Source organism: Ursus arctos, unplaced genomic scaffold (assembly GCF_023065955.2).
Source record: "Ursus arctos isolate Adak ecotype North America unplaced genomic scaffold, UrsArc2.0 scaffold_7, whole genome shotgun sequence".
Classification (NCBI taxonomy): domain Eukaryota; kingdom Metazoa; phylum Chordata; class Mammalia; order Carnivora; family Ursidae; genus Ursus; species Ursus arctos.
The window spans coordinates 67,248,330-67,320,418 of record NW_026623089.1 but is presented as its reverse complement, the minus strand read 5'-3'; the positions used below and the strand labels follow the sequence as shown (position 1 = coordinate 67,320,418).

General features: G+C 38.5%; 1 protein-coding gene and 1 non-coding gene across 2 annotated transcripts; one reads left to right on the top strand and one right to left on the bottom strand.

Moving 5' to 3' along the window:
• Nucleotides 1-25,082: 25,082 nt before the first annotated feature.
• On the bottom strand, nucleotides 25,083-61,344 carry TSNAX (translin associated factor X). Its single transcript, XM_026504174.4, has 6 exons — nucleotides 57,798-61,344; nucleotides 57,238-57,342; nucleotides 54,817-54,931; nucleotides 52,007-52,137; nucleotides 30,628-30,755; nucleotides 25,083-26,915 (listed from the first exon to the last, which is right to left on the bottom strand). Exons 1-6 carry the CDS (start codon nucleotides 57,811-57,813, stop codon nucleotides 26,538-26,540), a joined length of 873 nt encoding a protein of 290 aa, XP_026359959.1. The 5' UTR covers nucleotides 57,814-61,344; the 3' UTR covers nucleotides 25,083-26,537.
• Nucleotides 52,307-52,379, top strand: TRNAK-CUU (transfer RNA lysine (anticodon CUU)). The gene has a single exon. It is a non-coding gene; the product is annotated as a tRNA-Lys (tRNA).
• Nucleotides 61,345-72,089: the final 10,745 nt, after the last annotated feature.

Here is a 72,089-nt window from a genome sequence, read left to right as displayed (position 1 = left end):
CCCACATCTGGCTCCCTGCTCTGCGGGAAGCCTGCTTCTCCCTCTCCCACTCCCCCTGCTTGTGTTCCCTCTCTTGCTGCCTCTCTCTCTGTCAAATGAATAAATAAAATCTTTAAATATATATATATATATATATACACAATTCAAATATTTAACAAATACAGTTCACGATATAATCAAAACACAATCTTAATTAATTATCCCATAGAATTAAAGGCTGGAAATGTCTATGGCAAGATGCGTATAGTGACTCTCTGACAATTAGACCACAGGATTCTTTGCTTTTGCTTATGTATTTTTTAAACTTTTTTCATTGAATGTATGACTTTCCTAACAACAAAAGTTGTGTGTGTCTTTTAAATTAAAAGCATGGGTAGGGGCACCTGGCTGGCTCAGTCAGTAGAGCATGCAACTCTTGATCTCAGGGTCATGAGTTCAAGCCCCACACTGGGGGGTAGAGATTACTTTTTTTAAAAAATTAAAAATTAAAATCTTTTAAAAAATTAAAAGCGTGAGTGAATCTATTTATTTACTTTTTTTACTTACTTATTGCAGTGGGGGAGGCTTTTCAAATAACACGGAAAACCCACACAGAAGTCTAAAGGGACTCTGCCAAATTTGCCACATAGAATGTTAAAATTTCTCTATCACAGAAAAACAAAGCAAAACAAAACCAATAACAAAACAAAGTTAAAACACAGAAGATAAATTGGGGAAAACATCTGCAAACACAATGACAGGCACAAGATGATTTATTTACAAAGGGTAGCCAAATCAGTAAGAAAAAAGTTGAACCCAGTGGAAAATAAGTGAAGAATATGAACAAGCAATTCACGGAAAAAAGAAATAACTGCCATTTCTACATACAAGAAGATGTTAAATCGCACTCACCTCTCGGTAACGGGGTAAATTTGTGCAACCTTTTTGGAGGGCAATTTGACAAACTCTACCCATACTTTTAAAGTGTAGTTCTATATATGTATGACTTAGCACTTCCACACCTACGACTTTACCCTACAGATTATTCCAGCAAAAATATTCCGACAGATGTGAGTGTATGGTCTTTGCCATGTTGTGCTAGTGAAATACTAGAAACCTAAATGTCCGTGAGTAGGGAATAAGCTAAATAAGTCATGGTACCTTACAAATGGATCCTTGCACCTTTCAAAAGCATTAGATCTAGATGTGCCAATGTGGAAATATCCCTAAGAAAGATGACGTGAAAAAAAAGAGCAGAAGAATGAAGAGTAAAACTCCATTTTGTATAAATGTTAAATACACACACATATTTGGACGGAACCTAAAAATGATTATCTTTGGAAAGAGGGACTGAGGGCCTGCTGGGAGGGAAGGCTGTTTAATTTCCATTTTTAACTTTCTATGCTGTTTTGCATATTTCAAGCTTGTGCCCTGCATTTTTTTTTAATGTCCAGAGAGGTTAGCAAGACAGTGGGATCATGAGTCATTTTTGTTTTCTTTTTTACTTTTCCATATTTAAAAATAACTTCACGGATCTCTTGTTTGAACAGGTTATTACTTCCTCCCGGACCTCCCGTTGCAGACGTGCAAAGAGGACGCCAGGTGCGGCCGGGAGTGCAGACGCAGCACCCACGTCGGAGCCCGCGGGCCGCAGCGCGCGTACACCGCGCCCGCGTCCGCCTAGCGCGAACGTGGCCGCGCACCGCCACCCGCGGTCGGACGCTGCGGCCGAGCAAGCAGTGCGCACGCGCGAGGGAGGACCGCCGGGGAGCTGCCGTAAGCCGCCTTTGCAGGGGAGCCCGGGGGCGAGGGGCTGGGGGGCTGGGGGGCCTCGGGAGGTCCCTCGTCTGGCTCGTTTAGAAGCTCCATTTTCCTTTCTTCCGGTGATTTGCCTTCCCACGCCAGAATGTCTTACCCACGCCCACTCCCCAACGGGTACCTCCTAGTATAAGTAATAAACAGGTGCGCAGATGGTGGGGTCCTTTTATTTTGTCTGTGTCCCAAAGTGAGCATGTGTCACTTTTGTTATGAAAATCTGTTTAAAATGATAAATCACGGGGGCGCCTGGGTGGCTCAGTCATTAAGCGTATGCCTTGGGCTCAGGGCGTGATCCCAGCGTTCTGGGATCCAGCCCCGCATAGGGCTCCTCTGCTGGGAGCCTGCTTCTTCCTCTCCCACTCCCTCTGCCTGTGTTCACTCTCTCGCTGGCTGCTGCTCTCTGTCAAATAAATAAAATCTTAAAAAATAATAATAAAATGATAAATCACGGATATAGGCCTATCTATATGAAGGCATGATGTCTACTGGATTCTAGAGAATTTTCAGCCAGGGTAACTGACCTCTCTGTACACAGAAGAAAGCGGAAACGCAAGGATGTGACAGGTGAGGGGCCTTTTCAGGTGCGGCTCCACCTTTCTTGGGAGGCAGGATTGGGGCATAGGGGACTGAAGAAGGGACAGCGAGGGGAAGGAAAGGCAAAGGAGAGCAGCTGGTCTGTACTCTGGGGTCTCAACTATATTCTCCCAATGTCTCTTTCAGCAATCTTTATAGAATTGGCCATGTATCTGCCATCCTCAGCTCCATCCTGCTGATTTTATCATTTTCTCACACTGCATCAATGCGCAAGCATCTACCAAGGAAGCCAGAATAGGTGTGGTGACACGGCCTCTCGTGCCAGGCACTAGATGGCAGAAGTTGCCAGGAAATCTTTACAGTCACACCCTCACTTCCAGAATTGCCTCATTCTGGAGGGAAACGTTCACATCTGATTACGGCCCCTGTGGCTTAAGCGTCTCAAACCATATCACCGAGTTGCTCTTCTATCAAAGTTCTGACTCATGATAGGAAGGAGGGAAAAAAGCAAAAACAAAAAACACCTTTGTTAAATTCAATTTGGGCTTCATTAGACTACTATTGCATAGGTTCTTTTAGGATGACTTGATTCCCCCCAGTGTTACCTCTCTCGCCTTTGACTCTCCGCTTTGGCTGTGCCCTTCCGAGCAGTATTTGCTTCTGCATAGGATGAATGCTCTCCATTTCAGCTCTGAGAACCAGAGTTTATTCAGGACAGAGGGTGAATGCAAAGGAGGGGGACTGGGGCAAAAAGAGAGGAAACTCGTCCCCATTCTTTAGCTTGCTCCCCACCCCAGCCTCCTTTTAACACAAAGGCAGGTGGTGCTGGCAGACGTTGGACGGGACATACTGAGGTCTTCGACTTCCCGGTTCCAGGTGGAACTCCATGCAGCCTTTATGGGGGTTTGTCCAACAACCTCTTGTGCTCGTCTTTTGACCTGATGCTTGCCCTTGTCTGTTGTGGGTCTCCCACTGCAGTGTCCCCAGTCCTGGCTATGCCTCCTTTTCCAGAGGTTCTCCCGTGGGTTACTATGTGTCCACAGTGTCTGTCCCCACAGAATTTCTCATCATTTCAACCGTCACCACCTCAGTTAACCCCCTTGAATGTTACACCACCACCTTTGGGACGTAATAATTCAAACAACTGGGCTTCTTTGGAGGGTCACCACCAAATCTTGAAATCCTATGGCTCCAGGAAATCTATGCTTTCCCACCGTTTGTTCTTAGTAAACCCCTACATTCCTGTTGGGGAATTCAAAACAAGATTAGCAAGATTCTTGGGGCGCCTGGGTGGCACAGCGGTTAAAGCGTCTGCCTTCGGCTCAGGGCATGATCCCGGCGTTATGGGATCAAGCCCCACATCAGGCTCCTCCGCTATGAGCCTGCTTCTTCCTCTCCCACTCCCCCGCTTGTGTTCCCTCTCTCGCTGGCTGTCTCTATCTCTGTCAAATAAATAAATAAATAAATCTTTAAAAAAAAAAAAGATTAGCAAGATTCTTGCTTTCAAAAAGACACACAACAATTAGAGAATAATTCAGAATGAACTTTTAGGGTGATACTTTTAAAAGTTATTTTTAAAATAAGAAAATTGTAATTAACCAACCATGTTTGAAAAGAAGACTACTGGGGCGCCTGGGTGGCACAGTGGTTAAGCGTCTGCCTTCGGCTCAGGGCGTGATCCCAGAGTCCTGGGATCGAGCCCCACATTGGGCTCCTCCACTGGGAGCCTGCTTCTTCCTCTCCCACTCCCCCTGCTTGTGTTCCCTCTCTCGCTGGCTGTCTCTATCCTGTCGAATAAATAAATTAAAAAATCTTTTAAAAAAACAAAAAAGAAAAGAAAAGAAGACTACTGTGGTATAGCTTAGCTAAAAACTGCCCAGAAATATAGACCATTAAATGACTGGGTGGAGAACCCTGCACAGGTATTTTGTGCCCTTGCCAAATATCCTGGACACCGATGGCTTGGTCTTGCTTTCCTGCTTACTTCCTCCTGTCAACTCCTACAGGATCTCTGTCCTCTGAACATGAGCGTTAGGTTTTGGAATGTTCTTGTAATCCTAACCCTTGTATTCACTTCTTTTGTGGCACCTTTCTGATGCTCTGACATCATGCTACCTATTCAGTCACTAACACAGTCTTCCCTGGTTTTCTGATAGCCAGATTTGTTCATTCTCACTCTGTCTCCCGCCCACTCTCTCCCACCCATGCCTCACTCCTAGCTGACTCCAGGAAGTAGACTAACGCAGCCCTGGTTCTCAGTCTGACTTTCAAATCCCGATCACTTTGTCCTGATTCCTGCAATATACACAAACTTCACTACATGCAGACAGTTACCTAGAAAAAGTCTGGATTTGCCTCCATTTTCATCAAATTCTGCCTCTTGCCGTTTGGAGGTATTGCCTAACCTGGATGCCAGGGAAAGCCATAGTGAGACATACGCAAGACAACTGACAAACATTTATCCATCTTCTGTGCTTGGCAATACAGGATATAGAAGGAATGAGCCATCCTTCAACGACCTTACAATTTAGGAGAGGCAAGACAGATAACCACAAAGAATGTGATACATTGCATGAACAAAATACAAAAGTAAATAGTGAAAAAATTCAAAAGAAGAAATTTTATGGATTGAAAACTGGAACCCCTGTGGTTCCTCCCCAACTCCATCCCCAGCAAGATTGATATGTTGAAATTCTACACCCTAGTACCTCAGAATATGACCTGATTTAGAAATGGGGTCTGCAGATGTAATTAGTTAAGATGAGGTCATAGTGGAGTAAGGTGGGCTCTAGTCCAGTAGGGCTGATACCCTTATAGAAAAGGGGAATTTGCAGACAGACAGGCATGGAAGAAGGCCATGAGAAGATAAAGGCAGAGATTGAGGGTGATGCTTCTACCTGCAAGAAACGCCAAAGCCTGCCAGGACATCATCAGGAGCCAGGAGAAAGGCACGGAACAGATTTTTCCTCACAGCCCTCAGAAAGAACCAACCCTGCTGACAGCTTGGTCTCAGACTTGTAGTCTCTAGATCTGGGAGACAATGAATCTCAGCTGAAGCGTCTCAGTTTATGGTACTTTCTGGCAAACCTAGGAAATAAGATTTCTTGTCGCAGAAATGAAGATGATAAACTTTAAGCTCAGCCTTAAAGAAAGGGCATTCAAGGAAATGAAAGAGCATTCAGAACAAGAGAAGGCAGAACAGCATTGAGGGCACGTGGGAACTTGAAATTGGCTTGGAACCTACAGCGGGTCAAGGGGAGCAGGCAGAGAACGTTAGAGAAAGAGGATGAGAGCCGTTTGTCAGAGATGGGTACAGCAGGTTTGAAAAAATATACTTTGAGTCAGGAAATGATTTCTGTAATTCTATATATAAGGTACCCAGCTATGAATGCCCTTAAATAAAATCTTATTTTTAGTTCAGAATAGAGCATAGGTGCTTTAAGCATTTTACTACTGAACTTCAAAACCTGAACATTCACAGCTTTACAGTCACTGAATGGAATTTGTGATATCAGAATTAAAATTTAGGCCTTAAAATGTAAAACTGAGATAACTGCAGAACAGTTTCCCTACTCACATATCAGTGATATTTACAACTTTTAATTCTGTCTTATGGGTTAACACTAGAAAACACAACAGGAGGGGCACCTGGGTGGCACAGTCGGTTTAGCACCTGACTCTTGGCTTCAGCTCAGCTGATGATCTCGGGGTCATGATCTCAGGGTCGTGGGATCAAGCCCCGCATCCAGCCCTGCGTCGAGCCCCGAGCTGGGCTCTGTGCTGAGTGTGGAGTCTGCTTGTCCCTTTCCCTCTACTCCTCCCCACACACTCTCTCTCTCTCTCTCTCATAAACAAATATTTTAAAAATCTTTAAAAAAGAAAACACAACAGGAACAATTCTGGGATGGATGTCGAAGGGCCTAGATTCAAGGAAAGAGATCATTTCAGGCTAGGTTTTAAAAAGTGGCAAAACCGCTTGCCCACCTGCCCACACCCCCAGTGACTCCATTTCATATATAAAAATAGAGCAACATCTCTTTTTTTTTTATGTCCCAAAAATGTGGTGAGGGTCAATGAGATGAGATAAAAGGATGCCCAAGCACAGAAATACATGTTTTACTCAAGTTCCTCACAGAATGAAAAGGGCAGACTATATGATCTCTAATATCCCTTCCAGTATTGACATCCTAATCAATGAAAGTGAGGAATCGAAACCCAGACACAGGCTTACAGCAATGGAAGTTGTGTGTGTGTGTGTGTGTGCATGCGCACGCGCGGTGTCTGTGTATACACATACACATCCATATCTACATTTGTGCCATTAGATGGCAGCAGGAAGCTAACTCCTAACAATAACAAAGTGGGCTTCAGCCAAGTTGCTCCCTCCGTCAGACAAATTTCCCTTGGCTTTTTCTTTTAAATGCAGAGTCTCCACCGGGTCCTCACTCTCTCTCTCTCTCTCTCTCTCCCCACTAACTTAAAGAATAAGATTTAATTTTATTAAACTATGAAATATGTCAAACGTTCACAAACCCATCATATACAAATTCAGCTAGTTTTGCTGTACTTCCCTCAACTATCCACCCATCCTTCTTTCTTCCTCCCTCCTTCTCCATTTAATTTTAAAGCAAATCCCAGACTTCATGTTGTTTCACTCCTTATACTTAGATGTACACATCTAAAACACATGTGCTTATTCTTTTTTTTTTTTTAAAGATTTTTTATTTATTTATTCGACAGAGACAGAGACAGCCAGCGAGAGAGGGAACACAAGCAGGGGGAGTGGGAGAGGAAGAAGCAGGCTCACAACGGAGGAGCCTGATGTGGGGCTCGATCCCACAACGCCAGGATCACGCTGTGAGCCGAAGGCAGACGCTTAACCGCTGTGCCACCCAGGCGCCCCCATATGTGCTTATTCTTACATAATCATTTTAAGCAAGAATAATGGCAATATTTTACATAATCCACGATTTAATAAAAACGATACTTGAATAATAAACCAATTCCATTTTAGAGGTTTCTGATATAACACTTATAAAAATGGCTTTAGAAAAGTATAGATTATAATTGGAAGTTGGAAGACCTGAGGACTATTTTCCCATAAATTTTATCCCATCTCATCATTGTTCTATGCTTCAGTTCCAATAACCCCAGAACGATGCTATTACCTGACTGCTGTCCTGAAGATTAAAGAAATAGCATCCGTTAATCTCATTAAGTTCATTGAGGCAGGATGAGGCTGGGTGCTGGTAAATGGAGCAGATAAATGTGAGGCATATAAACTTTTTTTCATGTTGAAAAGTAATCACAGAGAACCCTATCTCCTTCAGCGCACGTACCGATACTTCAGAGCACGTGTGACACATGGAAATCTTATTAAGCATGATAGGGTGGAGTTAGGTAGGAAAGTCATGCCAGAAACCACCTCTTAGTAACCTTGGGAGAAGACGGTGATATGATGCCTACAGCTCTGCAAAGAGACATACAAATATATGTCCATGTCATTTAGATCTTAGCTATCTGGGGAACAAGGATTTAGAAAAAGGAGTTGGGTTGATAATTATTCCAGAAGAAAACAACTCAATTTGTCAGTAAATAGCAAAAACATTCCTATTACTCAGCTATTCTACTTTCAGCGATTTATATAAAGGAAAAAACACAAATGCAGTCAAGGATGCATTTGTAAGGAAGGTCATCTGTGTCATTATTGTTTGTAAAGACCAACATTTTAAAATAACCTTTAAATATTCAATAAAGTGGTTGAGGAACTTGCTTGCATTATATAGCACTACGATGGGATACTTTGTAGCCATTATAAAGTCCCTGGTAGGAATACACTGACTAACAGGTAAATGTTCTGACATTAGCTTTAGTGAAACATATCATGTTGTCAAATAGTACTAGGGTGCCTGGCTGGTTCAGTTGGTAGAGCATATGACTCTTGATCTCAGGGTTGTGAGTCTGAGCCCCACACTGGCTGTAGAGATTACTTAAAAATAAAAAATCTTTAAAAAAATAGTACAAAGAGTGTAATTCCTCTTTAACTATAATTACATGTGTGTATATGCACCCTGTACACACATATACACACACTCAGAGAAACAAGATTAGAAAGACAGAATTAACATAATGCTAACAGTAATTATCTCCTTAAGTAGAACACAAAATGTTTTTGTATCTAAATTTTCTACCATAGATATATATAAAGCTTCTGAAAGGAAATTTTTTTTCTTTTAAAAATTCAACTACTGATCTGGCAACATGAAAGAATGACCTCAGGTAAAATGCTATGTAATACAGATCTAGAGAAATAACACATGAAAGGGAAATGGGGGTGGGGATGGAAGGCAAATCCTTCAGAAACACAGAGGGATCAGAAAACCAGACTGGATGCATGTGAACTGCAGGTGCTCATGGTTGCAGGCACAGTAGAAGTAGGACCCAGCAACAGGTACTTAACACCAGGAGTGTGGATTTTAATCCCACACAAGGACAGGAGGCGAAACTTAAGTTAGGTGGTAAATGCAAAATAAAAAAATATATATAATATACTTGAACAAATGAACCTCATTCACACAGCGGGGCTGGCTCCTCAAGAACTTGTTCTTTTGGAAGCATGTGAAAGAGATTTTGAAATAAGTGTGTTTAAAATTATTAGAGATTTATAAATGTAAAGAATAGGAAGTTATGAAAAAAGAACAGGAGGATTTGAAAAATAAAATACACAAAAATTTTTAAGTTACTGAAACAATTCAATAGATAGATCCCCCCCCCCCCAGTATTTCAGGAGATGAATTAAATAAATTAAGTTCCCATGAAGAGATTATTACAAATCTGCAAGATAGCCCTGGAAAATTAACCAGGAAGAGTTCAAAAAGATAAAGAAATACATGAAAAATACGAAAAAGAAGCTAAGAGATATGATGGATAAAATGAAAAGATCCAAGATACATACAAAAAGGGGAAGGAGAAAATATAGATGGGGTAAAAGCAATATTTTAAGAGAATATGCTCAAATGTTTCCTGAATTGATGAAAGACATGAATCCACACATCAAACAAATCCCAATGATTCCCAGACAGTACTGTGTACACACACACACATGCACACACACACACACACACACACACTTCTAAACTCACTGTGATGACACTGCAGGACTCTAAGGGGGAAAAAACGTTAAAAATAGCTGGTGGGGGGGAAGAATTTAAAAAAGAAAAAACAAAAATAGCACAGTAGACACCAGAAGATAATGGAATATTATTCCCAAAGTGCTTCAGGAAAATTACTGTCAGATTAAAATTTTCTCCCCAGGTAAACTAATTCAAGAGTAAGAACAAAATCAAGGCATTTGAAGACAAAGAGACTGAAACAGTTTAGCATCTCCAGAACTTGGTGAGAAACAAACTGATCCTAGCAGAAACAAATGGGAGCAAGAAGCAACGGTACACAGAGACTCGGGTTGCCTGTGTGAGATCAAAATGAGCACTGACTAAAACCAGGACAACAACAACACAGAGGGATGGCAGGGGTGGGCAGGGACAAAGTGCACCCAGAAGACCGGGCAATAATAACAACATACAAGATGAGGGATTATTAGAGTCAAAGCAGTTCTAGGGTCTTACATAATGCAGGAGAAGGATAGAAACACAGATTAACCTTAAACTCTAAGTCAAGGATGCATAATAAATATAAGAGTAACCAATAAAGTAATACAGAACTTGTAAACCAGTAGAATTCCTTTAACTTAATAGAGGACAGGAAAGAAGCAAAAAACCAAACCAAAACAAAAAACAAACAAACAAACAAACAAACAAACAAGAGAAGACTTGGTAAATAGAAAATATAAAGTAAGAAGAGGGAAAAACCCAAATCTAACAGCAAACACAATACAGTATCATAGCTACATTAATTCCAGACAAAGAAGACTAGTATGCACAACTCCACTCCCAAAATGATTACAAATAAGCTTCCCATCCCACTAAGTCTCATATAATGCTTGTAATAAAACCAGAGAAGAATGATACAAAAAAAGCAAAAGGATAAGCCAATCTCGTTTGTAAAAGTGGATACAAGAATACTAAATAAAATATTGGCAAAACCAAACCAGAGTGTAGATTTCTTTTTCTTTTTTTTTTAACATTTTATTTTTAAGTAATCTCTACACCCATCATAGGGCTCAAACCTATAACCCTGAGATTAAGAGTCACATGCTTCACTGACTGAGCCACCCAGGCACCCCAGAGTGTAGATTTTTAAAGATTTTTTATTTATTTGAGAGAGAGAGAGAGAGAGAGAGAGCAAGCATGGGGGGGGATGGGGACAGAAGGAGAGAGAGAGTCTTAAGCAGACTCTGCCCTGAGCGAGGCTCAATCCGACAACCCTGAGGTCACGGCCTGTGCCAAAACCAGCAGTCAGATGCTTAACAGACTGCACCACCCAGGCGCCCCAGATCAAGACCTGAGCTGAGATTAAGAGTCAGATGCTTAAATGACTGAGCCACCTGTGTGGCTGTGGGTGTTAGATTTTTAAAAAGAAAAAAAAAATCCTTGCATTATTCAGGAATGCAAGAATAATCTATTAATTAACAAGAAAAAAATCTCTTCATGTAATTCACCATATAAACAGGTTAAAAGTACATAAACTATCTGAACTTCTTAATAGATGCAAGAAAAAGATTTACTAGAAATAACAATCATAATTTTAAAAAGAAAAAGTCTTAGCAAACTAAGACAAGAACGTCTTTAAGTTTAAGGGTTCTTTTTTTGTTTTAAGTAGGCTCTCTGCTCAACATGGAGCTCGAATTCATGACCCCGAGGTCAAGAGTTGCATGCTCTACCAACTGAGCCACCCAGATGCCCCAAGAACTTCTTTAAAGAGTGTATCAAAAACCTACAGCAGGGTCACAGTAGATAAAGAAACAGTTCATAAAAACTTACAGATCTGTGATCATAAAATTTAAATTAAGTCTATCATAAAGTCATTATGAGCTGTCCTGTAATATTAATACTTAATTTAATTGTTCCAGAAACTATGCATTTATAACTCTTACTGGAGCATACCAATTATAGTAAATTCACAATGTTTGCTATAGAAAATAGACTGCTTTAAGTTGTGACCTTTCCTTGCCTGGCATGTTGACTTTTCCTTGCCAACTCTGGTGATTATTAATTTGCTATGATTCCACATAGCTCACCCTGACTAACTCAACCTGTATAAAAGGAACAAAGCTAAAGATACTTTCTTCCTTATGAAAAGGTATATTTCAAGTGAAAACAAAGTCATTAGCAGATTAACTTTAAAACTCAATGCAGAATTCTAGCAAGTACTGAAAGAAAATAATACAAGAACATCAAGACAATCTGGAAGAAAAACAAGGTGGGGGTAGTTGTCCTCTCATTTATCAACACTCATTATAAATTTATAGTAACAAGCATCTTATCAGTATAGGGATAGGCGATAGACCAGCGAGATAGAAAAGACGGAGCCTCAAAAGAAACCCATGTTTCTTATGAGAACTTGAGGTAACAGAATTGGCACTGAAGATCAATGTGGAAAAGAAAAGGTTTTCAGTCCACATGAAAAACTAAGATAACTTCTCTTCTCCATACTACATACTACACACCACACACTGGAATACCAAAAAAATAAGAAGAAATAAAAAATAAAAATAAATCCAAATTTATTCCAAACCTAAAGAAAAAAAGCAAAACTTTAAACTTCTAAAAACTTTTAGACAAAAATACAGGATAATATATTTATGACCTCACGGTCTGGATGAAGTTCTTAAATAAGACAATAAAAAGACAAATCATGCAGGACCGCTAAATTTGATGGCATTAAAATAAAACATTGTTGTGTGAGGAAAACAACATATTCCCAACCACAGACCAGGAGGAGGTATTTCTAAAGAACCAAAAAGAGGGAGAGACTACAGGCATTTGGGGAAGACAATCGAATAGAAAAATATAAAAAATATATGAACAAGTAATCTACAAAAGAAGAAATACAAATGGTAAAGAGTGAATTGTACAAATATTCACTGTTAGATTAAACCACATCAAATTACCAATATTTACTGGTTTTTGGCAAAAATGCAATTCATATAGGTAAATGTATAAGCAGAAAGGTCTATAAAAACTAAAAGAGATACCTTTTGAAACCTATCAGACTGGTCATCAGGACTGGCAAAATTACGTGGAAACACACACTTCTACAGCGCAAAAGAAAGCATAGATCGGTACAAGCACTTTGGTAATACCTAATAAAATTGAATAGGCACACACTCTAAGACCAAGCAATTTCACTCCTACATAAACTACCTAGACAAATTCAAACACATGCTCACAAGAAGATAACCTAAGAATATTACATTTAGGTTCTACAGAGAAATAGAACCAATAGCATATGTGGTGAGGGAGTGAATGTGTGTGTATATTTATTATAAGTAATTGGCTCATGCAATTATAGAGGCTGAGAAATCTCAGAATAGACAGTCGGCAAGCTGAAGATGCAGGAGAGCCGATGTGCAGTTCCAGTCCAAGTCTGAAGGCCCGAGAACCAGGACAGCCCATGGTGCAAGTTCTAGTTCAAAAGCCCGCAGACTCGAGAACCAAGAAAGGCTGGTATTTCAGTCTTGAGTTTGAAAGCTGGAAAAGACCAACAACATCTCAAGCTGTCAGGCAGGAGGAATTCCCTCCTTTTCCCATTTAAATCCTCAGTTGATTGGATGACGCCCACCCACATTAGAGAGGGCGATCTGCTTTACTCAGTCTACCAATTCAAATACTAATCTCATACAAAAACATCCTCACAGACATACATACTCATTATAGTGCTTGATCAACTGTCTAGGCTTTCCATGACCCAGTCAACTTGACAGATAAAATTAACCATCACAGATATTCAATATAGTATTTTTTGTAATATCAAACTTGAAAATAATCTATTTATTCTACAAATATTCACTAAGTACCCACTGTGTGCCATGGATTGTTCAAGATGTTTGGGAACTACCAGTGAGTCAAAGAGACAAACACTCCTCTTGAGGAGCTTACTTATTAGTTAAGGGAAACAAATAATAATATGTAAGTGAATTATATATTACTTAGGTAATAAAGGAATGCTACTTTCCGCAACTCCAAGGACAATATTCATATTATAGTCTATGAAATGTCACCCTCTGAAAATGTGTAAGGCAGCAGTACTAAGTTGGGCGTAGGTGGCAAATGGCAATTTAAATTAGATAAAGGTAAGCTCATTAGGAAGGTGGCATATTAGCACAAACTTAAAAGTGATGAGGGAATTAAAAGCAGATACCTGGGGAAAATGAGCAACCAGGCAGAAGAAACAGACCTTGTAAAGACCCATAACCTGGAGGTCAGTGAGTCAAAGGGAGAATATTCGATTAAAATGAAGGGTGGGGGAGTGGGTGCGGACAGATTGTGTAGTCTTGTGGGCCACTGAAAGGACTCACATGTTTTAGTCTGAATGAATTAGTAGCCACTGCTGGGATTTTAACAGAGAAGCAAAGTGATCTGATTGCGTGTTAAAAAATCACTCTGGTTTCTCTACAGCGAAGCAAGGGCAGAAGGCAAAAGCTATTGCATAATCCAAGTAAGAGATGGTGATCGCTTAGACCAGGATGATAAAAAATGTTGGATTCTGGATATATTTTAAATAAAGAGCCTACAGAATTCCTGACAGAATTGGGTGTGGAATGTGAGTCAAAGAGAGGAGTCAAGGATGACTATTACTATGCCTCATGAATTAGAAGATAAAGTTACCATCAATTGAGAATCAGCAGATAACGCGTAGAGCAGGTCTGAGCGGAGACCAGCTAAGTTCTGGACACGTTAACTTGGACATGTGTATTAGACATTTAAGTGCAAATGTTGAATTAGGAATTGGACATATGCACTAGGCATTCAGAAGAGAGTTCTGGGCTGGAACTGTCAGCATACAGGTAGTATTTAAATCCAAGAGATTGCATAAGATCACTAAGGGGATGGATGTAGTTAGAGAAGAGGTTCAAAGATTGAGCCTTAGGCAGTCCGATATTAGAAGGTTAAGGGGATGTGAAGGGCCCAGCAAAGGAAACTGACGAGCAGCTAGTGAAACAGGAGGAAGACCAAGAGTGTGATGGCTGGAAGCAAGTGGAAAAAGTGTATCAAGGAGCAGAGAATGATTTAAATGCTGCTGACAGGTGGAGTAAGATGAGGACAGGTTATATACTGAACGAGAAATATAAAGGACATCTAGAGAAGAGCAGTTCTTGTGAAATGTCAGGGACAAAAGTCTAAGGATGTTCAAGAGAGGATGGGAGGAGAGGATTTGGATTCACAAAGTACATACATTTTTCAGAAAGTGGAGATAAAGAGGGTTTTTTTTTTTAAAGATATGCACAATTGGGACACCTGGGTGGCTCAGCGGGTTAAGCGTCTGCCTTTGGCTTAGATCATGATCCCAGGGTTCTGGGATCGAGTCCTCTATAGGGCTCCCTGCTCAGCAGGGAGGCTGCTTCTCCCTCTGCTCCTCCCTCTGCTTGTGCTCTGACAAATAAATAAAATCTTTTCTAAAAAATAAAGATATGCACAATCAAAGCACACGTGTAGGCTGATGGGAAGCTTCAGAAGGAAGGCAAAATGCAGTGTTTCAGGATAGAGGTGAAAATTGCTGAAGCAGTCCTTGGGTGGGTGAGAGGGAACCTAGTACGCAAGTGCAGAGTTGACGCTAGAGAAAAGCAGACAGTAGGAGGCAGGAAGGCAGCGCGTGTGAATGTGTGTGCTGGCTGAGAAATGATGAGCTTGTGGAAATTCTCCCGTTTACTTCCATTTTCGTCACCATTGGCCAAGTGGGAGGATAAGGAGGTGATACAGGGGGTTAAAGGAAGGAAGGGACAATGTGAAATAATCACCCATGAGAGATGAAGATGGATGGAATAAGAAACACAGTAGGACTGCCAGGCAGTATGAAGACCCACATGAAATTCATGGTCATAAACTTGAAATGAGCTGTCGGTGTGGTTGTTTATTTTTCCTGTATTATTTTCAGTGTCATAAAGGTAGGTGTGAAGTAGTTAGAGATGGACTTAATCTGGGCTTTAGTTTTGCCAATGAGTATGATAAGTAAGAGAGGAACAAGAGAGCTGACATATGCAGGGGAGCAGTAACAACAATGAAATTTGAGGTGGGAAATAAAGGAAAAGAGGCTACTAAGGGGTTAGTGAGCAGTGGAAAGTTAATTGGATTGAGGGATTGAGGGTCCCAGGGGGCCTAAGAATTGTTGAAGTTGGGATACTAGAAACAGATAAACTGATAAAAAAAAAAAAGACAGTTAGGCAGAGAACGGGATGCAGACAATCGAGACTACAAGTTAATAAGGACACATTGGTGGGAAGGTCCTGCCGTAACCATGGGAGTGGACAGCAGATGTACAGTGGAGGAAATACAACTTGAAGAAAGTAGTTCAAATATGTGAGAACCTAGTATATTAGAAGAGTTATCCTTATGTATCTTAAACTTGCCATTGGATTAAAAAAATGGCCCTACCATTAAAGAGCACGAGAGTATACCAGGATCTAAACTCATTAAGAAACAAGGAGGAGTGGTCTGGGGTACAGCAGATGACAGCAGAAGGGAAATGGATAACTGGTTTATCCTGAAAAGTATAATACCAGGTAGCAGCTAAAATGAATGAATTTGAATGACATGTATTGCTGTACATAAATTTCAAAACCCTAATGTGAAAGGGAAAAAAAATTTAGCTGCAAAAAGATATGTACACTATGACACTGTTGACATAAATTTTAAAAACCAAACTGTTTATGGATCAATACATATATAGTAAAAACATAAAAATATCAGAAGAATATATTTTTCAATCTTGTGATTGGCAGTTATTCCGGGGATGGAGAAGTGGAGTAAAACTTTGTAACATTTTAATTCTTTAAAAATAGCCTGGGGCAGGGGCACCTGGGTGGCTCAGTCAGTTAAGCAAGCAAACATGGTTTTTGTTCTGGGGGTCTTTTTGGGGGGGAGGGGCAGAAGGAGTGGGAGAGAGAGAATCTTAAGCGGACTCGGGGCTCAATCCCACACCCCTCAGATCATGACCAGAGTCGAAATCAAGAGTCGACGTTTGACTGAGCCACCCAGGCGCCCCACCAAACATGGTTTTAAAGAGTATAAATCAGGGATGCCCCTGGCTGGCCGTGGGTAGAGCATGTGACCCTCAATAATCTCAGGGTTGTGAGTTCAAGCCCCACATTGCGCAGGGAGCCTACTTAAAAAAATAAATGAAATAAAAACAAAAAGTATAAATCAACTAGCTGTGCAAACTCAGGAAACGTGGCTTCACGTGTATTCTAGCAAACTCTGGATCAAAGTGATTTTAGCAACTTTTCTCACAGTCTACCTAAAACAAAGTTTCTGGCTTCTCTGCCCAACGTTCCGAAAACCCATGTCTTTTTACATCTCAAATCTTCCTTAGGGAAGACTGAAACAAAACTAATAAAAATAATAATACCAACATTATCCTTGCTTTTGAGCTCTTTATGCAATAGAAACCCTATAAATGTGCTACTATTTTTTTCAGCCTTGCTCACTGATTCCTGTCTGAAAAGTGGGCACCCAACAAGCACTGTTGCCACACTGTATTTTTTTAGGGATATTCTGTGCATTGATGAAAACAAATACACATATTCTTTTAACTTTTTCCTACAACAGTGGCATATTTACATTTTGCTATTATCAGTTCCATAACAGTACATGTCAAACTGGCTCCTTCTTAATGGCTTTATGGCACTTAAGTGTATGGTTGTGCTGTAATTTAACTTGTCCTCCATAAAAGAACACTCAAATTTCAAACATTTTTCTGTTAAACAATGCTGTAATGAGTATTTTTTGAACATGTAATTTCATAAATGTCTGAATAAACTTGATAGACATTGCCTCAATACCCCCAGAGAGAACAGAATCAATTTCATTGATCAATATCAATTTCCATTTTTACAGCAGCAGGAGTGCCTATCCTCCCCACATCCACAGTGTTATCAACCTCAAATCTTAGCCCATGTGATGAGGAAAAAATGATAAATGGTGGTTTTAATTTTCATTTCTCCTATGAGAGAGCTTAGGCATCTCTTTCTATGATTAAGAACCGTCTGTAGTTCACATCTGAAAACTGTCTCTATGAGTCAGCACTCTGGCCGGGAGAACAGAAAGCACTCTAGGTATTACACTCAGGAAAGGATTTAATACAGGTGCTTCCAAAACCTTGGAAGGGCTGGGTGAAAGGGAGGTCAGGGAAAGCTGCCAGCAAATTCAGGAAATGCACAAGTCACAGGAATGGCAGGAAACCACGGCTGATGATCTCAGCCGCCTGCAGCCCAGAAGCAGATGATTAACAGAATGCAGAAGCTCCTGCAAAACCTCACGTATGCGATCTGAACCGTCCGTAGGCCTGCCCTCTGATGCTGAGGGAACAATACTGGCTTCTGTTTCTCTTTTGTTTTTCAAATGTTACAGGGGCCTCTGCTTGGTAGAGTGCAAATAAAACCCTCCCAGCCAGACAATCAAGGAAATGGGGTTTCCAGGCTTCAGCCCCTACAATACAGAGTGACAGTTTAGAAGGCAGGTTTAGTACCAGCAGGTAATGCCTGGCATAGTCCTCTCCATTGGTTACCTGGCACTCACGCACACCCTGCTGGCTAGGTTTCACCTTCCGGACAACAGCATGCTTCCACCTAAAGTGAAGCAACTATCCCCCTCCATGCAGTCAAGGTGTCCTCACCATGTTCCTTCCTCTCTCCAATGAAGTTCTATCACTCACCATCCATCTCTGAAGTTCACTCCTCTTTTAGTTTAATACAACCCGCCTTTGCCATCCTGTAACTTGAAAACTAAAGTAAAACCACACACCCTATATAAAATCACGAGGTAAAAGGAGAGGAAGAAAAAAAGGACACAACTGGTTAATATATAAGATACAAAAAGCAAGGAGAAAATATGCAGTCACTCAAGTCCTTGTTTCTGCAACTGCTCTTGAAGTGATCATTTGATATTTGTAATTTTCTTCTACTACTCATTGTTCCCTGTGTCTTTGGCCAAAAACCTCAATTAACTGAGATTCTCTACCTGGTGGGTGACCCAAATCTTCATTCTAAAGAACCTGGGGCATTAGGGTTCTGCTCATTTGATGTTCCTGTAGCCTTCTATCTGTTTTACCTCCACACACAAGTATTAAGGGGTGTTCCAGAAACTACTGTGGGAGTGTGTTTGCATGTGTGCATTATATTAGATAGGCAGGTCGGGAGGCTTTTATTTGCATTATGAATATAGAAAAAAAGATCTGGACTTAGAGTCCTGTGTTCCTGTACTGCCTGGAAACTGTTCTGTCATGGTTCCTGAGGCAACACTTGTGATTTGGCATATGTAACTGCATATACTATTCAAAAGATCATTGAGATGGGTCACAAATACGATTTTTCCAGAAAAAGTAGACCAGTAAAAAATAAACGCTTTTGACAGCAAAAGCACAAGTAACAAAAGCAAAAATAAATAAATGGGACTACATCAAACTAAAAACTTCTACACAGGAAAAGAATCAACAAAATGAGAAGGCAACCTACTGAATGGAAGAAAATATTTGTAAATCATATATCTGATAGGGATTAATATCCAAAATATATAAAGAACTCATACAACTCAAAAGGAAAAACACTAACAACTTTTTAAAATGGGCAGAACTGAACAGTTTTCTAAAGAATAGACACCCAGATGGCCAACAGGCACATGAAAAGATGCTCAACATCACTCATCGTCAGGGAAATGCAAATCAGAGCCACAGTGAGTTATCACCTCCCAAGTTAGAGTGGCTATCACCAAAAAGAGAAGAGATAGTAAGTGTTAGTGAGGGTGTGGAGAAAAGGGAATCCTAGTGCATTATGGTGGGAATGTAAATTGGTGCAGCCACTACGGAAAACAGCGTGGAGATTCCTCAAAAATATTAAACAAAGAACTACCATATGATCTAGCAATCTCTCTTCAAGGTATATACCCAAAGGAAATGAAAACTGGATATTGAAAATATCTGCACTCCCATGCTAACTACAGCATTCACAATAGCCAAAATATGGAAAAAACCAAAGTGTCCATCAATGGGCGTATGGATAAATACGTGATGTACACACACACATATATATGTGTGCGTGCGTGTGCGTGCGCACGCGCACACACACACACACACACACACAATATAGTATTATTCAGCCATGAGAAAAAAGGAAATCCTGCCATTTGTGACAACTTGGAAAGACCTTGAGGGGCATTATGCTAAGTGAAGTAAGTCAGATAGAGAAGACAAATACTATATGATATCACCTTTTTATAGTCTAAAAAGGACAAAGAGAATAAAGTAGTGATTGGGGAGTGGGAGAAACAGGAAAACTGCTCAGAGAGCACACAAGGACTAGCAACTAACTATAAATTATGGCGATTATAGCTAATAATATTGTTTCATATACTTACATGTTGCTAGGAGAGATCTTAAATGTTGCCACCACAAAAAAGAAATGGTGTGTAACTACGTATGATAATGAATGTAAAAAAAAAAAAAAGGTGACTGTGATGGGATGAAGATGGTAGCTAAAGCTATGGTGGTATAATTTTGCAATTTATAAATGTATCAAATCAACGGTGTACACCTTAAACTTAGTGGTGCCTGTCAATTACATCTCAAGCTGGAAAAAAATAAAATATCAAATGATAATGAAGGTAAAAAAAAAAAAAGGAATACTTTTACCCTAAAATTTGAAGACAGTATGACTGAAAATTAAGTATGTATATTTACTTTATTCCACAAAAGCAAAAAACCTTTCTCTTGAGACACAAATTATATGAACAAAAGGAACAGTCATAATAGGTAATGTCTGACTTAAAATATCAGTGTGATTCTACAAGTAAGAACTTTCATTAGGGGACAACTTTGGGACATTCACTCAACAAAACTTCATTTATTGTTTAAAAACAAATGACTGGGGCACCTGGGTGGCTTAGTTGGTTAAGCATCTGCCTTCAGCTCAGATCATATCCCAGGGTCCAGGATTGAGTCCCTCAGTGGGCTCCCTGCTCAGTGGGGAGCCTGCTTCCTGCTCCCCCCCCTGCCCCTTCCCCAACCTCGTGCTGTCTCTCTAGCTCTGCTCTGTCTCAAATACAAAAATAAAATCTTAAAAAAAAATAAAATTAAAAAAATGATCAAAAGATAATCTCACTATTTCTTAATTCCTAAGTATCCCAAGGCTGGTGGAGAGAAGGTCTAGGCGGGCCCAGGCAGAAGATGAGGCGGGTACCTGGGCCTGGGACCCTCCCCCCAACAACTGAATTGCTAGGGGCCCTGGGGATGAGGGACCCGGGGGCAGGGCAGAGGCCAAGGACCAAAGGAGTGCAGACCTGTGGAGACGAGGTCACAGCCCCCCCACCCCCATGGTCCTTGCAGTCCCCCTTTCCCTCCCTTTGCACACCACCTCATCCCCTATCCCTGGATTGGGTATGGGTGATGTGGCTGCGAGGTTGAAGGGCTGGGATGTGGCTGTAGTTTTCTGAATAGACTTTTGGAAAGATTGTATGGATACTAAGAGAAGCCATAGAATTAACATCAAAACTGGGGAGAAAAACAATAAATGTCAGCCAATAAAAGCTAATCAGGCAACAACTAATTCCCAAATGGGGGGGCTGGAGAGAGAGGGACACTTAGACCTCTAAACCTAGGAGATAAAGGTGGATCAATCCAGGGCTATAAAGAAAGCAGACTAGTCAGCACCATATCTTACTAATAAGCACTCCACAAGCACTTATCAATATGAATTAAAAACCCAATGTTCAAGACTCAGAGAAAAAATCTAAAAAAAACCTAAACAAGAATATAAAAAAACATTATAATCAAAGATATGAGAACATAAACCCAAAGAAAGTAAATAATAAGAGTATAAATCAAGGAAACAGAAAACAGACTATCAAAAACAAAGCCAATCTTCAACAAACGGTGCTGGGAAAACTGGACAGCTACACACAAAAGAATGAAACCGGACTACTTTCTTACACCGTACACAAAAATAAACAGATTAAGGACCTGAATGTGAAACCTGAAACCATAAAGATCCTAGAAGAGAGTACAGATAGTAATTGCTCTGAGAGGCAGGGGAAATAAAAGCAAAAATAAACTAGTGGGAATACATCAAAATAAAAAGCTTCTGCACAGCAAAAGAAACAATCAACAAAACTAAAAGACAACCTACTGAATGGGAGAAGATATTTACGAGTGACGTATCTGATAAAGGGTTAGTATCCAAAATATATAAAGAACTCATACAACTCAATACCAAAAAAAAAACAATTCAATTAAACATTGGGCAGAAGACATGAACAGGCATTTTTCCAAAGACGGCATACAAGTGGTCAACAGACACATGAAAAGATGCTCAACATCACTCACCATCAGGGAAATGCAAATCAAAATCACAATGAGATACCACCTGACACTTGTCAGAATGGCTAAAATCAAAACCACAAGGAACGACAAGTGTTGGCGAGGATGCGCAGAAAAAGGAATCCTCGTGCACTGTTGGTAGGAATCCAAACTGGAAGACAGTATGGAGGTTCCTCAAAAAATTAAAAATAGAATTACCATTTGATCCAGCAATTCCACTACTGGGGATTTACCCAAGAAATATGAAAAAACTAATTCAAAAAGCTATGTGCACCCTTATGTTTACTGCATTATTTACAATAGCCAAAGTATGGAAGTTGCCCAAGTGTCCATCAATAGATGAATGGAAAAAGAAGTGATATATATATTATATATATTATATATATAATACACACACACACACACAAATAGAATATTCTTCAGTCATTAAAAAGAATGAAATCTTGCAATTTAACACAACATGGATGGATCTAGAATATAATGCTAAGTGAGATAAGTCAGAGAGAGACAAATACCACGATTTCACTCATATGTAGAATTTAACAAACAAAACAAAGAAAAAGGAGACAGACCAAAAAAACTCTTACCTATAGAGAACAGTTACCAGAGGAGAGGTGGGAAGGGGATGGGGGAAACAGGTGAAGGGGATTAAGAGTATACTTATGAGCACTGAGTAATGTATAGAATTGCTGAATCACTGTATTGTACACCTGAAACTAATTAACTGTATGGTAACCATACTGAAATTAAAATTAAAAAAAGAAAGAAAAATAAAAATTAAAAGCAAAAGCTGACTCTTTGAAAAGACTAACATAATGGATACACCTGGCAAACCGACTAAGAAAAATGTATATACAGACAACACAAATATATTTTATGAATACAGATATAGCCAGGATATAAATATAATACTAACAATACTTTGTATAAAAAATCTGAAAAGATAAAATAGACTAATCCTGAGAAAAATATAACTTATCAAAACTTACCATTAAGAAATGATAGAAGCTTGAATAGTCCTATACAATTAAAGAAACGGAACAAATGGTTTTAGAAAAAAATCCTCCCACAACCAAAATATCATACCCAGTTTCACAGGCAATTTCTAGCAAAATTTCAACAAAGCAATCTACTTTTAAAAAGCATTAAAGGGGCGCCTGGGTAGCGCAGTCGTTAAGCGTCTGCCTTCGGCTCAGGGTGTGATCCCGGCGTTCTGGGATGGAGCCCCGCATCAGGCTCCTCCGCTGGGAGTCTGCTTCTTCCTCTCCCACTCCCCCTGCCTATGTTCCCTCTCCCGCTGGCTGTCTCTCTGTCAAACAAATAAATAAAAAATCTTTAAAAAAAAAAGGCATTAAAAAAACTAACACAAAGAATTCACAAAACATAAATTTCACCATCTTAAAGTGTACAATTCAACGGGTATTAGTGTATTCACATGGTTGTGCAACCATTCCCACTAATTCTAGAACATTTCTATCACCTCAACAATAAATCCCATATTTGCTAGCAGTCACTCCCAATCCCCACCCCCTTCTGCTAATTTGGTTTACCATTTCAAAGAACCATTTTTTGGTCTGACAGTCTCTATTTTTCTATTCCCTATTTCATTTATTTCTACTCAAATATGTTATTTCCTTTCTTTGCATTGTTTTGTAGTTTAGCTTACTAGTCTTTTTCTAGTTTCTTAAATGCAGATGTTTAGGTTATTGATTTGAGTTCATTCTTTTTAAACATAGGGATCTGAAGCCATAAAGAAATTCCCTCAGTACCGCTTTTGTTGCATCCCATTAAGTTGTATATTATGTTTTTCATTCCTCTGGACATACTTTCTAATTTCCCTGTGATTACATCCTTGATCCACTGGTTATTCAGAAATATGTTGCTTAATTTCCACCTATTTGTGAATTTTCCCAATTTAATTCCATTATTAATTTCTAATTTCATTCCATTTGTGGTCATATACTTTGTATGGTTTCAGTCTTTTCAAATGTATTAAGACTTGTTTTGTAACCTGACATTTTGTGGATTATGTTGCACACGCACTTGAGAAAAATGTGTCTTCTGTTGTTGGCTGGAGTGATCTGTGTAGGTCCAGGTCATCGATTTCCTTACTCATCAGTCTTATTCTTCTATTATTGAAAATGAGGTGTGGAAGTCTCCAACTATTACTGTTGAACTATCTATTTCTCCTTTCAGTTCTCTCAGATTTTGCTTCATATATTCTGGGGCTCTGTGGTTAGTGTGTATGTGTATGTGCATGTGTGTGTGTGTGTGTGTGTGTGTGTGTGTTTATAACTGCCATATATTCTCAATGGAGTGAGTCTTTAACCATTACGTGTTGTTCATGTCTCCAGCAAAAACAAAAAATTAGCCTTAATGTCTATGTTGTGTATCTCTCTTTTGGTTACTATTTGCGTGAAATATCTTACTCTGTTCTTTTACTTTTAATCTATTTCTGTATTTGAATCTAAGGTGAGTCTTTGTAGAGAGCAAAGAGTTTGAACCAAGTTTTTGAATCCATTCTGCCAAAACACTCATTTATATAACATCTTTTTTTGAGGCACCCTCAGAAAGCCTTAAGGCTTTACAATGTGGATTCTGAAACCCACTGATTTAATACATGCAGGAATTACTTATGAAGGAAATAACCCAATGTTATTTCAGAATTCTGTCAGTAACTTGCCATGTAACCTAGAACCAGTTTCTTCTTATAATAAAGATGAAAACCATTACAACAGATGATGCTATCAGGCCAACTATTTTAGAACTGATGCTATCAGACCAACTATTTTAAAACATTCAGGATATAATTAGAGATCCTCTACTACGTGTGGTCTAACACCTGCCATATTAGTATGATATGCAATGTGGAAATGTATCAAGAGCAATGGCACCAATCCACCTGTAGTAAATACTGTTGACTGCCTACCGAAAAGGCCATTTTCCCCTCTTCCTATGATGACAATGCCCTACCTCCGTTTCTTGTGTTTGCCCTTTTCCTCTCAGAAAAAAAGGTATCTTGGTCTATCAAAGTGATCTCCTTCTCCTTTCCACTAACTGGTTTAGAAAGATGAGAATGTTACCCAATTTGGGTCAATGACTGATGTGAAGAGATGTCCTTCCTGAAACTCTCCCTACCTCTGGGACTTACTTTAAGAAATAATAAATCTCCACATTAAGCTAGTCTACATTAGGTTTCCTATTTAGGCCAAAAATTCTACAACCATTTGATTAAATATTTCTTAATATGATCAAAAAATAAGCTTAACTTTTATCTTTTAATATTTTATTTAAAGACTTCAGTTTTAAACATCTGTAAGACATTCATCAATCCATTTATTATTTTGCTTTTAACATTATAAATTTAACTTCAAGTGGCAAAAGAAACAAAAATTATGTAATGAGACTATATTTTAGCAATGTCTTCAAATAGGGAAACCAAAAAACTTACTACCACCAAAACAAACCAACCAACCTAATTTATTAGGCATGTCTATGTTTCATTTTCCTTTACATGATACTTTTTGTTTAAATTTGACTTTCAAAGAATCAGCCCTTGCAAACAGAGCAGCTAGTCTTTCCACAAATAAAATCCAGTACCTAGATTCTCAAAACTCACAAAACCAAATGGAAACATCTGGTTGTCAGCCAACAGTGTCATGCTCAAGTCAGTTTCACATTACAGGGAATAATCTATAACTAATTTCAGTAGGCAAATTCCAATTCTAAATATTACTAGGGACTACCATTGTTATTCCCAACTGTGTTGACAATTGTCTTATTGCTGAATTGTACATGATAAATTTTCTTTGGCAACTTTTTATACTATCAAGTAACACAACTGGACAACTATAAAAGTTTGAATTAACTCTGTATTTCAAAAATTTCAAACTTCATCATAATTATTTAAATGTAAGTTCTTATAGATGCATCTATAAGAAACATGCCTAATGTAATATAATGACAAAAGAATTGCTAAATGATCATTACTAAAAGCTTTTCAGATGTATGTACAATTATCTCAAACACCAGTGAAAATATTATAACGTTAGCTCCAATTCACTATCAGACTTTCTGTGATAAAGGATACAAACTAAATGTAAAAACTAAAGTCTGGGTGTCTGTCAATTTTTCTGGAAGGCTCTTTCAAATGGATTCAAAATGGCCTAAAAATTGGCCAGAATATAATATGAATTCTCACTATTATACCTCATAAAATTAAGTCTATTGATAACTTAATAATTTTAAATTCTTGTTCTATAGAATAAGCCTATATTGGAGGCTTGGCAAAATATTACCAAGAAATTTAAACAGGAAGCTCAAGTCCAGATGTATAACTAAGACATCTTTTCTATATAGAACAAAATCACCAACTTACCAATGGCTTCCATTAAATGTTACCACCTCCAAACTTCACACAATGTAAATTAAAATAGGTATGGCAGAAAGTGCACTCTGAAGCATGTTCACATTACAAAGATAAACGATGATATTTAGCCAGCAAAAATTCAAACAGGCATATATGCAAACATTTGTATGCAAACTTTCATGAGTAAGAGATAAGAAATGATTCATCTCAATAATTTATATACAGCTTGTTTACAATTTAAAACAAGTACAACTGAAAACATTTCTATGTAAAAGCCACAACAAAGTCAAACGAAATACTAAATAACAGTCTTACAAACTGGTCTCTCCAGAGAATAACCACCAAGTATGGTATTCTAAGAAATGCCCTCTTCTTGATCAATCATTTCTGTTTTAACTGAAAAGACATCTGCCAGCATATGTTTTGGAATTTCTGAACCTCTGACTTTCAAGGCATAACAAGCATTCTCCACTTTGGCCAGACTTTGTTTCAGGGTATACAACTTCTTAGAAACCTCATAAGGTCCAGTATTGCCAATGAATGAGAACCCATCATAAACCTGACGTAAAAACTGGCTCACTTCAAAGGGGGTATCAATGTCCCCGTTCCCCACACTGTTAATACACATCCGCATCAACTCTCCTGTTAAATCAGCCACTCCCAGCAGGTAATCAACAGGTGTGATTTTCAGTCTCCAAGTACCAAACTGCTTATCCTGTGCATCAGAGGAGGGCTGGTAAAGAAAACACACACACACAAAGAAAGTACAACGTGAAAAAGAGTGAATATGCATGTATCGCATTTATTTAAAGGTACAAAATCAAGAGCAAATCAGCCATACTAATCTCTAAATAAAAAGATCTTTTTTGTTTAATGACCATTTGGGATGTTACAAGAAGAATTCATACCCTGGGTAGAAAGTTGAAGTAAATGACTTCAAGATAATTTTTAATCTAATATCATTTTAAAATCAACTATTTCCAACTTCACTTGACATACGAAGTAAAATTAAAACATTCTTAAACAAAGCCTAATGACTTTATTGTACGACAGTCACTTACTTAAATGACAAATCATAAAGCCCTCCAGGTTTGTGATCCACTAATGTTTTCCTAAGTCACTTAGTCCCTTTCTGGCCTCTTCTATCCCCACTTAGCACTGAACATCATGATTTATCACTCTCGCTACATCCTCCTCAGTTCCTTTAGACTCCTGTGTTGTTGTTGTTTTCTGCCCCTGCCCAACAAAGACACAATCCTGAATCGATATTAAAATCTACTCGTGCTAGTGCTTTATTCCAGTGGCTGAGTACCACTGAACTAAAAAAATAATAGTAATCACAACTATACAGAGTTGGTACTGCTACAAATACTAACCAATCCTTTTTACTTATTCCTATAGTTCTCTCTCCCACCTCTTCAAACACTATTCCAAACCTTTACCACTCTCCTCAGCCCCCTACAAAATCCCAAACCTCTCCACTCTCAGTAGACAATCTTGTCTACTTTCACGGACCTGGCCATTTGCCAGATCACCTGGCACAAGCTCTCTCAATGACCTTATCCTACAAAACAAAACAAAATAAAAAAAAAACTTATTTATGTCCACATCCATCTTTACCTTCTATCCTCCAGTCTCAGATGATGAGTTGTCCCTCCTCTTGTTTGAGGTTAACTCTTCCAAATGACCTTGACCCATCTCCTCCCACCTCTTCCAGGACCTTGCTTCATAAGGTGTATGCCCTTGGGCAAGTTATTTCATCTCTCTAAACCTCAGTTTCCTCATCTGTAAAATGGGATAACAGTACCTACCTCAGAGGTTTATTTTAAGGATGAGATAACATTTACCAAGTTCTTGGCATAATGCCCAACACAAAGTAAATACTCAATAAATGTTAGCTGCTATCACCGTCACCATCACCGTCACCATCTCCTCTCTCCACATCAACTTTTCCCTCTCTCTACTGGAGCCTTTCTGGAAGAGGAGAGGCCTACATTATTATTAAAAGTCTGTATGAGACACAGCTGGCTGAGGTTGCAATCCTACTGAAGGACATTTTAGAGAGAACTGCAAAGGTGTGCAGGTAAGAATTGTGTTGTATATTTGAGGAAATCATGAAGTATTTCCTTGGATAAAGTTTAAAGTGAGTAGTAGCACAGGATGACTCTAGAAAGAAAGTCACATTAAGGAATGTGAACTTTACCTATGGGTAACAAACAGTCACTGAGAATTAAGCAAGGAAATGACAGAGCCAAAGTTAGGTTTTATTAACATCACTCAACATCATTGGACTCTTCAGAGACTGTCTGGTCCAATCCCTTCAATGTAGATTTAAAAAGTGAGATCCAAGAAATGCAGTTAATGACAGAACTAGGTAAGTTCCCAAAGTCAGCTTCCTAATTTTTCTGATGCCTTGAAACAACATCATGACACAAATCTACCTGTTATGTTTTGTTTCTATTAACTGTTAGGAGAACTGGCATCTTTGTGGGGAGGGGATGGGGGGACTGCATTTTATAGGTTGTTTATAAAAATAACTTTGGCTTAAGCAAATATTAATGTTCTCTGTTTCTATCATTAGACAGCAAGAGTTCCCTGGTTATGACTAAGAAGTTGACTTTAGAGAAAAAAGCACGTAAAAATTTTAACAAATTTCAACTATTATCAGAGAAATAAATTCTGCTTTACTGGTAATGTGTATTAGAAACCAGAGAAAAGAAAATTACTTGAAATGCAATTTTTCAGGATGTGTCTGAAGTATTCAGGGGTAAAATATGGCATCTATAATTGACTTTAAAGTAGTTTAGCGAAAAGTATTTCGATAAAGTAAATATGGCAAAATATTAACAATTACTGAATCCAGGTAGTGGATACATGGGTGTCCGTATGTGACTATTCTCGCTACTCTTCTGTATGTTTGAAATTTTTCCTAGTAAACCATTTTTAAAAATTTTAATAGCTTTGACAATACTCTCAGTAGGCAAGTCAGAACAAAATACTTTCCCCTATCAAATTCCCAGAATTTTCAGCACCAAAAATCTTTAGCACTAAAAGGAAAATTATTTATGAATGTGGTCTTAATTTGAAAAGTATATATGAATTTTTATGACACCATAATCTCTGAATAATTTACTACCTAAATCCTGAGAAGAATGCATTTACTCTCAGTTTTTCTTTGCATTTTTGCCCTGGTATTTCCATTTTGAATTAGAAAGAACTTGAAAGAGGATGTGGTAACTTCTCTAATATATTTAAGAAGCAGGATCAAATATTGGCTTCCTTTACTTCTTTCTGTAATTCAATCTTCACCAAATAAATTTAAAAATTTAAAGGAATTTTACTTCTCAAAAATTAATGTCCTCCTTACTAAACTTAATATAATTTTAAAAACTAAGAATATACATGGCTTTCTTAAAGTAAGTTATATTTATATTTGTCATGCCAAATTAAATCTGACCTTTCAATGCTAACATTTTAGCTAATATTCAAGAAAACATTTCTACAGCTTCCTCCATCTTCTGCCTGACCATCCTGGCTGAGTAATTATTTAAAAAGTAATAAAAAATTATGAAAAATTAAGATAGGAAAAACTGTCCAATTGTATTCTTAAGTGTACTGGTATCTCAGGAAGTATCAAACATTCAAAATCTCACCTGAATATTAAATATTGAAACCCAGGGAAAAAAAGAGTATATATTTAAAAGTCAACTGTGAAAGTTTCATTTCTTAATTCGGAATAGCTGCATAATTTTCAGATACAAGCTTTATGAATTTAGTAAGTGATTAACAGCTCTCCCTATATAGTAACAATTTTATATTAACTTTTATAATGACAACTAGTGAACACTTATGTATCATACACTATACACTGCCTAATTTAAAACGTTGAAATCAAATCCTATAAAACACTCCTTTGAGGTAGATACTTGGTGCAGGGGTTTCTGTAGCACACTTTGAGAAATACTGGCAGAGCACTGGCTTAGATTTCAAAACACCTGGTTTCAAAGTTTAGCTCTGTCACACTTAATTAGTTGTGTGGCTTTTGATAAGTTATTTCAACTCTCTAAAGCCTGTTACCTACTTTATAAAATGAGGGTTACAATTCTTACCTCATACAGTTAATAAAAAAATTAAATGAGATAGTGCTTACAAAGGGCACATTGTAAATACACAGTAAAACCAAAAGTGGACTTAACAGTAATCACGTAGCAGTGCTTTAGATAAACAGTATTATTTTCCCCCAACATAGCCACAGTTGTTCTTGTTCCATCCACTAGCAAAAATTTCTAAAAGGCCATTTCCCTAGTTGGGTATCTATGAAACCACACTTTAGAAAGGACGCTGCCATCTCAATATTCTTAGCATTGTAAGCCAGCAAATCTCCTATCATCACTATACTGTTATATAAATTATGTAATAAATGTGAAATGATTTTAAATTCTTACGGTCTTATTTTCTTTTCCATATTCTTCTGTTGTAAATATCAACTGTTTATTAATTTCATCCATACTGATAAGTGATCGTGTTTTGATGAAGTGTTGAAAAGAGACAGCCTCCACATATTCCTGCAGTCCTGAAATACCAACCAAGAAAATTACTAAGGAACAACCACTGAATTAATCAGACTGTCATTAATAAAGAACTTCAAACTGCTCATCACCTAGCTCAACAAGAGCTTAATGGAGGGGCTCCTGGGTGGCTCAGCCAGTTAAGTGTCCAACTCTTAGTTTCGGCTCAGGTCAAGATGTCATAGTTGTGAGATGGAGCCCCGCATCAGGCTCTGCACTCAATGTGGAGTCTGCTTCAGATTCTCTCTTCCTCTCCCTCCCACTCGCTCGCTCTCTCTCAAATAAATAAATAAATAAATAACATTTTTTAAAGCCTGATGGATGCTGACTATAATGGTAACACTGGACTCAATAATTAAGACTACAAAGAATTACTTGGGGATAGATGGTAGGGATTAGAATGGAATACACCCAACATTTCTGTGACTGAACTTTATAGATAGCTCAAATACAAATGTATTCAAGCTCTTCCTACTTCATGAGTCATTAGTCTTAAAAATCTACTCTTTCCTATGGAGAACATCAAAGATATTTAGAAAAAAAATGTTTAAAGAATTTAAGAAGATGCTATTATAAAAATTCTTTAGGCTTTAACAGAAACTATATAGTGGAGTATTTTTTGCTCCCTGAAGCAGCAAAACAGATAATGATTTAATCAAACGAGGCATAAAATTAAACATCCTTTGGATCTTTCTTGAAATTTTAATAAGAAGAAAACACTAAATAATACAGAATTAAGTGTCGAAATAAAAATACTGTTTTTCTCCTCCTATTCCAAAATGGATCTAAGAATAGATACCTCTTTTCTGCTTTAGTAATTTAAGTTTAAAAAAACAAACAAAATACCTAATGAGCAATACAATTTTGTACCAAATCTCAGTTCTACAAAATTAACACTGACATAAAAACAAATTTTGGTAAAGGTCAAAAATGGCACTAAATATACTTTTTCAAGTGTTTTAAAACAACTAAATTCTCTAGTCACAATTTTCAATGTTATTTTATTATGGCATAATCTGTAAGATGATATTTATAGGGAAAAAGTATTTCTTAAAATGACTGTCATAATTGTTAAGAAACTGTGTTAGTATTCTTTGTAAAGGCTTTGCTGCAAAAACAAGAAGAGGAGAATGAATAATAACTACAGAAAAACAACTCAGAACTGAAAACCATCATATTCAAGCTGTCTCTCTAACACTTCTTGGGAACTGTCTTCCCAGCACTGACACTAAAAGTCAGGCCTGGCAGCTTGAGACTCACCCCACTGTAGTATCATCACATCAAATGCCACGTGAGGGTCAAAGAAACAAAGGGAAGTGGATGACCTGGTTTTGATAGCAATAAGAGGAAACTACTAAATGAAAATATCCTGATTCATTTGGAGCCACAAGTGATGTTAAAGCAAGGTCAGAAATTGGTGCCTTCAGCTGACAGAACAGGACATGATAGAAGAGGACACTGTTTCATAAACCATAACACGCTGAGAAATGAAACAATAAAGTTTAACAAAACAGATAACATCTTTTACATTTACAATAAAAAATATTTGTGTAAAATTTTAGTTTTAAGAATAGGGGACCACCCAGTTCTCTTTCCCAAAGACAACCTGTACTTCTCATTTCCTTCCAGAAATAACTTCATGCACACAAAAGGGAAGAACAAAACTTAAGGACCACTCATTGCATCTCTAAATATGCTCTACTATGGTCAGCTCTCATGAACGGGCTAAGCAGAAGATATGTGCACAAAGATTTACTTATAAGGATATTCGTCATTATCATCATTACAGCAAAAAATGAGAAAAACTTTAAAAGATCAATAATTGATGTCACTTGTCATTTTACTGTCTCTCAGCTCCACTATTTCAGAATATTAAACTTCGTTGGTAGAGAGCACTGGAAGGAAAGCAAAGGAGGAGAAAGCTCTCTTCCCTGTTCTAATGTGTCCCTCCCTAGCAGCTTCTCCATGTGAGACAACCAGCTGCTTGAGGTGGCCAGTAGCACATGGCATTTCCTTGAGAGTGACTTCCCAGTCAGCCACCACTTTGGGCAAGGAGTTTGATGGTATGGCACCTCCCCATGGACGGCTTCCCAGAGAATTCTATCAGCTCAACACCTCAGCAGACTTCTCTGCCATCCAATGGGCCATGCCTTCAAGGGGGTGAGAGAGGGTGGGGGTGAAGGGTATACCCTTCTGGGTTTGCTTCTTTCTTAGATGCCCTGTCTTAGCTCTGGGGTAGTACCTACCCTTCTAATATTCCTATGCTTTTTAGAACATACTTTTCCTCTTATCAGGTAATCCCCTACACAGTTCATTCTTTATATTAAACCTACCCTATTCAAATTACTGTGCAGCCTTTCCTATTTGGACCCTGATGAATACAATAGGGAATTAGGAAAATAAATAATGATATTATTTCTCCTTCACCCCTATCACTATAGAGGAGGTATTCTCTTTTCAGACCAGAAACTGTGTCTACGATCAGGATAAAGGTGCAATCCCAACAGGAAGCTTAAAATAGATCCTCCCTTCAATATTCCACCTTATGTTTTCTATCAGATGCTGATGGCCAACATTCAAACATGCTCATATCTCTCCCATCTATTGGTCTTCTTTCCTCCCAACTAGTGTCCCATCTCTCTTCTCCCCTTCAGAGCTAAATTTCTTGAAGTAGCTGGGTATAACATTCCTCAATAACCTCACCTCGTACTACTCAACCTACCTCATCCTACCTTGAGCCCGTCTCTACAACCGTCTCTACACTGCTCTCACGAAGATTAGACTACTTAATAAGGTTAAGGAATGTTTTTTTCAATCTCAATCTTAGCAGCAGTCAGCATTTTGACCACTTTAAAGGAGGAATTCTTTGGGGGGTTTTAAAAGATTTTATTTATTTATTTGAGAGACAGAGATAACACACGGATGAGCGGGGGAGGGGGGGAAGCAGACTCCCCACTGAGCAGGGAGTCCCCCACAGGGGACCTGATCCTAGGACCCCGGGATCATGACCTGAGTCAAAGGCAGACGTTTAACCGACTGAGCCACCCAGGCACCCCAGGAGGAATTCTTTAAACAAGTTTCCATTTGGTCCCTTTGATAACATCATCTCCTGATTTCCCTTTTTTCTACCTCTCTGGCCAGATCTTCTTACTCTCTGCCTCTATTAGTCCCAGGCTCACTTAAATTCACCTACACTTGGCTTCAATTACCCCTGCCATCCCTCAACTTTACATCTCTGGCTTAGAGTCACATATATCCAAATACATATTTGACAATCCCATCAGAGGGACCTCAAAATCAACATGTCCAACAATGAATTCACAATCTTCCTTCCAAATGCGGTCTCCCTCTTTGCTTTGCCAATTCAAAGGCCTTCCCCGTATCCATTTTTTGACCTCTCATCCATTCTCACACCACCGAATGTTTGTCTTTTTAATAAAGAACTATCACCACATCACTCCCCTGCTTAAAGCCCAATAGCTTTCCATGGCTCTCAGAATATAGAGCAAAATCATTAACATGGCTTAATAAGACACTGCTTAATTTCACCCCCCACCTACATCAGCCTCAACTCATGCTATAGGCCAAGTTATAACTCACAAAAGGCTGAATTTCAAAGATGGGTACACAAACCCATATTTGTATAATGTCAGAATTGTTCTTAAAATCCTTAACAATCGACAAAAGTACAAGACCTGTATGTATTCTATAATATGAATTTTCCTACAGTTAGTATAAATCACTACTTCAATATTTCTAGGTATAACCTGTCCCCAAATTCCTACAGTTGGGTTACATTTCAGGGCCATGTTAAGCAAAAATAGCAAGCAGTACCTTAAACGTTAGAATCAAACACAAGTGGCAAGGTTCTTGTTCTACATGCATTAATTGACAGGGATGGGAGACAGCATAAGAACTGTGACTGTATCATGTATCAGTTGAAGATGGAAATTCAAAATAAGGCTCAACGACATTGCCAAGCAATCATTATCTCTGATTAATGGATATAAGCCAATATAAGCTTGAAGACGGAGGATAATCACATGTATACACCTATAATCTCAAGCTGATTTGAGGGTCAAGGTATGAATTCCAATGTGCAATTCAAGGTAGAAGATATGAGAAGTGAGGTTATCACTTAAACTGAACCAGCCTACTCTTTATCCTCCTATGGCAACACTGTGCATAATGGTTAATCTTATATGTCAATTTGGCTCGCTATGGTGATCACTTGTTTGGTCAAACATCAGTCCAGATGTGGCTGTGAAAATATTTTTTAGATGTGATTAATATTTAAATCAGTAATACTCTGAGTAAAGCAGATTACCCTCCATAATGGGGGTGAGGAGAGGTTGTTCATCCAGTCAGCTGAAAGCCTTAATAACAAATAAGGTTTCCCAAAGAAGCAGCAATTCTGCCCCACAACTACAACAGAGAAACCTTGCCTATATTTCCAGCCTGCAGATTTCAAATTCAAGACTGCAATATCAACTCCTTACTGAAATTCCAGTCTGTCAGTCTATTCTGGAAATTTCATATTTGCTAGCCCACACAATCACAAGAGCCAATTCTTTAAAATATATAAATCAATCCCTCACTCGCTCTCTCTCTCCTGCTTCTCCGGAGAATCTCGACTGTGAAATGGTAGAACAGCATACTTGGTAAGGCAGAATGCTTTAGCTGAATGCACGTAACATAAATGTGTATATAACACAAAACTTCGGTCATCTCTCCTTCACCTTCTGTGTCCTACCATTTTCAGTTCCTCACCTACACTGTGCCCTCTCTTGCTTCAAGGGATTTTATACGCTGTTCCCTCAGCATCATGCCATGCTCTCCTCACTCCTTCTCCTAATAAGCTCTTACTAATCCTTTCAAGTTCCATGAAATGTCATCTTCTGAAGAAACTGCCCAACACCACCCCGTTCTAAGCCAAATCCCTATTATATGGTCTCCTAGTACCGTGTGCCTTTCCTTTATAGCACTAATCAAAGTTGTATTTAAATAATGTAAAATTCCTTATCTAATGTCTAGCACTACCCTTTGCTAGGAAGGCAATACCATGACTACCTTGCTCATAGTTATATCCCTAGTGCCTAATATGTCTTGAACAAACAGGCACAAAAACATGATTAAATGAGGTACATCCATTTTTGAAAAACTATTTAGTTATTTTATTTTAAATTATGTTTTATGAGAACATTCAATCAAGAGGAAAATGCCCATTTTGCAAAAAAACACAAAATGAGAAATAATTAAAATATATATAATATATATTAATTATAAATTTTAAAAAAACAATGGGAAATGGGGAAAACTTGCTACTTAAAACATCAAAAGGATTCTAACCACCTTAGCTCTCTAAGCAAAGTGCTTTAAATCATTCTACTGGGAACAAATATTGCTATATTGCATTATTTTGCTTATAGACACTGGCATGGGCAAATCCTGTCTAAGAACTTGAACCTGTTCAAGACTCAAATTCCAGGACCTACTTCATGATGCATAAGGATAGCAACCCAGAGTAGATGTCCCTTTGTTTAAGTGTCTTTAAGGACTGTTGGGACATGCAAGGGTAGAAATGGAGCTAAATTCAGAACAGGGACCATACAGCTGAAATGCCTTGCATAATCAGAAATAATTTTAAGATCCAGAGTTCAACTATGGGAGAGGGGGACAAACAGTGAATACAGCAAACCAGTATTATAAAAACTATTCCTTATTCTTAATGAACTTTATTTAACCAAGAAGCTATCTACAGGAGAACATATGGTAAAACAATATCCTTCTGTGAATGGAAAAAAAATATCTGGCTGAATTCATTAGTTGTCCAATAGTTTTATCCAGTTAAGCCAATCCAAAGCATGGAAAATGGTTCCAGTGAATACATTCTTAAAACGATTTGTAGTTAATAAAATCAACTAAGTACAACCAACTTCCACACCTGCCCCTCAACTGTAAAACAGAAGTACTAGACACAATGATCTCTATGGTAATTTTCAGAACCAGAATGGTAGGAACTATTCTTCCTACTGAAATGTCAAAAAAAAAAATCTGTTTAGTGAAACTAAACGATATGGGAACTAAATAGGAACGTCATTTGCTTCTGGAACAAAGCACTGCTGAATGACACAGAAATTAGTAGTACGCTGTTGCTAAAATGTTTGCATTCTTACAAATAAATGCATATGAAATAGTATTAAATTCACCAAACAGGGTAAAAACATAAAACTTACCATTTTAAGTGGATATTTTTAAGTGCATAGTTCCGTGGCATTCAGTCATACTACTGTACAACCATCACCACCATCTAGTTCCAGAACTGTGTAGTTACAAAACTGAAACTCTATAACCATTAAACAACCTCTCAATCCCCTCTCCCAAGCCCCTAACAACCAGCATTCTATTTTCTCTCTGGATTTGACTGCTCTACATACCTCACAGAAGGGGAATCTCGCAGTATTTATCCTTTTATGACCCAGTTAGCATAATGCCCTCAGGGTTTAGCCATGTTGTGGACTGTGTCAGAATCTTCTTCCTTTTTAAGGCTCTAGAGTATTCCATGGTATGGTCATATGACATTTTGTTTATCCATTCATCCATCGATGGACACTTAGGTCACTTCCACCTTGCAAATAATGCTGCTATGAACATGAGTATACAAATATCTGCTCAAGTCCCTGCTTTTAATTATTTTTGCGTGTATACCAGAAGCCTCCAACAAGACTTTTTAAAAATATAAATAAAATATGAGTAGCAGTTTTCTAAGTCCCAAGTGTCAATTGGATGTAAGATAATGTATCTGGTACTTTACATCCATCTTTTTCATGTTCATTATAACCTTACAAGACTGTATTACTATCCTTCCTTTATAGATGAACTAAGGCTCACAGAAGTTAAAAAATAAAGAAATTCCCCCATGTCACAAAGTAAAAAAAAAATATCTAATTCAAAAGTTCATGTCCTTCCCACCTTACCTGCTTCTTTACGTTCAATTCCATATAAAACACAACCACTGTTTATCAATTTTTCTCCCACTAAATCCCCAGTGGGATTCTCCATGCTTTGTTCAACTTTATTCTCTAGTCTCTCATACCATAAACTTTCATGACTCCATGCTATCCTGTGCCTAGGCTGCCTTCCCTCAAATCTTTTTCTACCTGTGAAAAGTTTAAATGTTCTGATATGACTAGTCAAGGCAGCACTTCTTTCTTCATACCCACTACATAACACTTGTAATTCAGCTAAATGTTTCAGTTAGCTCTGAGTTATGAACACCTATTTTTTGCACCACAGAGTTTTGAAGGAAAGAATGACGCCTTTACAACTTTCTCCTTTCCCCACTCCCAAAGGTACCTGGAGAAGAGGCTCAAATGTTTAGTAAATTCTTTAAAATAATTTCTCCCTGTTCCTCCTCACTAGTTTTATGAAACTGTAAGTGCTTTGACAAAAATATTTTTAAAATCTGGTATTCAAATGTTCAGAATAATCTAATTTTATTTAATTTATAGTACTTTGGATTCAAGTCCATTAAGAAAGAAATATTCTTACAAGATTGAAGTTCAAACTGATGAAGTTCAGAATTAGAGATCTTAAAGTTATCGGATTTATTTTTTATGGGAGGATAAAGAGGGTACAGAACAACAGCCCTCAAAATTCATCTGTGGTTTCAATCTATATTAATATGGATAGCTGTCAAACATTGCATTTTCAAGTATATCTAAAGTCATTATTTAAGTTGTCCTTGGAACGTGTTTGATCAAAGTTACTTCAGAGATGAGGTGGCCATTTTTGCTCCATGGTAATTAGGTTTCATGATATACCGCACAGAAAGTTCAAGGACATCTGGCCCAAAACACTGAAAAGCACTTTTGGTCACATCTAGGTAAAAGGATGTTTAAACAAGTTATGTTTCAACTTGATGAAAAGGACATCCGCTATTTTCAGTGAATAATCCCCAAGGTGAAAAATTTCAACCTACTGCCATATTCCATCAAACAATGTCTTCCCCTTCTGCTTTTACCTTGGATGAAATCCAATTAGAATTATTTACAGAATCAGCTGCCAGTAAGAGAAAAGTCTGTAGGTTGCTTTTATGTAATTTGTTATTTTTCTCCTTGTTCCCCTATTAGAACATATACAAGGAAACCCAATTAAAGACTTCTGATTATTTTTACTTATTCTTATAATATTTAAGCAATACACATCCAGTCCAAATCTTCATCAAAAACCATATATAAAGGTAAACAAACAAGACAGAGGTTTCATTCTAAATTCAAATTTTGCATCTCAACGCTCTTTCCAGGCTTTCAGTTTTTTAAAAAATTGCTTGCCATATGACCCAGCAATTCCACTCCTAGGTATATACCCAGGAAACTGAAAGGAAAGGGTCACACAAAGACTTGCAGACAAATGCAGTACTGTTCACAATAACCAAAGAGTACAAACAACCCAAATGTCCATCAACTGATGGATGGATAAACAAAAAATGTGGTATATATGTACGATGGAATATTATTTACCATTAAAAAAGAATAAACTTCTCTTTAAAAAAAAAAAAGATTGATTTATTTGTCAGAGAGAGAGAGCGCACATGCATGAACGGGGGAGCAGCAGGCAAAGGAGAAGCAGGCTCCCCGGCTGAGCAAGGAGCCCGATGCGGGACTCAATCCTTTGGACCCTAAACCAAAGGCAGACGCTTCGCCGACTGAGCCACCCAGGCATCCCAAGAATAAAGTTCTGATACGTGCTACGACATATATGAAAGCCTTGAAAACATTATGCTACGTGACAAAAGCCAGACACAAAACCACATATGGTATGATTCTATTTATATGAAATATCCAGAAAAGACAAATCCATGGAGACAGAAAGTCAATTAGTGGTTCCCTAGGCTTGGGTGTATTGATGTGGGGGAAGGAAGATGGGCAGTGACTGCAAATGGGTAGGGGGTGTCCTTTGGAATGATCAAAATATTCTGGAAGTAGACAGTGGTAACAGCTGTACAACTTGTGGTTACAGTAAAAACCACTGAATTATGCAAATTAAGTGGGTTAATTTTATGGTGTATAAATTGTCAATTTTTAAAATTGCATTTGTAACTATTTTTAGGAATACCACATGAATTTTTTCAGAAGTTAGCTTTATTAGATCACTGAAATGTTAAAGTCAGATCCAGGTTTGAGTCACATGCCACTCTGCTAAAAATATCTACCCGCAAATACACAAATTATGCACTGAAAATACATCATAAGCCTTAGTCTTATAAAGTACATGAAGTTATACTACCAATAGTAAAATACAATTTCACTAATTTGGATTTTGTCTAATTTGGATATTGTCTATTTGAGCATGGCTTTTACTTTAACACTGAAGAGTATATGCAGAGAAAGTATATAGGAGTTCTTTTTTTTTTTTTTAAAGATTTTCTTTATTTATTTGACACAGAGAGCACAAGCAGAAGGAGCAGCAGGCAGAAGGAGAGGGAGAAGCAGGCTCCCCGCTGAGCAAGGAGCCTGCAGTGGGGCTCGATCCCAGGACCACAAGATCATGACCTGAGCCGAAGGCAGACGCTTAACGACTGAGCCACTCAGGCGCCCCAGTATTATGGAGTTCTTAACCCAAAATGAAAATAAATTTTAAAATGTAGCACACTATTACAGATTAATTCTACTAAATTCTAGAAGGGAAGAGAATAAACATCTGTTAACGGTTATATGCCAAACAAAATAAGAAATGCCTTCCACAAACATACTTCATTTCATCTTCAAAACAACCAATCAGGCAGCAATTCCTGTTCCCACTAACAGGTGAGAAAGCTGAAATTCAAACAGGTTGTATACTGTGCTCCAAGGTTACAGATCTAAGGAGTAGCAGAGCAAACACATAAACCCAGGTCTGTCTGACAGCAAAGGCTCTCTTTCTACTTCACCTTAGTGACTAAATTTTATGTTTACAAAGCAAACCTGAATGAGTAGAAAAGTTAAAAGTAATCTGGGGATCTTCTAAATCCCTCCAAGATGACTCTGCTAGTACCAAAGGATCACATTCTCTTCCTATCTCAATCACTACAGTAATCCCTTAAACATCTCCTGTCAGCATTTTCGACTCCCTCGTCCCTTGCAGTGATATTCAAAATATTTTAACAGGAACATAAATGATTATATAAATCAATATGAACTGCAAATTCCAAATACATTCTTTTATTGTCTTACTACATTAAACTATGTTTATTATAGAACTGCTTACCAAGTGGTGTAAGATATAAGCGTAAGTTACTTATCAAATCATTTCTTGATTTTTAGATGCTGGTGGAAAAGTCTTTTGTTTAATTTGTCTTTCTCTAGCTAAATGAAGCCACTGAGGCACGATTTGATATTGGCAACATCATCAAACTCTTCCCCTGACTTCCTCCATTAAAATGATAGTCATTCAGTAACTGGGGATCCTGCCTGTATAGGGATTCACAGGCCTGCCTCTACCTCTACTCTCTCCACTACTCACCTCCACTACATCTCTGTTCCTCTCTCATCATCCTCACCCTAACCACTGAGATATAGGTAAAGGGAGGAGAAGAAAAAAAGAAAGGTTGGATGTCACTTACTGGGTGGGAGAGATGTGCTGTCCTTTGGTTATTCGATAAGACCCAGGACAGATTCATTCCCCCAGACCTCTCCCCTATGTGCAGAGCTGCTCCCCTCACCATCAGGGGTATGTCTCAACTAAAGCAAAGCTCCCCTGAGCTTTGAGGTAGCTCAAAGACTATTACAGCAACCTGAGGAAATATGCTTTGCATGAAACACCTATCTATATCCTTGGTTCCTGACAGACTTCCCAAGTGCTATCTGCTTGTCTCCTTAGACAGGGTATTTCTTTGGAGGTTTACGGAAGGGGGCCACAACTCAGCTGCACAACACAAATTCCCCCCAACTGTACCCTGGACTTAAAGCAACTCCCCCGTCTCCCCACCCCAAAATAACATTACTAATTTTGCAGCTTGCCCCCTAGCTGCACTGCACAAAACCAGAAAGTAGGTCATGGGCTAAACTATATGCCTCTCCCAAATTTCTATGTTGAAACCCCAACCCTAGTGACTCAGATCATTAATTCAACCTGACTGATGTCCTTCTAAGAAGAGGAGATTAGCATACAGAGAAAAACACCAGGGATGCCAGTGCACAGAGGAGAGACCATGTGAGGACACAGAGAGAACGGGGCATTCTTTATACCAGAGGGAGGCCTCAGAAAAAAAACTAACCCTGCCAACACCTTGATATTGGACTTTAAGGCTCCAGAAATGTGGAAAAATAAATGTCTACTGTTTAAGCCACCCAGTCTGTGGTACTTTACTATGGCAGCCCAACAAACTACTACAGTATCTTGGAATCACGGTGTCTGTTTGGCTTATGAGATAAACCAGATATGCTGAAATTCGTATTATTTACTGACTTTGCTACTCATCACAGTTAATAATATACTACTTACCAACAGACACAGAAGTATTCTTTTAAACAACCAAAAAGGCGATAGTCGTTTATTGAGCTGAGTATCTTGTCCTACTTCTCCCACTGTCATCCTGCTGCAACTAATTAGAAAAACCCTAACCACAAATTAATCTAATTTTCTACCTCATTCACTCCTATTGCTATATAGAAAAGATCAAATTTATCAATCAGGTAAACTTTCAAAAATGATTAACAATCACAATAAATGTCCCTGGTTAAGTTCTCACCCCCATTCCCCTCACATTCCTTCTTGTATTTCCAGTCTCCCATCAATTCCAAACCACTGCCCCACATCCCATCCTTTCTCTCTTAGCACACAACAGAAAAAGAGAGATACTGAGCAAAAATTTCCTCCACTGCTTATCTCTATACCCATGCTTAACTTTCCATCTCCGAAGAGGTGGCTTTCCTCTCCTAGAAGGCTTGCCAATCACCTAAGCTCTGGATCCCACCCTCTCCTGGTTCTTCTGGGATCCTATTCCATCAAATGTTCTATTCCCTTTAGTTAAAGTTCCACAGAACCCAGTCTTTGACTTTCTTCTCACCCTATCATCTCCTTGGACAATTTTATTCATGTCCATAAACCCAACAACAGCTGATAAGCTGATGACTCTATGGCTGTAACTGAAGATCAGTCCTCTATTGTATTATAAGTTCTCTAGACCCATATAACCAAATGCCTATTAGGCAGCTACTTGGATGCCCCATAAGTTTCAATTAATCTTCCAAAACCCATTCCATCTTCCGGTTTTCTTCTCTTAAATAACATCCCCATTCAACCAGCTAGACAACCAGAAGCCTAAAGGTTGTCCTGAGACTATTTCCTTTCTCTTGCACATTTAAAAAAAACATATCCTAAAAGTATGCTCTTTCCTTCCCATCCCCATTGCTAACACCAATCTGGAGGCTCCATTCATTTCGCACCTAGACTGACCACCAGAGTCTCCTTATTCACCTCCCTGCCTCTAGCCTTCCTCCAAATAAAATATGAGAATGGCATAGAAGAAAGGCACAGACTGGAAATGAGGTTCAAAAGCTAACTCAGTCTCATTAGCTGTGTGAACTAAGGTGATTTGTTAACTTTACTGCACTTCAATTTCCTATTTGTGAAGAATAGACATGTACCTACACTGCAAGATTTATATGGAATAATGTATCAGTGTCTGGACAAGGGCCCTCTGAAACTGCTGAATTAAACTGAAGTGAGAATAATTAAAATAAGAATGAAGAGCACTATCTTTAGAAAAATATCTTTCGGGGCGCCTGGGTGGCACAGCGGTTAAAGCGTCTGCCTTCGGCTCAGGGTGTGATCCCGGCGTTATGGGATCGAGTCCCACATCAGGCTCCTCCGCTATGAGCCTGTTTCTTCCTCTCCCACTCCCCCTGCTTGTGTTCCCTCTCTCGCTGGCTGTCTCTATATCTGTCAAATAAATAAATAAAATCTTTAAAAAAAAAAAAAATCTTTCCATCATTTGTCTTTAAAAAGAAATGAAGGTGATTAATTTTTGTTTGACAACATTTTCTAACTTCTTTAAAGACATCAGCAGTTTTTCTGTTACTGTTTTCTTTGCAATGTATTAAACTCACGTTAAAAGAAGCCATTCTTTTGAAATGTTACCCTAGACCAACATGCACTATAATTCCAAGTAATGGCAAATTATATTAATGGAACACTATTGTTTATCCTATTAAGGCATGCTAAATTAAAATAGTTTGTCATGGAATAAGAAGCTCTTTGACTTGGTGCATTCATACAAAATTAAAAAGCTGTCTCTTCCATGGTCCCTACTTAACTCCATCCTTATCAACTGACAGACCTCAGCTCCAAAAAGTAGCTTTCTTAAACAGGATTTCAGAAAAGCAATAGGAATGTTCAAAGATGAAAAGAGAAACTAGGCTAAAAGACCTCATACTTGGACAGTCTGAGTTGTATGAACCAGGCATTTATCTCAACGAATCTTTACAAATGGAGTTTTTGTAACCCAGAAAATGCCTATAGAGATTTTCTCATGGTCATACTATTCACCACAGGGGTTTACACTACAATATATACACTTATTAAATTGCGATTTTGTTTTAAAAGATTTTATTCACGCATTTGACAGAGAGAGAGCACAAGCAAGCAGAGCAGAAGGCAGAAGGAAAGGGAGAAGCAGGCTCCCCGCCGAGCAGAGAGCCCAACATGGGGCTCGATCCCAGGACCCTGGGACCATGACCTGAGCCGAAAGCAGACGCTTAACTGACTGAGCCACCCAGGCGCCCCTAAATTGGGATTAAAGTAGTCAGGAAGAATGTCTACTGAACCATCTCACATTTAAATGCAAATTTAAACTGTACCTATTTTATTTACATGTATAGCTAAAATTAAAGGAAGTACAAGTGTCTTTAACCAGGATCTGAAATAGTCAAGTAAAAGCCTTTGGCTTTGGAAAAAATTACAGGAGAAAGCACTAAACACTAACTATCAGAGAAGAGGTGGTCTAGCAGAAAATGTATCAGAGCAGATAAAACAAATCAGATTTCAATTCCAATACGATCACTAAGCTCATTTAGAAAATAAGGTGGCAGGAGTAGGCATCCTCTAACCATTCTTTTGTTACAAAATTATTCTCAAATCAGGTAAATCAATGTTTTCAAACAAAATTAAAATACATTTAGAAAAAAATTTTAAATCCATCATCATGCATGTACCTGGATTTTCCACTAAACCAAATGGACATCAAATTGTAAAACTGGGCAGAGAAAAACTGACTATTCACCAAACATATTTCATTACCCTCGGCACAGAAAGAGACCACATTTCTCATTCTCCCTTGAAGTTAGATGTGGCCATGTGACTGGCCAATAAAATGTGGGCAGACGTGATCTATCTTTTGCAGGGCTGGCCCATAAAAACCTCAGGAATCACCCTGCACTCTTTTTTCCCACCACCCACTGGCTTTATTTTGATGCCTTAGTTCATCTTAGGAACCATGTATTGATAATACCAGAGCCCCACGATCTTGGGTCCCTGAATGACTAAGCTGGCAGAGCACATGCAAACTACCATCACAAAGCCTGGACTTTAAAGTGAGAAAGAAACAATTCCTGTTTCGTTAAGCCACCAAAATATCATGGTTTATTCATCTGTTTCAGTTCTTAGCTTTCTCTTAACTAACATCTCTGGCATACTGAATCTCACGCATAAACAGATAAATTCAATTTTCAGCTATATCTTTCCCTTACTAAATTCTTCTGTCATTCCAAAGGGCTTATGAATCTTCGTATCCTAATTCATTTTCTCAGTGAGCCTTCCGAATTTTGCTAATAGGCTGAACCTGAATCAAATTTCTCTGTACTGACATAATGAAGTTTAGAATTTCCTTATTAATACTATCCTATTTCTACCATCATATGTAAGTAACAGCCACTGGAAACATGTTTTTTGTGGGGAAGGAACACAAAAAGTCAAATAAAAATTTGCAAAAGCAAATCATCAGATAAAGGATTTAGTTGAACAAAAAAAAGAAAAGCCTTTTTAAAACAGTTTTGTTCTTCATTCTGTCAACATTTATCAAACACCTGTTAAGTGTCTGGGATACAGCAGTGAACAACAAAATCTGTAGAGACTTGTAGAGTCCACATCCTAATACATGAAAGAGAGACAATATAATATATAAAGAAACCACATAGTACGTCAGAAGGTTTTAAGTGCTATGGACAAAAAAGAGCAACATAAGAGCTACAATCTGTACTGGGTTTGTAAGGAAAACCCTAATATTGGGGGGAAGGGGACTTAAAGCAAGATTAAGCCTTTACTAGGAGTTAGGTTCTAAAATCAATAGATAAATTAAATCCATATGGTAAGAAACCAATAGTACCACTTACTAGCTTATCTTGGGCAAGTTCCTTAACTCCTATGTAACTTTTTCCCACTTATTTAGCAGTAAGAATAATATCTATAATTTAGGGATATTGCAAAGGTCATAAAGAACAGCAGCTAAAAAAAACAACAACAACAACAACAACAACCTCTAACTGGCCCAAAACATCCACTTAACCCATCATTCACATTCCTGAATAGAAGAATTAAAATATTAGTTAGGGTCTGAACTTAGTTATGTGCACCAAAATGTCTCAAAATTAAATGACAATTTTTATCATTATCAGAGTGATACAAACTAAACAAAAAAATTTTTTTTTCTCTGAGATAGAGAACATTTTCCCCCAACTGTTAATTTTTCAACAAGAGAAAAACACAAAACAAAAACATGACAACCCAACATTTTTTTAAGTGACTTATTTCAAGCAACTAATTATTCGTTCATTTGTTTAACCATCCCTTGGGACAATCTGTAATCTACTCTGATAAGAAATGTGTAGAAAACAGACCTAACTTTTTGTTGTTGTTCAATTATTAGGAGGATACTCAACATTTGAGCTCACACAAGTATCCCTTAGGGAAATGCTCTGCGTGCCATTAGCACTATTCTTAATGAGGAAAAGCACAGAACTCCTTTAGTTCAATGCCAGAATTGTTTTATCTTCAAGCCAAAAGAACAACTATTTGGAGTAACACCAAAACAAGCATTTAACAATTACAAGCAGCAAGCTATTCATAAACATCATATTGTTAGTGCTACTCTAATTATAAGTAACCTTATTTTATTTCAAATAAAATACCTGTCAGCAAAATTTTAAGTCCCAGATACCTCTTTATTAACTGCTTTATTCCTTAACTTTAAGAAAAAAACAACTTTATTGCTTCAGCTTAAAGAATCTCATTTTATTTTAAGGACTTAACTACAGAAAAGTGAGATGCAAGGAATCCTTAAATATTTAACCCAGGAGTAGGCAATCTTCGAAAAACACAAAAAATAAAGGCCTAAAATGAAATTGGTGCTTCAAATAATCCTCAATGATACACTGAAGAGGGAAAAATCTAAAGATTTATTAATGCCCTATCTAAACTCTTCAGGAAGGAAGTGCCTCCTTCCTGACATAAAAAACATTCTTTTGACTCAATGAAATGTCCCTTTTGTCTTTTTTCTTCATTTCTCTGTTTTCTTCTAAAAGCCAAGTGCAACTTTCTAGGTTTCTTTTCATGTTATTATCCATATGGTCCTTGCTCTTGTTTAAAGTCTTTCCTTACGCTTTACTCATTGATGAAGAACATACAAAACAGATTACTGGGTGAAATAAAGCAAATCTACCCTGCCCCGCCAGAACTTTAAGTTTTTAGGATCAGTAGGGCTCACCCTTGAACTAGTATGGAATCGGAAAGTTTAATCTAAACACATCATATGACGAAGCACCAACATTGTGAGGAAAATATTCCAGTTTTGACAGAAGTACAAAAGTTTTAAGCATGGACTGAAGTCAAAAGTGAAGACTACTGCAGCCAGCTTTTTTATATGTATTATATTGCCATGAATTTTTACAAGATAAGCTTATCGCATGATGTGACAGAAAAACGATCAAGCTTATGGAAATTTCAAACTCTTGCCTTTAGTTATCCAAGTTAACAGGATACTTAGAAGCCGTAGAATGCGATCTGTTCACTTTGAGGCAGTAAGACAGACCGCACTGCTTCTTCAGATCAGGGACTTTCCACAAACCGAGAGATCCAACTTGCTCCCCACCACCAACTCCACCACCCAGTAGCCCTTTGGATTATACATGCATACCTATTTACACACAGCAGGACCACTCTGACTGAAATATAAGTCGGCCATGGATCTGTCTCTAGTATGGTTCAAGCTGCTACTCCAGCTCACAGGGAGAAAACAATAGCAACGCGTCACTGGGGCTCCTCACGGCAGTATAATACTCACATATCAACAAATGTAAACACCAGTGCTCCTGTTTATTGATTTTTTTTTTTTTTTAAGTAATCTCTACTCCCAACATGGAGCTCAAACTTAGAAGCCTGAGAATAGAGTTGCATGCTTTTCCGACCAAGCCTAGCCAGGTGCCCCAATACCACTGTTCCTGATCTATATCCGTGAAAAGATCTATAACATACCTGCAGCCTGGAAATGCCACTTTTGGATTCCAATCAACCCTGAGAACTGACAAAGGGAAATGTGCTGGATGTACAAGCTTACCTCCTCCCCAATCCACTTCCACTAGGAAGAGGCAGATAAAAATTTTAGGAGATCAAATAGAACAAGGCAAACATTGCCACAAACATTATCTGCCCCATGGGGTGCCTGGGTGGCTCATTCAGTTAAGCATCTGCCTTCGGCTCAGGTCATGATCCCGGGGTCCTGGGGTCAAGCCCCGTGCATGGGCCTCCCTGCTCAGCGAACAGCCTGCTTCTCCCTCTCCCTCTGCCTGCTGCTCCCCCTGCTTGTGCTCCCTCTGTCAAATAAATAAATAAAATCTTAAAAAACAACAACGAGATTATCTTCCCTACCTAATAACAACTAGAAATATCAAGTACCAAGAGAAACCTCACCAAAAGGATTCTGACAAAGAATATCATCAATAGGAAAGGCATAGCTGTTTTCACTAAACATGGCATATATTTTCACAAGACTGCCATGAAGAGATTTTTTTTTTAACTTTTAAGTAATCTCTACACCCAACATGGGGCTCGAACTCACAACCCCAAGATCAAGAGTCACATGCTCTTCTGACTATGCCAGCCAGGCACTCCTACACCATAAAGACATTATTGATATGATCTCCTGATACAAAGTACTGCTCTGGAAAAAGGAACTAAGAATTTGTCAATAGCGGCTATGTAAAAAAAAAAGAGTTATAATTTAAAGTGTATAAATCTTCAATGTGTAACTCAGGGCATTTTTACATATGTGTATACTATGTAACACCACCCAGTTAAAAATACAAAACATTTCTATCACTCCAGAAGGTTCCCTCATGCCTCTAATCAATAACCCCTGCCCCAGCTTCCACTCCCAGGTAACCACTATCCTGCCTTTTAACTCCTTAGATTAATTTTGCCTCTTTTTGAACCTCACTTAAATGGAATTACACAGTAGATACTCCTTTGTGTCTGCTTATTTTACCCAACAGAACGTATGTGAGATTCATATTCGCTGGTATGCATGTTTATCATTTTTTTTTTGCTATGTAGTTATTACACTATACAAATATACCATAATTTATTTATCCTTCCTCCTGTTGATGGATATCTTGGGTCATTTTTCAGTTTTAGGATATTATCACTACAGCTGTTACCAGCTTTCCTGCATATGTCTTTTGGTGACATGAGCCTCACTTCTATTGGGTACATACCCAGAAGGGATCATGCAGTAGATACATATTTTTAGCTAGATAATGCCCAAGTTTTTTAAAGTGGTACTGTCAGTCTTTATAATTTAATCTTGCAGGTGAGTAAATGGTATCTCATTTGGCTTTACTTTTGCATGACTCTAGTGAATAATGCTCAGCACCTCTTCATATGCTTATCAGCCATATCAATATTCATTTTGAGGCCTCGTTGGAAGTTTTTGCCCATTTTTTTCTAAAGTAATCTCTACACCTAACATGGGGCTTGAACTCAGGATCCAGAGATCAAGAATCACAAGCTCTACCCACTGAGCCAGCCAGGCACCCATGTCCAATTTTTAAAATCGCCTGCCTTCTTGTTGATTTGTAGGAATTCTTCATATATTCTCTATGTGAGTCCTTTATCCAAGTTATGTGTCTTCTCTCAGACTTCAGCTTGCCTTTCACTGTAATGACGTGTTCTGATGTCTTCATTTTAATGAAATCCAATTGATCCATTTTTCCTTTACCAGTTAATGCTTGTGTCACTTCAAAAAAATCTCTTCTACTACAAGATCATGAAGATATTCTCATGTTTTCCTCAACAGGCTTCCTTTCATCCTTCCTCTCACCAGTAATTAGACCTTCTCTCCCAAACCTGCCAAACCTGTCATATTCAAGGTCTCCCACGTGACAGCACAAACTGAGTTCATTAAATCTTGTTTATTATGTGTACTCTTACTTAAAAAAACAAATAAATCTCTGATAGTAAATAATAAATGATTATGGGAATGGATCTCCTTTGGGAAAGTACTAGAATGACTCTTCATACAACTATTTGAGTTACCACTTCAGTTTCTAGTAACACACTCCAGCTTTAACTGATGTAAGCAGGTACTTTCTTTTACTGATATTAAAAGACATTTCAGGTGGTTGCCAGAGGTAGGACGTGGGCAAAAGAGGGATGTAATGCACAGCATGGCAACTACAGTTGATAAAAATAATAACACATCTTAAAAGTTCATCATAAGAAAAAATAATTCTGTAACTATGTATAGTGATGGATGTTAACTAGACCTCTTATGGTGATCATTTCACAATATATACAATGTACACCTAGAACTAATATAACATGATATATCAGTTATACCTCACTAAAAAAAATATACACACACACACACTAATAGGTGACCCTTGAACAACACAGGTTTGAATTGCAACCGTCCATGTATATGTTGATTTTTTTCAATAAATATAGTATAGTACTATAAATGTATTTTCTCTTCCTTATAATTATCTCAGTAACACTTTCTTTTCTCTTACCTTGAAGAATGCAGTAAATACACATAATATACAAAATATGTGTTAACGGACTGTTCATTATATCAGTACCATTTCCAATCAATCGGAGGCTATTGGTAGTTAAGTTTTGGGGGAATCAAAAGTTTTATGTAGATTTTTGGCTGTGTGAGGAGTCGGCACCCCAATCCTAACCATTGTTCAAGGGTCAACTATATATATATAACTACTGAGCAACAACAACAAAAGACATTTGAACATACTACAGCTTGATGTTTCTGAAAAACAAGTTGAAATTATAAATGTTCACACTAAAACTGGACACACTGAGCAGGTACCACATAAATTCATTTCTCATGATGAAATGCCCTGAGTTCAGTGGAATCACCTATTTGATAGAAACAGAGAACTTCCATATACTTCTATAAATATGAATCAACCTTTGACTTTATCTTTTTGAATTATATAGTATTTCTCCTGTCAATGAATTCACGTTAAGAAAAGGATGAGGGGGGGCGCCTGGTGGCGCAGTCGTTGAGCGTCTGCCTTCGGCTCAGGGCGTGATGCCGGCGTTATGGGATCGAGCCCCACATCAGGCTCCTCCACTATGAGCCTGCTTCTTCCTCTCCCACTCCCCCTGCTTGTGTTCCCTCTCTTGCTGGCTGTCTCTATCTCTTCAAATAAATTAAAAAAAAAAAAAAAAAAGAGAGAGAGAGAAGGATGAAGGGAAAAGAACCAAGCACTTTAAATATTTATGTGACTGATTTGTACATATATAGTGATTTGTGTTTATATAAAACCCAGTACTATCCTAAAATTCCAGTATTGAGTCACACTATGAGATGTTGGGTCCACCTGGCTAGGTAACACATTCTCTTTTATAAGCCTACTCAAACTGAAACTCAGAGCCACCAGTGAGATATTCCCATAGTGGGAAATGAGATGTGCCCTGTGGGAATACACCCTACATACTTAAGAATAAAGTTCATTCTGTTAGGTCTGTTCTTTCAATGACTTTATTAAAACCTATCAATGACTATTCTACATAACTGGAAAAATAAAGCCAATTAAATGTTTTTGGATTATCTTTATATTATTATTCAGAAGTCCCAATTGTTAAAGCCAGTAACATTTCACCAAGTGTCAATTAAAATTCATGCAACTCACACATAAACCATATAACACACTATTGTTTTGTTTTTTTTTTAATGTTACCACTGAAGTGAACCTACACTTACCTGTAGTAATAGCTCTATGAAATTGATGCATGTCTTCTCCTGAGAGCTCTTGGGCTACTTGCAATATCTTTTGTCTGACACCATCCAATTTAATTTCTGATTCAGTCAGTATCTCTTCCATATCAGGAGCACTATAATGAAGATATTGGGAACTTTTAGAGTATCAGCCAGATGCTTTGTTAGTGAAAAGCTGAAATAATCTAAATATCAATGAACACAGGGCTAAATAAATATTATATCTGGATGCTTCTAACTCAAAACCACAAAAATATTTCATTAAAAATATGTAAAATCAGGGGTGCCTGGCTGGCTCAGTTGGTAGAGCATGAGACTCTTGATCTCAGGGTCATGAGTTCAAGCCCCACATTGGGCACAGAGCATATATATATAAAAAATATGTGTATAAAATATGAAATCTGCTCACTGACAGCAGCTGTCTTTGGGTATTGTGGCTGACTTCTTTCATTCAGTATCTTTATTTTTATACAATTTATTATTTTCCTAAAGATTACTACTTTCTAAGTTTACTATAACAATGTATTATTTTTGGTGGAGAAATACTTACAAGATGACTTTACACAATAACATGGCTTTTTCTAAAATATTAAGATCCCCTGTCACAGTTCTATTATTTCTTTAAACTGCTGAATATTAACGTCAATTCTTTTAAAATTGCAATTTGTATTGAAAAAGTGTTCATAATTAATCGAAACAGTGTTGCTTCTTTCCATAATACAAGCTCAAGTTCAAGAGTAACTTAAAATCTTACCATAAAGTAAGCTGAGAACTCATTAAAAAAACAAAAACTAATTTTAGAGTCAGGTAAGATAAAACAAAGTTAACAGTGCCACATTCCAATAAATCTATGGCAAATTCACTTCCACTTAATAGAATAAAATAAATAAGACAGAACAAAAATTAAATTATTAGCAAATTATCTTAAAAGTTGTAAATGAAAAAAGTTGTAAATGAGTGACTAGAATACGTCAGTAATACATTTTTTAAAGATTTTATTTATTCATCTGAAAGAGAGAGAGAGCATGAGAGAGAAAGAGAGAAAGAGAGTGCACAAGCAAGGGCAGGGTCAGAGGGAGAGCGAGAAGCAGGCTCCCTGCTGAACAGGCAGCCTGAAGCAGGGCTCTATCCCAGGACCCTGAGATCATGACCTAAGGAGAAGGCAGCTGCTTAAGTGACTGAGACACCCAGGCCCCAGTAATATTTTTAATAATAAAAAGATGATAAATTATATCTGGACTTCCTTAAACACTTTATAAGATATACACTGTAAATTCTTCTAGAGGCATTTGTAATTTTTAACAAGAGTCTCTGGGAGTTAGTTACCGGGTGGGAATTTCTAACCTCACGTAAAACAGAGAAGCAAAGAAAGCCAATTAAATGAAATAGGAAGCAAACAACGAAGCGAAGACGGAAGACAGAGAGCTGCATTCATAAGATATTCCTGAATCTTTATAATTCATTTCCCTCTCTGGTTAGGGTAGTTTAACCTGTGTTGTTTTTTTTTAATTTGTTTATTTATTTGAGAGAGAATACATATGCATGTGAGCAGGGGAGAGGGGTGGGCAAAGGGAGAGGGAGAGGATCTCAAGCAGACTCCACACTGACTGCAGAGCCCAACATGGGGCACAATCTCTTGACCCTGAGAGCATGACATGAGCCGAAACCAAGAGTTGGACATTTAACCAACTGAGCCACCCAGGTACCCCATAAGCTGGTTTCTTTTATTTGCAACCAAGGAATCCAGAATATATACAGAGCCTACCTAGAAAAAAAAATAATCTTACAGAAAGAAATTTCAAAGAAAAGATACCTTAGAGCTGAAGGAAAAGGAACTTCCAAAGAAGAATTAAGCAGTCAATAGTATCATATGCTACAAAAATGTAAAATAAGTACTAGATTCAGCAATATGAGGGTAACAGGGCAATTTCAATAATTGTGAGGCAGAAAAGCAGATTGCAATGAGTTGAACAACGAATGGGAAGATAAATAAAGCAGGTTTCAACACGGATCTAATATTAAAATTTTGCATGTATCATCCAAGTAAAGCTTGGCTCTAATAAACCATTATAAAGTTAGTATTTTCACAAACAACACCTATATCACGGAGTGATCTTAACACAAAATTCCTTGCTGCTCTGAAAATAAGAACTTTCCCTTCCTATATTGATTAAAATATTTATTCTTAAAAACTACTTGCTACTGGGATGCCTAGGTGGCTCAGTCCATTGGGTGTCTGAGTCTTAATTTTGGCTCAGGTCATGATCTCAGGGTTATGGATTGAGCCCCACATTAGCTCATGGTGGGCACAGAGCTTGCTTAAGAGCTCTAAGTCCCTCTCCCAGAGAGACTATGGACTCCAGGAAACAAACTGAGGGTTTTAGAGGGGAGGGGGGTGGAGGGATGGGCTAGCCCCAGTGAAGGGTATTAAGGAGGGCACGTACTACATGGAGCACTGGGTGTTATACGCAAACAATGAATCATGGAACACTACATGAGAAACTAATGATGCACTGTATGGTGACTAACATAATAAAAAAAATAAAAATAAATTAAAAAAAAAAAAAGATTCTCCCTCTCCCTCTCCCCCTCAGTCCACGCTCACTCACTCTCCTAAAAAAAAAAAAAAAAATCTACTTGCTGCTAACATCTTCTGATCCCAGGGTTCATAGAATAAATCACAGAATAGTCTAACAGCTAGTTACTGTCCAATGAGGTATAAAGCATTACAAAATACATACACGATACACATTAAACTGTATGCACTGTAACAAATTTTAAAGATATTTACTCACCTTGTAATCCTGTGGAGGAGAAAAATTGTCCTTTTACTTTCAACAGTTATATCCCGACTAAGTTTCACAAGTCTCTCGTATTTGTCATGTCTTGCATCAAGTTCCTGCTGAAATGCTAACAACACATTATAACCATAAGCATGCATATTCTATGCTTCAAGCCTATCAAACAACACTGTTATGCACAATAAAGCAATTATTATTTACTCTATAAAAATGAAGACCATATCATCTCGTTTATTTTTCAAGTACCGGGAAATCAAAGACCGCTAGTAACCAAAATATTCTTTCTTTAAACACAGGTATGCTTTAACTGGGTTTTACCACTCACAGCCTCACAATAAGATGTACATATTGTAAAACAAAAACAAAAACAAAAAACACCTCATCTAGTAAACATGAGATTGTTACCACAGAATTATCACAGGAGACTTAAAAAATTACTTACCTAAGTTACATAACACTTTTTTAAATCACCCTACCACATGCAATATTATCTTCCCCGACAAAAACCTGGATTTTTTAAATTAAAAGTTTATAACTTTTAAGGACATCAACTTTCTGAATTTCTAAGGCCCAGACACTGAAATACCATAAACCACTTAACTCTTAATTTATCACCACTTTATTTCAGAAGCACTGTCATGCCAAAGACCTAGAAAATTGCCTATCCTACAGGGAGTACAGAGATGTATCTTGCATGAATTAAAAAAACCCAGAACTTCAATAAACTATTAACCAAATTAACAGGTTGACAGGGACCAAAAACATCTGCTCTTATATTATTGAGATAATAATTAAGCTGGGATTTTGCCTAACATTTCAAGACAATCAAAAGCTTTCCTTATTTATTATAAATATTAATGACCACTGTGAATAAATACTATGAATACAAAGTTAAGTAAGACAATTCCTATCCTCAAAGAGCTCAGTCCAGTGAAAGACTAAGATGTAAACAAATAAATAAAATATGTAATAAATACATGTAAAGGTTCAGGAAAGCTGGAACCACATTTTTGTTTACTACTAATACATGCCAGAACACAGTAGATGCTCAATAAATATTTCATTACTAAATGGATGAATGGATAACGAATAAATGCAACGTCTGTCAATAAATTTGCTTGAGAGAAAAACCAAAAAGGCTTCCAAGGAAGAAGATACGTGAGCTAGATCATGAAGAAAACCAGAGTTCACCAGATGGACAATGGGGACAGCAAATGAGAAGCAACTGCAAGCCTAAAGAACTATGTGTGAAAAACCAGGCAGAAACAAACAAAGCAACATATGCTTGGAAACAAGCAGCTGTGTATAGGGTGTGTCAGAGTATAAGGATGGGGAATACTTGGCCCACTGCAGTTTTTCCACTGCGTATACAGTTGTATCAATACACTCTCTACTCAATTACAATTAGTCTTATACCTCTGAAAATCACTGTAGGTGCCGTGGTGTTTTTAAAATATGCCCAGAAATTACTTGAGACTCCCTTCAAAAGGTGGAATCTAATTCCCTTCCCTTTAAACATGAAGCAGTTTTTAAACTGCCTCATTTTTAACAAACAGAAAGTAGCAAAAGTGACAGTGTATTATGTCTGAAATCAGGACATAAGGAGATGGTGGTTTCCTCCTTGCTCTGACTGGGGAAGCTAAATGCCATAACATTAGGACACCGAGAAGCACCATGAGGGGTTCCATGTGAGGGCCTAACTTGTCAATTGCTGTGGATTGTCCAGCCCCAATCCAGCCTTCAGATAAGTGTGAGTTAGAATCAACAGCTCAGGCCCTCTCAGGTTCCTGAACAACAGAAACCATAACATATAGGAGGGTGGATCCAGAATGACAGGAAGGGGAATTTTGCTTTACGTTTTGTTTTGAAATGAGGACCAACTTGACCAAGTTAAAAGGAGGACTGTGAATAACATACATACATACACACACACACACATTATATAAGTATAGTATATATGTATCATGTATATGATTTACTAATAGATTAGTTCCCACTCTGTCCAGTGTTACAATCAAAACAAAAATGTAATCCCTGTCTTCAAAAGTCTAGTTGAGGAAACAAAACCAATATATGCTTAAAAGTTAATTAGATATATATGTGTATATATACATCTAACTTATATACAGCTGATACATATTCGGGTACACAGTAATTTTTAGTTATGTGGCATTTCTGATGTTAATTAACCGTTTACCTTGTAAAACTGTAATAAAAAAAAAGTCAACACTTGAGTGATCTGGACTTTAATGGCAGACCCAGGACCACAGCAAACCTCCAGGTAAAGTAAAAGAGTCACACAGGCACATCTTAAATTCTGACGGGCTGTTTTGCGTGCGCAACATGTCTAAATTATCCTTGCTACAACCTCTTTCCTTCTCTTCCCTTTGCCAACTTCCATTACAGAGAACTTACATTTGAAGGCCAACATCACAGGTGAAGATGAATTAACATCCTTCCCTTCTCTTCTCTGGTTATGTGGGAAATTGTCATGCTTCCTTTTCCTGAACCCTCCTGATCCTTACGTAGAGAAGGAGAAAAAAGTTGGATAGGACTCTTCCACCATCAAGAGTTGACAAAACTAAGGTCGGCTAACCCCTTCCTTTCTCTCAAATCAGCGCCCACGGGGCCCTCGCCTTAGAGGCTTTCTCAACGGACTGACAGAACAGCAGCCCTGTCTTTTCCCCCCCAAACCTTAAGCTCACCTCACCCAGGCCTCCACCAGTGGCTTCCCTGATCTGGCACAAGGTGGAGCAATTACCGAACTAAGATTTAAAAACACAGCTCGAGGATTTAAGAAAAGGAGAGGTGTAAAGAGGACCGATATGGCCGGGAAATCACCGGGGCCACCGCCCCCCGAGCCTGTATGGGGAGAGGGCATCCCTCAAGGGTGAACAGAAGTGGAAAATGCGACAAAAAGGATGGAGATCCTCCCCCTTTGAATAAATAACGCCCAAGGCCGCTGAAGACGCCACCTTCTTTGCTGCTCATGTCGTCACGACCTACGGCGAGATGAGAGGAGACTGAGGCCCTTGGAGCCAGCGGAATGCGTAAGGTGCTGGCCGGAGAGCCTGCCGAAGACCCCTTTGCAGCCGGCGGACGTCGACGCACTGGCCGGAAGCGCGCGCCGCAACTACTCACGCCTCTCCCTCCGCCCTCGCACACTTCCGGCCTGTGCACCGGCCCCGCATCCACAGGCTCCGCCCCGCGCGCGGCCCGGGGACCTCGCGCCCGCGCGCCGTCGTCGTGCCTGCCCTCTGCTGTGCCTGAAGACAGAGGGATTCTACACGTTTCAGTGCACGCTCTGTTGATAAAACAGATGATGGAGGCGAGGCCTGTGTGAAGGTAGAAAAGCGACGGAAGATGTACGTGATTTTTTTTTTCCCCTCAAGGCGCCTTTGGAACACCCCCGCATTCCCCTCCCCGTGGACCCAGCCTTCCTCGCGGGGAATAATGGGGGTTGTAGTTCGCTTGCAGGCGCCGGCCCTCCGGCTCTCCCGACCAGGCTGTGAGGAAGGAGCGAACCCTCGATCGCCTATGGGAAGGTCTTCTCAGGATCGTGGCCGAACCCTACGGAGCTGGGAGTTTAAACTTTCCATTCCTGGCGGTGACGCCACCAGGTAAAGTGATGGGAATATGCAAATCAGTAAACGTAGGGCGTTAGAAGCGTTCTCACAAGGTAAAGCCCGCCCTCTATGCTCCTCCCCCAGCTCCTGTGTCCCCCCCCCCCCCCCCCCCCGCCCCGCATCTACCCTTTCCTGCGCCTTCTTCTCCGCGGTGTCTCGCTCTACTCGGTTTCTCCTGGCTCAACCACGGGGTGGGTGTGCGACCTTGAGGGTAATTAACCTCTATCCGGTTTCTTTATCTGTGAAATCGGGGTAGAATAGTACCTGCGCCGTAGGCTTATTTGAGAACCAAATGAGTTAATACTGCGGCTCATTGATCCATGTCTGTCCTTTCGCATAGTAAGTGCTCGATTAAATATTAGTCTTAATACCCTTCTCCCAGCGTCGCGCTCCAAAAAAGAAGAGAGAGAGGTTGGTAATAACAGGTGTACACCACCAAGTTGTGAGCTTTTTATTTGGGGCAGGTACTGCCGTATCTTATTAGACTTTTTGCATTTTATAAGCCCCCACCCGTACCCCTGGAACCCATAGCGCTTGTAAGCCTCCATTAAGTGTTGGAGAATGCGCTTCCTGTCATCAGGATGGGTAACTAGCAATCCGGCATCTTCTACATATAAACTCAGGGTAAATCTTGGTGAATTGGCTGGCCTAGGCTTAGTGGGGAAAACACAAGTGTATTTTACTATGCTTTCTTTGAATAAGCTCCATATTGTGGGCATGTATTGTACACACAGCCCTTGTTAATTCTTCCTTGTTAATTTAGGAACAAAGGAATAGTAAATGAAACAATTAGACTAGAATAAAGTGGTAATTTCAAGCCCGCGACAGGAGTGTGTTATAGGAAGGTTTTCTGCTCTGGCTAATCTCTTGAGTGTCTCCCAACTCTGAAGCAAGAAGTAGCTACCACGCATCCATTTCTTTGCAGCTCTTCAAATACATGAATTGATTAAACAAATTCCTTGCGGATAACATAGGCTGCTCAGGACTCTTGCTTTGTAGATTTGGGGCAAACAATTCCGAGTTTGTGGGAGGTCTGAGCCTGCTAACATCCACCAGTATCCACCTTTTCTGATTAGACATAAATTGACAGCGGCGCGGTGAGGGGGTGGGTGGGGGGAAGGAATCCTCTGATATAAATACAGTCATTTTCATGTGACTCCCTCTAGGTGCAAGGAAGCCAGTAACTAACTTATGAACATTTTTAGAGTCAATATTTGTTTTACCACAGTCTGAGAAAAGGGTATTTTTTTCCTAATTCTACTGGAAGAGCAGCTCTGAAGACCTCAACTGTCCAAAACCTAGATCAGCCCTATTTCTTTCTCCAGCCACCGCTCCTGTTCAAGTGTTCTAACTACAGCTGCGTTACTTGAACTGCTTTTCACTGCTTCCCATACATGGTACGATTAGAGCACAAAGTTTCATAACCTGTAATGACTTCTCAAAGTAACCAAAGGAGGTGAATCCCAGGGACACTTTCCCAGCATTTATTTGCATATGCAGTTTCACCAGCTGCTCCTTTGTCAGGAAATACCTTTCAACCTCTGGTAACCTGCAGAAGGCATCTCCATCTTGTCTCCTTGTTTTGTTGCTTCAGATGCATACACATAGTTTTGGTATTTGGCAAAACATATTTTTGTTTTTAAAGGAAAACTACCGCCCCAAGTTGGGAAGCGGAAGGTAAACATTTTCGGTAAGACCTCACTTTTTGGAAGTTTTCCTTCCTCCTCCTCTTGTTGCATTCTAATTGCCCACATTTGATTCTGAATAAAGCTGTAAGCTTTCCAGAGCACCTGTTTTTATAAAGCCTCACATTTGTCACCTTTATAGGAAAAAAAAAAATCTGATATCAAAATTGGATTGAGGTTTTAAAAAATCATGTAATCAACTAAGAGAAGAAATACAGGTTCTCAAGATATTTTCTATTTTAGCCTTTACCTTATTGTGTAGTTGTTAAATAAATTCCGTTGGGGTGGGGGGGTTATGGGAAATTGCCAGAATCTTGAGTGACCATTTTTAAAATAACCATAATATTTAAAAGCTATCTGTAGGGCCTGAAGTGGTATTGTGAAGTGTACACATACCAATTCACAGATTTATTTTTCAGGCAATTCTGGGATGTAGTAGGAGAAAATGATCTTTCTTCCAGTTCTTTACTGGAGAGGGAAGCTAGTATTTGAGGGAATAAAAAGGGATGGGCAAAACCACAATGAGATACCACTTCACAATTGGGAAGATGGCTATAATAAAAAAATATGTTTTTTAAATAAATAACAAGTGTTAGTGGAGATATGAAGAAATTGGAACTCTCATTGCTGGTAGGAATGTAAAATTGTGCGGCCACTGTAAGAAGACAGTTCGGCAGTCTCAAAAAGTTAAACATGAGTTATCATGTGACCCAATAATCCCACTGCTAAGTATATTCCTTGTACATGAAAGTTCATAGCAGCACTATTCATGATAACGAAGAGGTGGAAACCAGCCAAATGTCCAGCAACAAATGAATAGGTAAACAAAATGTGGAACATCTCTACAATAGAATATTATTCAGCAATGAAAAGGAGTGAGGTACTACTCATGCTACAATATGAATGAACCTTAAAAACATAGTGAAATAAGCCCATCACAAAAGATCACATATTAGATGATTCCATTTATTTGAAATGTTTAGAATACAAAGATCTGTACAAAGTAGATTTACAGTTCCTTGGGTTGAGAGGCATGAGAGGGAGGGGGGAATAGAAGGATAGCTAAATTTCATGGGGTTTCTTTTTTAGGTGATAAAGATGTTCTAAAATTGTGATGATGGTTGCATGTATCTGAATATATTTAAAACTATTGAATTTGTCACTTTGAATGAATTGTAAATAAGTGGATTATATCTCAATAAAGCTGTTAAAAATTTTTTTGAAAGAGTGATGGAAACATTCATTTTTAATGCTGTAGGTATATACATGTAGATACGTAGACATACTTAAGTGTCACTAAGGAAGAGCATTAACAATGTAGCTTGAATTTGTTTTTAAAGATAATTTAAAAGATGTAAAGTACTTTAACCTTACAAATCTGATAATCGTCACAAATATTTCCACGCCTGATTTATGCCTGGCAATATGATTTGTGCCATAGAGGGCACAACCATTTTCTTAATGATTCAACAAATATTTATTGAGCACCTACAATGTTCTAAGGATCGCATGTCCCTGTTCACATAAAGTTTATTTTCTAGTGAGATGAGACAGACAAGGACAAAATAAGTATGTAGCATTAGAAATTGATCATTGCTATAGAGAAAAATAAAGTGAAGGAAAGAAAAAGATGAAGGATAGAGTTGCCAGGGATGAAGGTAAGTTGCAATTGAAATAGGGTAATTGGAAAATACCTCATTGAGAAGGGGACATGTGGGCATAGATCTAATGGAAGTGAACAAGTCGGCCATGCAAATAGCTGGGGTATTTTCTCTTCCCTGTGTGCTAGTAATTCTCCTCTTTCTCCTATATTATTATTTTTTTTTCTTCTGCTCTCTACTGCATCATTCCCATCACCTTACAAACTTGCTGTCATATCATCGTCTTAAAAGAGTCTCCTGACCACTTCTACCTCCAGCTTACCCACCATTTCTCTCTCTTTGCGGTAAAACTTTTGTACTACCTCTATTCCCATTCTTCCTGGTCCATCTCTAATCAAGCTATGACTGTTCAGAAATTCCTGTTGCCAATATCAGTAATGACTTCCACGTTGCTAAACCTGGTGATCAGTACTTATTCCTCATCTCACTTGACCTATAAGGAGCATTTAACACATTTACTCCCAGTGCCACTTCTAGGCAACACATTCTCTTGGCCCTCCTTCTCCCTCACTAGCCAATTCTCAGTCCTTCTTTGTTCATCTTCATCTCCCCAAACTCAACAATAAATTGCTCGAAAGACTTCCTCTCTATAACACTTATTCTCATGTCGATCTCATTCTGATGGTTTTAAATACCATCAATAATCTAATAAAACCTCACTTTATGTCTCCGCTCCTGAAAACGCGTATCCAGTTTCTAATATTTATCTCAAAATTAACATGTCCAAAATTGAACAGCCCAGTCCCCCAAAACCCATCTCTTCAGCATTATTCCCTATTTAAGTTAATGTAAATCTCTTTTTCCAATTGATCAGACTGAAAAACTAAAGTCATCCTTGACTCCTCTTTCACATTCTACATCCTGTTTGCTATGGACTGAATTGCATACCCCAAAATTGCTATGTGGAAGCCTTAACCCTCAATGTGACTATCTTTGGAGATAGAGCTTTTAGGAGGTAATTAAGGTTAAGTAAGGTCATGAGGTGGGGTCCTAATCTGATAGGACTGGCGACTTTACAAAAAGGGAGAGTGCATACATGTGCGTACACCAAGGAAAGGCCATATGAGGACACAGCAAGAAGGTAGCCATCTGCAAGCCAGGAAGAGAGGTCTCCACCAGAACCTGACCATCTTGGAATCTTGATCTTGGACTTCCAGCCTCCAGAGTGTGAGAAAATAAATTTCTGCTATTTAAGCAACCCAGTTTATAGTATTTTTTAATGGCAGCCCAAGCAGACTAAGCCACTATTCTTTACTATATCCTATTGGCTCTACTTTCCACATATATTCAGATTACAACCAATCCCCCCAAATTCTATTTTCCTGTTACCCAAGCTACTGTCATCTCTCACCTGAAATACTGCAGTACTCTCCTAACCGAATATAGATGTCAGTCCTCTTCATCAAGAGGTGGAGTCAGTTTTCTCTCCCCTTAAAACTGAATTGGCCTTTTGCCTTGTTTTCACTAATAAAATATGGAGGAAGTGGTACTGCACCAATTCCAAGCCTAGACCTGAAAAGACCCAACAGCTTCTGTTTTAGCTCTCTTGGAACCATAAGCTACCATGTAAGATGTCTGAATATTCTATTGGGAGAGAGGCCTGACCAGCCCCCATTCCTTACAACCAACCCAGCTGAGGTGCCAGCCATGTAAGTAAAGCTATCTTGGGCATTCCAATCCCAGCTGAACTCCCTTCTAAATGCAATAGGATGACGATGCCAGCAGTCACCACCATGGAGCAAAAGAACCATCCATCCAACCCACAAAATCATTAAAACCACTCAGTCATTTTTAAAGCCCTTAAGTCTTAGGGTAGTTTGTTATGCAGCAATAGGTAACTGATACACACTGGTGTCCTATATTCAATTTTGCCAACTTTCAGTAATTTTTCCACACAGCAGTCAGTGATTCCATTAAAATATAGATGATGTTACTCCTGTACTTAAAACTTCAAGGATACTCCTCTCCCTCAGAGAAAGAGTTAAAGTTGTTACAAGACCCTACATAGTTGGCCCTAACCACCACCTCATCACCTTGGTTCTCATCTACTATTTGCTAACTCTATTCCATCCTCTTTGACCTTCTCCTCTCAAATAGGCTACACATGGTCCTGCCTCAAACCCTTAGCACCTGCTGTTCTTTTAGCATGGATGGCTCTTCCCACAGATTTCTTCAAGACTTGATATTTTCTTCCTTCTCATTGAGGCCTTCTATGGTAACCCAAATAATGGCCCACAAAAGATGTCTACATCCTAGAAAGGGGAAACCCCTTGCACTGTTGGTGGGAATGCAAACCAGTGCAGCCACTCTGGAGAACAGTACGGAGGTGCCTCAAAAAGTTAAAAATAGGGGGCGCCTGGGTGGCTTAGTCGTTAAGTGTCTGCCTTTGGCTTAGGGCGTGATCCCGGAGTCCTGGGATCGAGCCCCACATCAGGCTCCTCTGCTGGGAGCCTGCTTCTTCCTCTCCCGCTCCCCCTGCTTGTGTTCCCTCTCGCTGGCTGTCTCTCTGTCAAATAAATAAATAAAATCTTTAAAAAAAAAAAAAGTTAAAAATAGAACTACCCTACGATACAGCAATTGCATTACTAGGTGTTTACCCAAAGGATAGAAAAATACAAATTCGAAGGGGTACATGCACCCCAATGTTTATAGCAGCATTGTCAACAATAGCTAAACTATGGAGAGAACCCAAATGTCCATCAACTGATGAATGGAAAAAGATGATGTGAATGAATGAAATCTTTCCATCCTCAAAGACACGGTTGGAGCTAGTGTATTATGCTTAGTTAAATAAATCAGGGAAAGACAAATACCATATGATCTCACTCATATGTGGAAGTTAAGAAAGAAAACATAATGTATAGGAAGGGGGAGAAAAAGGAGAGGGGGAAACAAAGCATAAGAAACTCTTAGAAGGGAGGGTTGATGGAGGAAGGTGGGTGGTAGATGGGCTAGATGATGATGGGCATTAAGGAGGGCGCTTGTTGTGATGAGCACTGGGTGTTGTATGTAAGTGATGAATCACTGAATTCTCCAGAAACCAGTATTGAATTGTATGTTAACTAACTAAAATTTAAATTAAAAAAAAAACAAAGATGTTCACATCCTAGTCACCAGAACTTGTTAAATATGTTCCCTTAATGGCAAAAGTGACTTTGTAAATGTAACTAAATGTAAAAGGATCCTGAGAATAGGGAAATTATCCTGGATTATCCAAGGGGCCCAATGTAATCACAAGCATCCTTTTAAGTGAATGGTGGAGGCAGGAGAGTCAGAAAAGGAGATAATGACAATAGAAGAAGTAATAATGATGAGATTGCGGGCTGGAGGCCATGATCTAATCAATGCAGAAAGCCTCTGGAAGCTGGAGAACAGCAAGGAAGCCAATTCTTCCCTAGAGCTTCCGGAAGGAATGCAGCACTGCAAACACTAGATTTTAAGCCAATAAAATTTTTGACTCATTTCTGACTTCTGACCTCTAGAACTATAAGATAATCAATTTGTGTTGCTTTAAGTCACGAGTTTCTGATCATTTGTTATAGCAGCAATAGAATCTATCTATAGACATAAATTCTAGCAGTCCTACCTAAAAGGGCAACCATGTGCTTCCTGGCACTTCCTGTATCCCTTCTATATCCCTATATCCTTCCTCTATCCCTTCTGTATATATTTACATGTATATATATCCCTGTACTCTTTCGTATCACTTTTAACAATCTTTTAAATTGAGGTATAATTCACATAATATAAAATCCATCCTTTAAAAGTGTGTAATTCAATAATTTTTCATGTATTCACAAGATGGTACAACCATCGCCACTACCTAATTCCACAACATTTTCATCACCCCAAAAAGAAACCCATGCCCATTAGCAGTCACTTCCCATCCTTCCTCCTCAGTTGCTGGCAACCACTAATCTATTTTATGCCTCTGGGATTTGCCTATTCTAGATATTTCATACAAATGGAATCATGCAGCATGTGGTCATTTGTGTCTAGCTTCCTTCACGTAACATAATGTTTTCGCAGTTCTCTCTCTCTCATAACACGTATCCGTACCACATTCCTTTACATAGCTGAATAATATTGCATTGTAAAGGTGTACTACGTTTTGTATATCTATTCATCAGTTGATGGACATTTGGGTTTCTGCTTTGGGGCTCTTATGAATAATGAACCTTCGCCTACAAGTCTCTGTGTGAATACATGCTTTCAGCTTTCTTGGGTACATACTTAGGAGCAGAATGGCTAGGTCATATGGTTCCTCTCCATTTTTAATTGGCTTACTAAGTTCTATGAAAAACCTTGTTCATCTGTTAAACAGCACTGAATATATTTATATTAATTGGGGAAGAATTTATGGCAGTGAGTTTTCTATTCATTCTATAAACTATGGATATACTGTATCTCTTGATTTATTACTTTTTTTTAACGTTCCCCATGAATAGAATTTTACTTAACTTCGGTTAGATTCATTCCTAGGTTCCTTATAGTTTTCATTAGCTTTATGCTATGAACCTCACACTTTTTGTAAATAGTGTGAGTGGGATCTTTATTTTTTATGTATCAAATTGGCTATCTAACTAGTGGATAGATAATATTATTTTGAGCCAGAAAAGCTTGAATATTAAGTCTGTGTCAAGGATAATGTTATATATAAAGATTCACTTTTAAGATATTTAAGATGTTTAGAGCTGCATTATAACAGGAAAAAATATTAATAATATTTGAACAATAAATGAATGACTAAGGTGAGTATTTGGAAATGGATATTTGGATATTAAGATATTGTCACACAGAGAAGTATACGACTGTATAAGTGAAAAAAGGCGAATATAGTTTGATCACAACTAGGTATGGAAAAATACACAGAAAAACATTTTTAACATACTGTTCACAGTATGTTAAAACCGTGAATTGGGGACAATAAAGTTAATGGAGCAACTCTTCTAGAAAGCAGTTTGTATTAAGACTTTTTAAAATGTTTATACCAGGGGCTCCTAGATGGCTCAGTCAGTTGGGCATCTGCCTTCGGCTCAGGTCATGATCTCAGGGTCCTGGGATCAAGCCCCACATCAGGCTCCCTGCTCAGCAGAAAGCCTGCTTCTCTCTCTCCCTCTACTGCTCCCCCTGCTTGTGTGCTCGTGCTCTCTCTCTTCCTCTATCTCTGTTAAAAAAAAAAATGTTTATACCAGTTGACCTGGTAGCAATTGTACTTTTTGAAATTTATCCTAGGCAGCTATTTAGAAATGTAGACAAAGACTTAAGTGCAAATTCAACATAAGACTAGCAGAATTTGGAAACAATTTAATGTATATTAATAGGTAAAGTTAGGTTGTATCAATTATGATGCATCATAATTTGTATATTTGTATACAATCATACATATTTGTATAAATATGACACATCCATCTGAAGGATAATTGTGTAACCATTATAAACACGTTTTACAAAAACATTATAGTGTTTATCTTACAGAGTTACAATATACTTTTGTAGGGTTTGAAAGTTTGCCCCTACTTAGAAGCTAATAAGTTAGCCTATTACTATTTCATGGATGCTGGCAGAGGATGTGAGACTACTGGGTCAGAGATAAAGAACTTTTTAAATCACAACAAACAATATATCATGTTGTATTTGTTTCTCTTGCTCCCCAAGTTCCACAAGAGCAATGCAGAGGAGCCCAGATGGATTCTGTGCACACGGTGGATTTGTATCACAGCAGAGGAACACTGAATTGGAGAATCCACTGCTTTTATAGATAAGCAGTAAGCAAGCTTGCTTTTTCCTAAAGAGAGATGTTACTTGAGAGAGATCTCAAGATTGCTCACTGCAAACACGACCCTGAGAAGTGGATCACTGATATAGTATATGTTTATATATTTATAAAGAATAGTCTAAAAACACCATGATTGGGCACCTGGGTGGCTCAGTCAGTTAAGCCTTTGCCTTCAGCTCAGGTCATGATCTCAGGGTCTTGGGATCAAGTCCCACGTCGGGTTCCCTGCTCGGTGGGGAGTCTGCTTCTTCCTCTACCCCCCTACGTGCTCCTGATATCTCTCTCTCTCTCTCTCTCTCTCTCTCTCTTGCAATTAAATAAATAAAATATTTTTTTAAAAAACTTTTAAAAAATAAAAAAAATAAAAACACCATGACTTGTGCAAATATATGTACACACACACAGACACACACACAAATACTCCTGCCATCTCTGTTTATCATATAAAAATTGGAAATTATTTCAATTATTTTAATGTCTGCCATATTAAGTTAACTAAATTTGGATGTGCTCATACAATGAAATACTATATTGACTTTTAAAAGAATAAGATAGATTAATGCATTTATATTAAAAGATATCCAAGATATATCATCAGAAGAAAAAGGCAAGTTGCAAAGCAGTATTTAGAGTGAGATCTTATTTCATAATTTTTTAAAAAATGTAATTTAGGATTATAAATATAGAAAGAAGTGTAGGAAAGAATACACCAAAATGTTAACAGTGGTTGTATCTGGAGTCAGAAATAGCAAGAATTTTCACTTCCTAAAGTATGAATTCCTATAAGACTCAAATATTATAATGACCAAGTATTACTTTTAGAATAGAAAATACAGGTTTATTTTTTATTTTTTTTTATTTTTTTAAAGATTTTATTTATTTATTTGACAGAGAGAGAGACAGCCAGCGAGAGAGGGAACACAAGCAGGGGGAGTGGGAGAGGAAGAAGTAGGCTCCAGCAGATCAGGGAACCTGATGCAGGGCTTGACCCCAGGATCCTGGGATCACACCCTGAGCCGAAGGCAGACACTTAATGACTGAGCCACCCAGGCGCTCCGAAAATACAGGTTTTAAATTTTGTTGTAAAGGTGGAAGTAAATATGTCTCAGTGTTAAATGGGTTTTTTTTCCTAAATGATGCTATTATGGGAAGTTTTATTTTCATTTCCCAAATTGTTTATAAGTATGCATTGTATTTGTAAAGGAGAAAATGTTATTTAGAAGTGTTTCTCTTTGAATGTCTGGATATGGGTTTTTTTCCCCCCTCCTCTCCGTACAACTCACATTTTCTATAACAAGTTTACTGCATGCTGTAAAAAGGATGCAGTGATCTTTTATTCCTTTGTTCTGCCCAGCATCCCTTCCTTGCATGAATTAGCCTTTCACACTCTAGTGGTAAATTGCCCTCCAACATTTCTGACATGGTGTTATTTGGAGGATCTTCAGCATTCTAAGCATAGGTTTCACTGGTCAAGAAGTGAAGAGCATTCACTAGGAAAACTGGACAGAGACATTCACCTATCCCTTTGGGGCTCTTCAAACGACTAAACCAATGGTTCCCAAGAAAAGGTGATTTTCCTCTCAGGGGACATTCGGCAATGGCTGGAGACCTTTTTGGGTGTCAGAGTTAGGCGGTGGGATGCCAGGGTTCCTTCTAGCATCTAGTAGATAGATGCTAGGGATACTGCTAAACATTTTATAATGCACAGAACAACGCCACAACACAGAACTATCCAAAATGTCAGTAGCACAGAGGTTGAGCAATCCAGCAGTAAACAGGTAGGGAGTAGGGGGTAGGAGCAACCTTGACTATCAAAAGGAAATATGATTGGGGCACCTGGGCAGCTCAGTCGGTTAAGCATCCGATTCTTGATTTTTGGCTCAGGTCATGATCTCAGGGTTGTGAGACTGATCCCCATGTTGGGCTCCACGCTCAGCGGTGTGTCTGCTTGAGATTCCCTCTCTCCCTCTCCCTCTGCTCCTCCCCTCCCCCACTCTCTCTCTCTAAAATAATTTAAAAAATGAATCTTTAAAAAAAAGGAAATAGGATTGCTGTTTCACAATAGGTGCTGGGAGAAGTACAGCTAGAATAGTATTCCCAGGGGGCCTTTGCGTATACTGTGTGCAGTGACCAAAATTATCAGCAGACTATTGCAGCCCTTTACAGGCAGGACCACTAAGGATTTAAGGATTTAAGCCCCATGGAAATGAAGATGTAAGTTGCCCTCTTAAGCAAAACACTTCAACCAGCCACAGTGTTAGCCAAAGATAAGCAAGACATGAAATGTGCGGTAAGGGAGGGAAATGCCAGTTATAGCCTCAAGACCATTCTGCAGAAACAAGAACTGTAGGCTCTACCTCTATTTCCTTGCTGTTGTATCTTACATAAAATTTTTTTCTTTCCTTTTCTTTACCCATATCATTGTATCAACCTATGGTATAACAGTGTTTGTTACATTCGTATGTCCGTATGTATGGAGACTAACCATAAACTGGGGTTAGAAGGGAGCTAAGCAGGTCTTGAACTCAGGGAACAGTGGCCCACGGTATCACTTGGAATATTTTTTTCTTCCAATTCTATCAAGTGGCACAAAGATTAAATTGAAAATAAGAATTTCTTGAGAAGTCAAACCTTTCTGGATGCCTAAGAATAGAAACTTTGGATAGCACAGAAGCCCCAAAAAAGGATCTGTGTAGATAACTAATAGACCCAGAGAATTAAGAATCTCACTGATGGAGGCGCATGGGTGGCTCAGTCAGTTAAGCATCAGACTCTGGTTTGGCTCAGGTCATGATCTCAGGTCATGAGATGGAGCCCCATATTGGGGCTTAAGATTCTCTCTCTCCCTCTCCCTCTGCCCCTTGCCCTGCTTTCTCTCCCTCTCTAAAAAAAAGAAAGAAAGAAAAAGAATCTCACTGATGGCTATCACAGAAAACATTTTTTAAATGTTAATGTAACCAAAATGAGTGTAACCAAAATGAGTGAAGGGGAGTGGGTGATACAGGCTTCCAGATATGGAATGAATAAGTAGTGGAAATAAAAGGCACAGCATCAGGAATATAGTCAATGATACTGTAATAGCCATGTATGGTGACAGATGATAGCTAAACTTATGATGAGCACAGCATAATGTATAAACTTGTTGAATCACTATGTTGTACACCTGAAACTAATGTAACATTGTGTGTCAATGTACTCAAATATATATATTTTATAGATATATATAAATGTGAATGTAGTCAGAGTCAGGTGGGAGTATGCTACCATTTTAGGAAATTATCAGTGAAGACCAGAGTTTACTTCTTAAATGTGTTTTCCAATGTTTGAGGGAGTGGGGAGATCTAACAGCTGCATTTGCAGAATAATTTCTAAGTATGAAGTAATATGACTCGATTTCAAGGGTTGCACTCAGGTTAAAAGCATCTTCCTCTTATTAAAATTACCCCTTCAATTTAGAAGACCAGTCCAAAACCCCTTAACAAATTCCTTTTCTGATAATCTAGTTAGAATGGGTTGTGTAGTTACAAAGAAAAACTCTGATTGGTACAGAAATTGCTACGAGGAACAGTTGCAGGGCACAGATTCTCAAGGAAGTGGTTATTGAGCTTAGTGGGATCTGAAGGCACGAGGATTAGTGAGAGTGTGTCTTGGGTAGATTATGGCATGCAGAGTCAAGAGTTGCTCAAATTATTACCGAGGCCGACTGTAATGAAGTGCCTGCTGAAGAAAGACTGAGTGACAGGTGTCTCGTTCTTCTTTCAGTGCTGAAGAACTTTGAAGAAAGCTAGTAACAGATTTATGACAAAATTTCTCGGCTCAGCATGGAGAATCGGGAGCTCTCTTTAACTGTGCTAAAAGAACTTTTAGGATACTCACCTCAGAACTGAGGTCACAGAAAATCAAACTCAAATTTTGATCCTGTGGTTGGCAAATTTTTGCAAGGTTAAATTGCTTTTTACAGGGGCACCTGGGTGGCTCAATCAGTTAAGCATCCAACTCTTGGTTTTGGCTCAGGTCATGTTCTCATGGTCATGAGATCAAGCCCCACATCAGGCTCTGTGCTCAGTGTGGAGTCTGCCTGAGATTCTCTCTCTCCCTCTCCCCCTCCCCAACGCACACACATGTGCTCTCTCTCTCTCTCTAAGATGAATAAATAAATCTTTTTTAAAAAAAGGGTTTTTTTTACAGCATCACCAGACCTCATGCAAAATTAGGATGCTAATTGGAATAGAATTGAAGACCCTAAGAATTGACATAGAGGAGAATTTGGATGATTTAAACTGCTCCACATTCCACTGAGCATTCCTTGCAAGCACATGTGTAATCTCTCACTCCACACATCTGATGATGTTGTTCCTGCTTTGCTTGAAGATCTCATAACGATGTTGCCTCAGATGGTTACCTCGTAAGAGGTGGCCAAATTGCCTCATGCCTCTTTCCCATCACTTCCCTTTGCCTCTGTGTCTACAATTACGGTAGCATCCCAGCAGACACCTGGAGTCAATTACAAAGTCAA

Bases quoted from the DNA above. Each gene is read 5' to 3' on its own strand.
- TSNAX (XM_026504174.4), bottom strand. The intron at 54,932-57,237 runs GTAAGTTCTCTG...ATGTGTTGTTAG, and splicing joins TGTGATGTTGGCCTTCAAAT to CATTTCAGCAGGAACTTGAT. The intron at 26,916-30,627 runs GTAAGAATTTAA...TTTCTTTACCAG, and splicing joins ATGGAAAAGAAAATAAGACC to CCCTCCTCTGATGCACAGGA.